The following is a 70,445-nucleotide window of genomic DNA, read 5'->3' on the forward strand; positions in this document are numbered from 1 at the left end:
TAGCAAAGAGCAAAGCCTCTCCCTATTTTCTCTCATTTTTAAGTGTGTGATCAACCATGACCGAGTAACTGTGTAGCACTAACTAATGGGTACTGGTGTACTACCTAGTTCGCTCGAGTAATGATTTCAGTCAGTGTAAGAAAGGTCTTCTAAGCTTGTGTAATATTTCGTCGTATCTTGACAAAAAAGAATAGCATGCCAAGAAGGCATGCTTCAACGTTGTATAAGAAAAAAATAACTAACAAAAGGGAGGCAGAAAACTCAAGCTTTACTATTACTATAGCCACCTAATCATGTTACATTGAAGACATACTGAGCAAAAAATAACACGTATTTTGTATTCTAATCAAGAATTGCTATTATATTTGTTTTCCGCTCCTCGGTTAGTGAGGTTGGGAAGAGAACCTTAAACGTGACGTAAAGATATCCTTTCTTGGTGCTCATATGCAGTGGCATGCCCTCTCCATTGAACTTCCTCACTTGCTTTGGATTTGTGATTCCCTAATGATAAAAAAAAAGTGTCAGATTCTGATATGTGCCTTTTCTTACACATAAAGTTAAATTTTGCATCAATAACAATGTGACCTGCAACAAGGTTACTTCATGCTCACCTTCGTGCTTATGTCCACCAGATGCTCATCTAGGTGTTTAACAGTCTTCTCATAGCCGACAAGTGCTTGAACCTGAAGATATATTTTTTAAAAAATAAACTTTAAAATGCACATAGAATTTTAAGGACATCAACAATAGACGAATTAATGGTTTGCAAAATCACAAAACGTTTTAATTCCTCGAATAGAAGTATGCTATTGGTCTACTTTCCTACGGAACAAAAAATACCTAGTCTTCTGTTACATGCCTTGAACCTGTCCAATACATCTAGGAACAAAGTACAGATCATGCAATTGATATTTGATAACCATACAAAGTTGCGAATTATTCTAATGTTTACCAGTGTTATAGTGACAGTGGTGTGCAAGTCATTGCCTTCCCTTCTGAAGAGGCCATGGGGTGCTGTACGGATACGAAACTGCTCAAAATACCATATATATTGTAAGCAAACTGCACGTTACCATGCATACAAAACAGTTGTTAAAAAAACATGAAAAAACTAAGTTACTGACCCTTAGATCTCCAGACTCTCCATCAATTATGGGCTCACCATCCTCAAAAAATAGCACTTCTTGTAAAAGGACAAAAGCTGGTGACTCAACTACACCACTACTGATGCAAATTTAAACTTGAAAGGGGGATGTTTTTAGCAAGCTTCCTTCACTAACAATTAACACACCATTATGGAAAAATAGAGGATGCAAAAATGGAGTGAAAGCTTTTGATTTTTCCTCCTCGAGTGCTCGTTGATTGGAGAGGATGCAAAATAATTTTCTGCTTCATGCTTAGGTAAAGTAAATAAATTTTTGTGATGAAATTGAAACAAAATACACTCCTAACCATATTTTTATTGCACCAAGCAAGTGTATACAATTTTAGGGGGTGTTTAGTTTGGCTTTTTTTTTCGGTTGATATTTTTTTATTAATAATAACAAAAATCGGACATGCCTTCATTTAGATTCATATTTCCAAATTTTATAAAGGAGATGATGAAAACAACACTTTGGTGTTTTCATTATTTCCTTCAAACACCACCTTAATTTGTGTTTTCAGCTTAATCTAGAACACCCTTTCAAATTGGAAATTGGCCGCCTTCATCATGTTATCTCTTCAAAATTTAGAATTTGTGATGTCCCTTAACTTCTCTATTTCTATTTCCATGAGCTCTGTCTATCTAGATCTCTCTATTTCAAGCACAGAAAAACCTTTTTTTTCTGGATAACCAACCCCTGCTCGAACACTTTTTTAGACTTCTACTATAGCTCTGGAGTTCCTTGACGAATAGGACTAAAAAGTAGCAACAAAGGGCTCCACTAATTGATATATAGAACGAATGATGGCATCATTTAATCAGATTTGATGCATGTACTCAGATGTGTTAAATACTTAAAACAGTTACATTTTATCTTTTCATGTGCACCCATATTTTTTAACCGTGAAATCCATTTTTTCTTGTGCTAGCCTATATTGAACCATTGACCTGTTCTTGCTCTAATAGTCATCAGAAAGCTACAAAAATGTTTTTGATGGTCTTTTCCCCTCATTTTTAATGTTGATAAATAAATAAATGTACAAACTCCCACGCATTGTAATTCTTGCAGGATTTATCGGTTGAAACTGAAGTGAAATTGTGGAACGGAATTTATAAAATTCAGAGTACAATTCAAACATAAAATGGTGTATGATAATGATTTTGAATCAATTCAAACTCTAATAGAGTTAAGATCAGACTCATTAATTATATCTTAATTCCAATTTTATTATCCAATGGAGTCTTAGTAGTGTCTTCAGAATTTAGATGAACAAGACTCGACTTACCTTGTGATAGGAACCTAAACTAGCTGTGAAGACCGAAAATTGGAAAGAAGGTGATGAAGAAAGACACAGATGAAAAATTCTGTTAATTCAGTTATGTGTAGATACAAGGAGATAAAAAACTCAAGGTAGTGGCCCTTTAAAACTGATTAACTCAGTTAGCTAACAATTAGTCCTACTGTTCCTATTCTTCACAACTACTACTTTAACTCAAATTTCTAACTAACTGTTACTGTAACCAATTATGTTAACTAACTAACTAACCCACTTGCTATCCTAGTGTTTATTCCTTGTGTATACACATTCCAAACCTTATTTTGTGGCTTGAGACCTATGCCTCACACCTTATAGAGAAGAGCTTATATAAAAAGGGACGTAATGGTACTATTCATAATTGCCCATTGCTTAAAGTCTTTATATATAAACTTTGCCGAAAGATTACCTGCCCTTCTTGCATGCCTAACAGTGATGAAATAACCATCTCTTTCATATTTAACATTTGGACATTTGTCACAGACCTGATCAGGTAAGTTGAGAAATAGGAGTGAAATTTTCCAGATATGTTAACAAAAGGAATAAAATAAACCTGCACATACCCCCTCTCCGAATAAAAGAGAAGAACAATTGTCTGGTCTTGAAAATTAGCCAGAAGTTTCAGATACAATCATGGTCATCTAGGAAGAATTTGTATGTTTGTATTATAAAATATGCATCCAATGAAAAGACAAAAAACAAGAAAAAGATATATTCTTTTAACATTCTTAAAGATGTTTCACCTGCTCTGTGAACTGTTGAAATATCCCAGGTGCTGGCTTTATAACATTTTTCTCCCTCCAAACCTGTTAATTAAAATGTAAGAACCAAGGGTCATAAAAGAGAGATAGAGAAGCAATCACCTAATACCTGAGAAGTTTATACTGCTCACACACCAGAATGCTTAACAAATAGATAATAACTATGATATTTTACAACTTTGCCTTACTAGTGGTAAAGTACGTGCTTGGTGAATGTATTTAAATGTGAATGAGAATGTGAATTGGGATGCAGTGTAAAAAAATTTGTACTACTAATCAATCAGAAATGATCAGATACTGTATATATTATTTATTCATAATATCATTATCATCTTAGATATAGGCTTAGGGTCAATCCCATAAAGTTAGTTTATAAGGTGAGGATTGTCCAAGCTTTTATAAAGACTACATTGGTCATATCTCTACTAATTCAACCACTCGAAAGCTGATGTCCTAGCAGCTACTCTCTACCATACTTCACTAAGCCTTTCTACTCAATCCCTCCATAGATAACCTTTTCTGCAACATGGATAACCAACTTTGATAGGCCCTAATTAAGACATGCTAAGGGTAACTGTAATTAAGCTGATTTTCCAACACACCTCATGCACAGGATTATGTGCCTAGAGTGTAGTAATGCAGGGGACCAAACAATAGATCTAAAATAGATATCGATACCATCTTAAAATTTTGGTTAAGGGTCTAACTTAACCCCACAAACCCAATTTTGCGGGATTGAGTTCAGCTCTAATCCAAATTATTATAAGAGTTAATAATTTCGACTAACAATTCATGATTGGAGGAGAGTGTATAACTTTGCACTGAGTGTATTTTAATGAACATATATACAAATCTAATGCATGGAAATGCAACAAGAGAGGGAGTATAGAAGGCATAGGAGGAACAATAGGTTGGCTCTAGGACGACCCTTGGGAGGGAGAGTTGCGAGGATCGGACCAATAAATCAAATCAAACGTATGTTATTGTTATATATGTATGTATGTGTTGGTCCTGAAACTGATTCCGCGTCACACTTTGTATGTTCAAACTCTCCATTCACCATCACACTTAGTATGTTCCTACAAAACAATTTACGGTTCCGTTTGGATGACTTTCTAAAATCAATTTTATTTGATCGATCCAATCTAATGCACTTTTTATCGACACATCTTACTTGCATTTCAAATTTTCCTATATATATATATATATATATAAATTCCGAACATTTTTTTTTCAAAGCTGAACTAAATACAAAACAAGAGATTTCCATTTTTTAAAAAACCCCCCAACATATCTCTTTTATTTTTTCACCAAAAGTACTATGTGAAATCTTTCTCTTTTTCCCTCTTTCTCTGTCCCTATCTGTAGGTTAGGGTTTGAATCAACAGACAATCCTTTCTTTTGTATCTCTATGAATTGATATTATTACATTTTAAAATTTCTTCTTTGATATCTCCTAAGGAACCAAATTGGATCCCAAATTGACAGGTTAGTGTGAGCTTATCCATGCGGTTATGCACCCTTCAAATAGGAATCCATTTTCTGGCTCTGGTGCGTTTCTTCCTCTTCTTTCTCCCACAGCCAGCGCAAGTCTAGATCCTCTCCTTTTCTGTTGTTCTCTTTATACCCTTACGGAATGGTCTTTCCGGAACACGGGAGTGTGCCGTTGCGGGTTGATAGAAGAGAGAAGGGAAGTGTTAGAATTGGGAGATGGAAGGTGGAAATTTCATTAAGAATATTGTTGTATTTTCACATAATAATGAGGGTGTAGGATTCGACTTGAAGAGTGCAAGATTCAAGTCTCAAACAAGTATTGCATTTCCTGCACTTTCATCATTCTCATTACTTTTCAGAAAACCATTCTAAAATGCAATGAATTTTTTAAAAAAAGAATGAAAAATGCAATTAATTGGGTTGGCTTTTGGTTCAATTGAACTAAAATAAAAAAATAAAACGTAAAAAAAATTAAAAATGAGACGAAATATGAATTTTCTAAAATTAAATTAAAATATTTATATTTTAAATAAAAAAAACTAAAATTACATATTAAATAAAACAAGAAAATATAAATACTTATTATTTGGGAACCTAAGGCAACCACCTCACTGACGACGACGTTGCCACAGGCCCACGGCTTATAATCAAAAAGAGATCATTTGGATTTTGTGAAGGTGACTTGTAACCTTTGTATAGACACTATAGACTTTTCAACGTTTTTAATAAATTTCATTATTAAGTTCATCAATAAAATCTCATTTGATAAAAAAATATTAAATAAGTAATTATATAACTTGTTTACTCAATTAGCCAAATATCCATTAATTTATGTGTGAACCGTGTAATTTTATTGTTTGGTCAGAACTAAGCCACGATCTAGTCAAACAATGAGGACAAGCTTTGGGTGCAAGTTTTATCTCGTATATATATATATATATATATATAAATTTTAATTGATTTCATTAAATTAAAATTAATCTAATCCGATAACTCAATCAAATCCACCAAATCTTAATTGAATTAGATTGAATCCGACGAATTCACGGATTGAATCCGATCCATTTATGCTCTTAGGATTAAGATTTCAAAGAAGAAAATTTTAAAATTGTGAATAAAATATGATTTTTTAAGAGTGATTTTTGAGTAAGAAAAAGTTTAAAATAATTTAATGTGACCTTAGTCATATTAGAGACCGAAAAAATTAAATCCTTTAATTAATAAAACGTGTACTTTATTCAATAATAAAATATTTTTTAAAGTAATAAAAAAGATATACTAATAATTTTTTTAATCTGGTGGTTAATTAAATTATTTCTCACTTTTTTCTTAAGATTCGAGTCATTGTACTTATTTTAATCTTACAAAATCAACTTTTAAAATAAAAGTTATTCATATTACAAAAATATTTTACAAAAAAAATATTTCTCATTAAAAATATTAATTTTTTTTGAATAATTTTGGAACTATTCATACTTACTGAAAAAAATTGGTAACAAATTCACACTTACTAAATGTTTGGAAATTGGAACTATTACAAAAAATCCTCAAAAGAATGTCCCCATAAAACAAACGAGTTTTTTTATCCAATATATATAAAAAAAAATAAATATTTATCCAAATAATATAATCTAAAAAATATTTACGCTAATTATACAAATAATAAAACAAGTGAGAAATCGATTCCCCCGAATCGATTACTAAATTGCTTTTTTTTTTGTGTTTTTACATGATAATTTATAAATAGATTATTAGGAAACTAATTTCTAAAGTATTATTTTTTATACAGCTTATGAAGGAAAAATGATTTCATAATGTGTGTTTTTTATTTTCAAAATCATATTATCAAGTCGGTTCCCCACATACCGTGGGCTTTTTTGTTTTTTTTTTCTTTTTAATTATCTATATTTATGTTTAAATTGTTTAAACTGAAAATAATTTTATTTTATATATGATATTAAAATCATAAAAAAATAATTTAATTTCTCTTACCATTTAATTAATATAATTAAACTATGCACTAAAAAAACACGAGATTACAATAAAACATACATAAATTATACAAATTAAAAGTTATCTAAATACTTAAAGTATATATGTGATATTTAATAGGAAAAAAAAATGAATGTATTGTATTCAATTAATATAAAGTTACTTGTGTATTTAAATTGATTAATTTAGTATTATGTTTAATAATACAGTATTTGATGATTTATTGGGGGAGGATAATATTTTTATAGTCCATTCTCAAATTTAAAAAGTGTATTTTGATTTTAATTTTTTGAATTGAGACAACTAAAAAATAGTTAGTATTAAATAGACTTAAATACAAAGTTTTGGTTCTTTTATTTTATTTTGTAAGATCCACAATTTTGGCTCTTTTTTAAAATAAAATATTTGGTTGTCCTATTTTAAAAAATTTGTAATTTTGATATAATTTTCAATTTTTCCTATATTTTTTACATTTTAATTAATTAAATAATTTTTACTGTAGGTTAAATAAATATGTTAAACCTAAGATTAATTATATTAGTTTTATATAATTATGTATCAAAAATAATGTAACATGACTATCAAAATCTTATCTTTTAAAGGTATGATCAATAATTTAATCTCAGATATATGCGATCGAAAAAATATATTTTTAGAGATATTTATGCCTTAAATAAATGTTAATATCTAAAAAATTAGTGATTGACTTTTCACTAAAAAAATGTCATATTTACATAAAAAATTAGTTCTACAAAAAAAATTAGGAGCATGATTCTATACTCTAGAAGCCTAGAACATTGAATGATTTTTCAATCTTGACGAAGAGAGAGTGAAACTGACATTAATTAATAAAAAAAAATTGTATATACTTTATGCATTTAATTTATGTGCAATAATTTAATCAATATTCATAATTATATAAATTTGTACATTGTACAAATATTTAATATTTTAAAACAAAGACGTGACACTCGCATGTCCATTAAATTAATGAGAATATACATTTTGTTAAAATTTCAAGTGTCCGTATAAACTGTCAAAAAAAAAAGTCCGTATAAAAAAGATTTGAGCGTTTTTTTGTTGACAGAAGATTTGAGTGCAATTCGTAAAATTTATTACGGTAATTTGTGAAAAAGAATTAATCGAATGACGTCACGTGATTAGAAAATTTTCCTTTTCTTACGTACCATTAGAGCGTTATAATTCTAAAGCAATTAATGCACATTTGTTGTAACTGTTACTAAATAATTTTTTTATAATTTAAAATTTATAAAAGTATATTACTTATATTAATTTTATTTTTGTAAAATAAAATATTAGTTTAGAATTTTTATTCTTATTAAGTTTATTTTATTTTATGTTTTGGTTTTTAATAGTCTCTTAGTTTTATTTTGAGATTTTTTTATTGTTACAGATTCTATACTTTTATATTATATATATATATATATATATATATATATATATATATATTCTCTTCTACCAAAAAATAATTTTTTTTTTCTAAAATTTTTCTTTTTCTTTTCGTATAAAAAAATTATCTTTTTGAGGGTAAGAGTATTAGTATTGGTAAAAAATCTTTTGTCTACATACAATCCAAAATTACTTTGTTATTTAGTTTAAAATTTTACATTTTATTTATATTTATTTATTTTAATTTTCTAAGAGTAACAAACAGTATTGCATGAACGTGGGGGATGGAAGCCCCGTCACGAGGTTGTCAACGGTAGTGAGCCACGACTGTAGCATACACAGCCAACGTGGCAAGATCCAGCACCACAGATATGTCTCCATCACCGGGCCCCACCCCTGCGACTCGCTTTTGGAGTTCTATAAATTCCTTTACACTCCTTTAACCCCATTTTACACTTCAGCAAAAAAACTTTACAAGCACGAGGGGCTCGTTTTGCAACTTGTAAAGAACACCACAGCATCACTTACAAAACATGCACTTTCCCTTCTCCAACGCGTTCTGTGTTCTCTAGTTTGTTTTGTGCTGTTCCTGTTTTCTTATAATTTGTGCTTTTGTTTTTGCACATAAACAAAACCTCAGACATGGGAAGGGCTCCTTGTTGTGAGAAAGTGGGGTTGAAGAAAGGGAGGTGGACAGCAGAGGAGGATGAGACCTTGGCAAAATACATTCAGACCAACGGGGAAGGTTCTTGGAGGTCATTGCCTAAAAATGCAGGTACGTATTAATTGTTAATAATATTTATTTTTTTATCGATTGATACAATAAGTTTGAACTTCCAACAGCAAATTAATTTTGTTGCTACTATATGGGAGTATTTATTGTGGAAGAAGTAATTTGTGTTGTAGATCAATTGATATATTTTTTTTCTTTTTTCTGACTGGCATTTTTGGGGTTTGGAAGGATTATTAAGGTGCGGGAAGAGTTGCAGGCTGAGATGGATTAACTATTTGAGAGCTGACCTTAAAAGAGGGAACATTTCTGCTGAAGAGGAAAATACAATCGTTAAGTTGCACGCTTCTTTTGGTAACAGGTTAGTGCCAAAGGCATACTGAAAACTATACTCCAGTATTTCAAAGCTCCTCTATTTACTACTGGATCACATTCATAAATCTGTTTTTTTTTTCTTCACAGAATTCATAAAATTAACTTTAAGTAACAAAATGAAAGGAGCATGTTCTGCAGTATTTCAGCAACTTTTAAAACAATAAAGGATTTATTTATTTATTTTCAGTACAATTTAAACTGCCATTACTTAACAGGTACGAAATTTGATGCCAAGTACTGCAGTTCAGTTTATTTACTTGTAAATATCCAAACACTTTGATAAAAATAAAAAAATAAAAACTCGGTTGCCAACAACCTTAGATTATGTCTTTACCGTAATTACAAATTACTACCATTTACCAAGTATAAAAATAGAAACATCTATCCAATATCCATAACTAGTTTAAAACAAGAGAAAATAGTGTATGGACATGATAAAAAAAAATCGTTTGCTTGTTAAAAAAAAAAGAAGGAAAAGTATGTATATATAAAATGACATAAAACTTTTGATATATCAAAAACTTTCTTTCATTTTCTTTTCAAGTTGGAGAAAAAGCAAAATATAAGGGGCCTACTTTAATTATAGTATGAGATGAGATGAGTTGTAAAAAGAGACTGAAATTAATTGTTTCTTACTTGTCGTTCACTTACTTGTTAAGCTATCAATGTATATTAGTTAGGTGTGTGTAAAACAAACGTGGTTCAAATCACTTTACGTCATTGGTCTTAAATCGAAATTAAAGACAAATAATTGATTGAGGACAATCGACAATGTTTGATAAATGTTTATAGCATAAATTAAATGAGCATATAAAGAAATATATGCATAAAAATAATTTATATAAAAAAATTTACTCTCACTTTCATTTGGATTTTTTGAAAGTATATTTTTTAATTAAGAATTTGTCGATATTTATATTCTTTGAAAAGAGTCTTCTCATTTCTTTTTATTCGAATATATAACATTGTTGTCTCTCTTTTGTTTTTTTAGAGGAACATTGCTGTCTTATTAATAATGTTTTAAATCATGATTGGGTATATTATCGTACGTTGAGCGTTTTTGAATCATGTCTTGGTTTTTGACTTTTGGCTCTCTCGAAAATTAGTGTGTGTGTATATATATATATAATATTATTAAGATATACCTTTAATTGTTAATTATAATTATATTTCACCAGTATTTTAGTTAGTTCCACTACAAGAAAAATTAATATTAGTGATAAATCAATTTATATATAAAGTAAGGTTTCTTTTCTTTTCTTTCTTGCTTTTTTTCTCTTCTTCCTCTCGTTAATGATTGGTGCTTCATATTAGTGACAAGTAAATCACATTAATATATACCTTATCATTTTTTAATTATGCTCTTTTCTAAATAGTTACATCTTTTTTATTTTTTACCGAAGATATTATAAACATGATATGATATTGATCAGTCCGACGTAACATAAAAATAGAGATTAGTGACTGAGTGTATGCTTATAAGAGATTAATTAACATGGATAAACCACCCTCCTTTCATGTCTGATATCTAAAATAAGCTGAAATTACTTGTAAGGTATGTTTGGATTTCACGTAGGAGGTTCAAAGTATGTTTAAAGTCATATTTAATTATCTTTTAATTAAAAATATGTTTGATAGCAAAACTTTATCTGCAAACTTAACTTTAGAGAAATCAAACTTAAGATATTCTTACAAATTTGAATCTAAACATGCTTATAATATGTCGATGCATTTAGGTTGAATGCATAAGCAAATTAACAAGATGAACAATAATTCACATAAATAAAATGTTGAAATTATAAAGGTTTAGTTATTATTATTTTTTAAAAATTATTTAAAATTGTTTAATTTGATCCTCAAATTCTTAAAAGATGCTCAATTTTTAAAAATGAATCAATTTTGTGTTCAAATTATTTTAAATGACTTTTTTCATCCTCACTGTTATTGTTATACCCTTTTCTTTTCAGGTTAAAAACTTAATCCACGCATATATAATGTGGATATTGTTCACGTGCTTTTATATAATATCATATACTTATGATTGACTTAACAATAAAACAACTAAAATTTACATTTTAAGTTCATAAAAAAATACTTAATATTAATATTTATAAAGTAAAGAAGACTTCATACATTAATAAAAAAAATCAACATATATGAGCAAAAATGCCCGACATATTTAAAGTAAAAATTAATTTTAAAATTTGTTTTAGTTCTTACTACCAGGTTAAATTTTTATTTTTTATAAAGTATTTTTAAAAAAAAGTAACATTTTTAAATGTAAGTTTTAAAAGTAAAATTTAATATTTATTTATATAATTTATATTTTCTAATTACTTGGACAATAATTTTACAAAATACTTATACTTTAATAATATAATTTTTCGACTTTCAACTAATTTTTAATTATCAATTTTTAAAAATTAATTATTAGGTTTATGGTACTCCTTTTTTTATTCAAATAGATTAAGTTATATTGTATAATGTATATAATGGTAATTGTACTGATTTTGATTGGTTCGAGTAAACTGAAATTTCTCGCAGACATAAGATAGAATTTAGTGTGTATGGAAAAAATGAGGTTGAAAAGAAATAATTCATATTTTAGTAATTTAAAGATTCTTCAAAATGTGTTTGGTTTGTATTTTTATTTTCAGAAAATTATTTTCATTTTTAAAATATTAGAATTTTGAAAATATATTTGATTTCACTTGTTTTTTGTTTTTAAGAAATAAAAATACTGAAAATACATTTTTAAATTTGTTTAAAATTACATTTCTTGTCACTAAATTTTCATTTTACCCAAAATGAGATTTGTGGTTTCAACTAAAAATATTGAAAATGAGATTTTATTGTTTCTAGTTTTAGTTCGTTTGAAAAAATATTTTTACTGAAAATGAAAACATAAATTCAACCAAACACATTTTTATCACCATTTTCTATTTTCAATAAAAATAAAAACAGAAAATAAGTAAACCAAATACCCTTGTATGACTGAAAAATACTCCTAGCAATAAAATCATATGCATAAAATAATATTTATCTTATTTAATATTAAATTATTAATTATGTGGCTTTTGTTGATTTTAGGTGGTCTTTGATAGCAAGTCATTTACCAGGAAGAACGGACAACGAGATAAAAAACTACTGGAATTCTCACCTCAGCAGAAAAATTTACAGTTTCCCAGGTGCAAGTGCAGGGATCATGGATACACCTAAAGTAGCGTCTATTCCTCCCAAGCTCAAAGGTGGTAGAACAAGCCGTTGGGCCATGAATAAGAACAAAACCTACACCCAAAATGTCAATGTCGCAATTTACCAGAGACCCAAACAAACGTTTACTCAACCAAATAGTGATTTCACGGTCTTGGACGCTGACGTGGCAGATGTGAATGAGCCAAGAATAGAGGAGCTAGAGGCAGAGGTAAATAAATGTGACAGGAGCGTTGATGAAAGTAACGATGAAGACATCTTGGGACTGTGCCAAATGGAGGGCATTAGTGACATTTTGGAAAGTTGGCTTCCGGAAACAACATGTGTGGTTTGGGACTTGAGTGAAGAGATAGACAACAATGACATGGTAGTGAGGGTGAGTGATGCGTGTCGCGACAAAATGGCATCGAGTGGAGAGGGGTATTCATGCTCTTCTTCCATGGCATTGGATCAACACTGGGATTGGGAGAGTGTCATAGAGTTTAATAACGTTGTCGAGTCCGAAGCTTGTAATAATTGGGAGCAACAAGAAAAACCGCTCACTTGGCCGTGGGAGGACGATGCTTGGGAAAGCCAAAGCAAAAATTTGGGAGAGACAGATACTCAGATGCAAAACGACATGGTTGATTGGTTCCTCTCTTGATTCATGCCTAGTGTGTGTGTTCGCTCCTCGTCCTATTGCATATCCCTAAAGAGAAAATAATTAAATTTAAGGTAAAATTTGAATTAAAATAGAATGTAAACAATTATAAAACACACCTTAAAGTTTTTTAATTTTCCATCCATTTCTCTTTTTCTTCCCCTCATCCAAACATACCCTTAGAATTTGTATGCCATAGAGTTCAAAATATCTGGTAGATTCGAGGCGGACATTAGTCACTATTACATTGCTAGGTAGTTTGAAATATGGATTTTTGTTATGTACGAGGTAGAATTTGATTTTATATAACTCATTTATGGTACATAAATAAATATAAATTTTTTCGTGTGAATATTTTTGTTCTATTAATTATTAATTATTTAATAATTAGAAATTGTTGTAAAGATAATTCTTAGAAATAATTGTTATAAAAGTTAACAGAAAATAATATAAAAAATCTTTACGTTACCAACATATAAAACCGTGTCTAAAAAAATTGAGACCTAAGATAAAAACGACAAACTTGATGTAATAATACTATTAGTTATTAATTTTTTATTTTTATTTTATAATTTTTTTAGCTGCATAATTATTTATTAATATTTTATAATCAAATAATTATAAAATCTAAAAAGAAACTTGATATCATTCTCAACAATAATTTTTTGAGCTGTAGAATGAATTTATTAATTTTTGTTAGTAAAAGAAATTCAAACTCACCGTCTATTTGTTATTCGTATTTTTTTAACTATCGGTCAATCTTATAATTTAAAGGTAGTTAAACACACCATTTGTGTTATATTTTTTTGGTTTATTGTGCTTATACATATTACCAGTTTTAAGAGAAGATAAACTTTATAAAAAAATCTTAATAAAATTTTTGATTAAGAATTATTTTTAAGAATAATATAAAGTAATCCTAACACAACTGTAAAAAATATTTATTCGTGGGTTCCTCTTCTATAAAATTGTGTGGTTTCTTGAGTTAATAATGGTGTCCGGTACATTGCAATTTGTAAATGTACGTAGTCATGTAGAGTAGGTAGATCTGCCTAAGATATTATGACAACATAAATATATATATATGTCCTGCGTCTCTGGTTAATGTATTCGGAAGAACGGGTGCCCTATTCCTTTAAAACAATGGTCCACACTATGGCAATCGTGAGATACTAATTAATGTTAATTAATGATCTTTGTTTGTCTAAATAATGGAGCTTTGTAGTTTTTAAAAAAAATGTATAATACTAGTGTAAAAATAAATGTGACTGAACTTGAAAGTTAATTGCATAATTGAATGCGACTTGTTTTAAAATGTATATTTTATTAAATAATTTGTTGTAAAAGTATAATTTCTCTTTAAAATATGTAATTGCAATCGATTGTTAAAAAATAAAATTCCAAAGTTAAAAAAAATAACATGGTGATTTATAATAATTGGGAGGAAAATGTTCCTAAGAAAATGAACATGAAATGAGTTATTCTTTTCATACTAATAGTTATAGTTATACATTGTGTTATTGAACTTATAAAAATTACAGGGCTTTTTTTACCAAAAAACAAATAATAAAAAAATTACAAACTATCGAACAAAATTATAAACTAAATCTGGTCTTTCTTTAGTCTAATAATATAATTCGGTATCATATCCTATCATATTGTATTTTTTATTCTATGGGAAAAGTTAGGTCTTGATAAAAAAAATAAAAAAAGAAGGGAAAATCTAGGTTAGAATCAATGGGAAGAAGTCCAAAAACCAACTATCCAGTAACATTCTGAAACGAGCAGCAACATCACAACGTGATCTCCTCCCCAACAAAATTACTTCAAATGCAATCTTGATGCTGCTACTTTCTCGGATAACAAATCATTCAGTGCTGGTGTTTGTTTACGTGACAGCAAAGGAAATTTCATGAAAGCAATAACCTTCCACGCATCAGGTATGCCATCCCCAAAGGAAGCTGAAGTTTGGGCCATTAGCTGGATCCATCATCTCAACATACATAATGTCATATTTGAGCTTGACTGTATAAGTGTTGTGGATTCATTCAACAGCTGCTCTGAAGGAATTACAGAATTCAATCTTATTTTGAATAGATGCAGAGTGGAGTTTCAATTTATTTCTAACTCTAGGCTGAATTTTGTGAAAAGGTAAGTCAATTTTATAACTCATAATTTTGCTAGGGCTTCAAAATTTTACGCTAACTCTCATAGTTTTAATTATATCTCATCATGTATTGTTTTTTAACTCTAAAATGAAATAATATAACTATTTTTCCTTTTAAAAAAACTAGGTTAGCATCAAATTAAGCCATCAATGGCATAAGATAAACCCTTTTTTCTCCCTCTCTATATAATATACTATATTAAATATTATAATAATTATTATATATATATAAATTGATATATTAGTATGCATTACACGTACTATATAATATATTGATTTATATAATATATATTATTTTTTAATCAGCATATTATACTGTATACATATATATAATAATTTTGATACGTGATTTAAATTATATTATTAATTAAAATATTAAAAATATTTAAATATTTTAAATAAATTTTTTAAATAATAATTATAATTTATAAAAAATACAATCTATATATTATTTTAAGAAAATTAATTGCATAAATAAGATTTAATTTTTATATTTTAATTATAGAAATATAATATTTATAGTTTTCGGAATTGGTAATATTGTGAGTAATTTTGAGCATAATTTATATTATATGTTATTCTCATTTAATTTAGTATTTGGTGTACATCATAAGATTTAATTTTATCATATTTTTATCTTGTCTTATTTTAATGTTAGTATTCTATCATATTCTATTATATTTTGACCACTAAATATGTGTTAATTTTTTTTAATGATTAAAAGATTTTTTTTTTAAAAAAATAGGGATAAACATGTAATTAAACTTGTTGTTTTTAAATAATCACTCATTTATTGTCTTGGAAGATATGTAAAATAATTTCCTTGTGCGCATGTATCATTTGTGTGTCGTTGACAAGGACAAACACACATTTATTGACTTGGAGGACCCGTGGAAAAGTTTCTGAGCTTGTAGGTTGTAGCATTTGCTTGGGCTGTATGTGTTGTCTTCCTTTTGCTTTGGGTTGCAAATAGTAATCATTCAGAGCCTGTCCCCAGTCCAAGGCACAAATGGAAACTATACCTTGAATATTCCTTAATTCAAAAGATTTTATTTCCTCTGTGTGCTTACATTTTTGCCACGTAAATAGATTATAAAAATAATTATGAAATCTTCAATTGCGACCATGAATAAAAAATCATTCAAATAAGTTGACATGGTACATTTTTGCCACGTAAATAGATTATAAAAATAATTATGAAATCTTCAATTGCGATCATGAATAAAAAATCATTCAAATAAGTTGACATGGTTATCAATACTGCTAACTAAACGGTTGCCTTGAGAATGTTAATTTGTAGAGCAGACTGAATTTCAGAGTATTCTTTTAACCGAGAGTTAAAATTAATCTTGGCAAGTAAAAACATTTAAATTTAATAGTTTATTATGATACGTTTGAATTGAGGAACAACCTTTCTTTCTTCTGACATATAGGGGATATTTTAATTAGTTTTGAAAAGTTTATTTAATAAGTAAATTTTTTTAGTAATTTTTTATTAACTTAATATTTTTTTTTTACGTTACAAGAATCTTTTATAATTTTTTTTCTTAATCTTTCAGTTCATAAAAAAAATTCTGTTAATAAAAAATTATTTCTATCAATAATTAAGCTCAAATAATATTTAAATAATTAACTTTAACTTCAACCTATTAACTATTTATGTTTAATCACTTAATTTTCATAAAAGATTTTTTTAATAACTAATAAATTTTAATTAATTTATAATTACATTAATAATTATACCAGTTACAATAAAAAAAAAATGGTTGTGCAGCAAAAGTGCAAAAAGTTTTACATATTTATGAAACTAGGAGTATCAAAATTTTATTTTAGCAAAAAATAAATGCGTTGTCCCTGCATTATATCGTATGTATTAGTGTATATACGTGCATACATTTGTACGAGTACAACAGGCACTTTACACGTTGCTCAGATACTCTGACTATTGACACTGTGTTCCTCTCATCAATTGCCACGTCAAGAACGAGACGTCACAGGTAAAAGAATCTAGGTATGACGTGGTAGCACCGCGAGAAATGCATTGGCCAACGATGACTTTAACGACAAGCGATGCAATAAAATGACGCCACGTGACCGAAACGGAGGAACGAAAACTCTACACCGAAACAGGTTTCCTATAAAATCCCGCACGTGCCGTTGCAGATGAGCTGAAATCGAGAAGAAGAAGAAGAAGAAGATGGAGAAGTATCAGATCTGGAGCAGGAGAATAGCGTTGGCAGCGTTTGCGTTTGCTCTGCTGTTCCAATCGGCCTCAGCAGACGACGTCGTTGTGCTCTCTGAAGATAACTTCGAGAAGGAAGTTGGTCAGGACAGAGGAGCTCTCGTTGAGTTCTATGCTCCTTGGTAACTTACCAATCTTCTCGATCTCTTCCTCTCTGTTTCTATCAACTATTCTTTATTCCATCGTTACTTTGATTTCTTGAAATCGTTATTAGGTAGGGTTTATTATTAACCGATTCTGATGTTTTCCTTTTTAGCCTCGTTCTGATCGGATTGCATGTGTTCTTTGCGTTTAACGGTTCAACTTGTCGTTTTACCTTCTGTTGATTTGTACTTATTCTTGTTGTAGACGATACAATACGATACCGGTTTGACTTTCGGTGCAATTTTGTTCCTCTAGATTTTGTTTACTAGGGTAGTTTGTCCCTCTCATCATGAACTTATTTTTTAAATTAATAAATTAAATTAAAACTATTATTGTTCTTTATTTAACTTCTAATTTATTACGGGTTGACTATAGTCTTTGATTCCTTCAATCAAATAATTAGAAGATAATATCCCTCTAATTAAAGTACAGGGACTAAAAGGTGCAATTAAGATTACTATAATTTGAGAATTAAACGGTCATCCTTTATATCATTGACATTGAGAGACGAAAAGAAACACTCAAGACATAACAATAGAAACTTTTAGATTCCACTTGGCGCATCTAGTTGGAATTGTAGTTTAAAATTGTAAATTCAAATCCAATCTCGTCATAATTGAATCTGGTTCAGAGTCATAATTCTCATGTTTGGGTTATGCAAAAATTAGAGCATAGAATTATAGTTGAATCCATTTTTTGAGTACGGGTAGTCATTGGTGGGGTTATGTCAGCTTTGAGTGGCGAAAAAGAAGATTCTTAGGTGGTAGGAACGATGGTGGTGGTGGTACCATGATAGTGGCGGTGACAATGAGGGGAGGATGGCAGTAGAGATGCAGGGATGGCAGCAGGAGCAACAAAAACAAGGAAAGCTATTGCTGCAACTTCGAGAGTGAAGTTATGAATTGTGATTCAAAGGGTAAGGATTAGAAGTTGGGAAGGGTTAATTTTAGTTGTGTTATAATTCCATGGAATTGGTCTTTTAACTGTGATTCTGTTTCTAAAATGACTTCCAGACATCTTAACTAAAATTCTAACTCCAGGTCTCAGTTCCATGCCCAACCCAATGTGCTTCCAGAAAAAAGAAAAGGGGTAAAACGGGAAAACAGCTAATTACTACTTCTTCAAACAAGTTAAAGATCACTCCCTAACATCTTATCCATCAAAAAACTTCACGAGTAGAAACCCTGTCCAAAACTCCGAAACAAAAGTCTCGATCAATCATTCTGTGTTTCAAAACTTCATGAGCTTAACCAATTCATTGTACTAATTACTTAGTAATTTCCTTATGTTATTATGTTCACTAATATGTCATTATGTTTACGATCACTTCCTTTTTTGTTGTAATAGGTGTGGACACTGCAAAAAGCTTGCTCCAGAATATGAAAAGCTTGGTAGCAGCTTCAAGAAAGCCAAATCTGTTTTAATTGGCAAGGTCAGCACCCTGGTGTTTCTTTCAGAACCTCTAATATTATTTTACCATTTTTCTGTTTACTTAATAATTTGTTGTGGTATTTTTTGAGCTTCAGGCATTTTATGTATTTATGATTGTTTGTGTACTTCATTTTATTGGTAATCCCTCTCTTAGTGTGGTGTGGAGCATGTTCATGTTATATACCTGCCTTCATGATGAAGAAGTTTAAGCTATATAATCACTCAGACTATCTTTTCTCCGTTATTGAACTCTTAGTCCAACCCACCCCCACCTCCTCATAAAAAGTGATATACACTTTGTCAACGTACTCAGATTTCTTGTGTTTGTACGTTTTTGTTGTTTCTTTTTGGCATTTCTCAATGATGATTCAATAACTTCATTACCTATTAAATTGACAAAGCTTACTTTTTAATGTAATGTAGGTTGACTGTGATGAGCATAAGAGTTTGTGCAGCAAGTATGGAGTCTCTGGGTACCCAACAATTCAGTGGTTTCCAAAAGGATCTCTTGAAGCCAAAAAGTGAGGAGATCTTCTCTATTGGAATATAACATGGAGACGATTTTATATCTCAATTCATAGTTATTTACCTGTCATTTCACATCTATCATTCCTTTTGCATTCAATATTTGATTTTGGAAAATTCCCATAGGTATGAAGGGCCACGCACTGCTGAATCACTTGTTGAGTTTGTAAATACGGAAGGAGGTACTCTCGAGCTTTTGAAACCTAGTGTTTTAATTTTTATGAAGGCAAAGGCATTGTGATATTAACATGTTTGTGTAACTTCTAAGGGAATGTAGTATCTTGAATTGAACATCAGAAATTAGCCATATTGCACCATCTTTTGAAAAAATGAAAAATATTTTATGTAGGAAAGAATTTACCAAGCCACTAATTTTTTTGGTTTCATTCATATCTTATAAGAACATCACTATCTACACACTTTCCTTATATTTTTTAGCTGTCATGGTTATGTTGAGGATAGACATCAACACAATTTGGTTTTCCCTTTGTCTTCTACTATGTGCTTTTGGCTTGCAATTTTAATGGGATTTCCTAACGAAGAGATTTGCTTGCAGGAACGAATGTAAAGATTGCTACAGTTCCTTCCAATGTAGTGGTGCTAACACCTGAAAATTTTAATGAGGTTGTCTTGGATGAAGCCAAAGATGTCTTGGTTGAGTTTTATGCACCATGGTACTGACCAATAATTTTTGTATTGTTTCTATTTTTATCTTTATTTTGTTTTGGACTAAAATTTGGTAAAACTTAGTTTACATTGCACACTGTATTGTGAAAACACTCATACCGCTAGATCTAATAAATTTTGGGATTCTGCTAGGTGTGGACATTGCAAAAGTCTTGCTCCTGTAAGTATATCTTTGAGGTTCCTTGTTATCAATTTAAGGTTGGGACCTTTAATTTTCATAAAACCAATATTGTGGAACCTGACTATGCTCTTTTTTCCCTCCAGACTTACGAGAAAGTTGCCACAGCATTTAAATTGGAGGAAGATGTAGTAATTGCAAATCTGGATGCTGATAAATATAGGGATCTGGCTGAAAAGTGAGTTTTATTTACCTGATCTATTTTGTGTAGTTGTTTTTGTTCTGAGTCTTCTGACTGAATCAAACTTCAGAGGTGAAGGCCCGTAGAAGTAAAATTGTTTTTAAAGGTCCTAGATTGATGTGCACGTTGTGTAGTGCTTATTCATAGTTGTCTTCCTTTCAAGTCATAATGTGATGGAATATACGAATCGTTACAACATGATAAATAATTGAAGTTTGCTGGAATAATATTTATGCAGGTACGACGTGAGTGGATTTCCTACCTTGAAGTTCTTCCCAAAGGGCAACAAAGCTGGTGAAGACTACGGAGGTGGAAGAGACTTGGATGACTTTGTGGCTTTTATCAATGAGAAATCTGGAGCAAGTCGAGATGGAAAAGGACAACTTACTTCCCAAGTTAGTGAAATCTAGAGTTTTGTTTTATTTTATTTTTTGGTCGGGGATAAAAGTTAAAATTGTTGCAATTGGTATCTTATTCATACATTTGATATTTCTGTATAGGCTGGTATAGTAGAAAGCTTGGATGTCTTGGTAAAGGAGTTTGTAGCTGCCAGCGATGAAGAGAAGAAATCCGTGTTTACCCGATTGGAAGAGGAAGTTGTGAAGCTTAAGGGTTCCGCCTCAAGGTAACTTGAATATCATCTTTCTACAACATTGAGAATAGCTTAATTTGCATCATTATATTTCATATATTCTGCAATATTTGCCCATAATAAGAAACCAAATGCAATAATCCAATAATATCGTTAGGTACGGGAAGATTTACTTGAAAGCTGCCAAGAATTACAGGGAAAAAGGTTCTGATTATGCTAAGAACGAAATTCAGCGCCTACAGCGCATTCTTGACAAGGTAATATTCTCTTTTCAGTCCCAAACGTTGAAACCTTACTTATTCGTGAAATAATAATTTATCGTGATTCGTTGTTCAAATTCCAAGACTCGAGAAATACTTTGTTTTCTTGCAATAATTAAAGTTGGTCGTAAAGTGAGATTAAAAATTGAATGTATAATCGCGCTACTCACTTGCCTATGTTGATTGATTGATGCAGTCCATTAGCCCTGCGAAGGCCGACGAGTTAACTCTAAAGAAAAATATCTTGTCGACATATGCTGCTTGACTTATTGGTGCATTGTTAACCAACTCTCATGGAAGCTCGTGATCCACCGCAGCTGCCGATGATTGTTTGACTTTGATATCGAAATTGCTGGGAGATATTCAACGTGGATACTTACTTGTAGTGCTTAGTTTGAGTCTCTATTAATGACCCTATCTTGCATGGCGCTTTTGGGGTTAAAGATTACGATTCTTCTCCCCATTGTAGTCTTACCTGAGCAGTTTAAAATTTTGGGAGACGATAACTTTTGTCTTTATACCATGTGTTTCCTTCGCTATTTGATGGTGTACGATTTGCTTATAAATAAGAAATGAACGCAACAATCAACCATCTCGAATGAAACCAATGAAAATCATAAAGTAAAATTCCTAAGGCATAGGACTGTACGCATTGCGTGCTCTCTCATGTGCAGTTTGAGACTGACAGCAAATTGCTAGAAGATAGCATCAATAGCTCTATTAGCGATTATTCTGATCTTGGTGCTTTCATTCTTCTATGTAAAATTCTTCTTGCACAAAACCCACATTTCAGAGTTAGACTTGTCAAGATGCAAGCAAATACTGTAGCTCAATTGCTTGCAAAAGCTGCTCTATGTTATGCTAGTCCCAAAATTTTCCATATTACACCATCATGTATCTACAACTCTATTTTTAATGAATGAAATTCCATGATTCTCCTTTGACAAAAAAAAAGGACTACGCATAATTTACTAGAGAGCAGTTGGAGGAGACAATGGGCTATAGCGGGACCACAAAATCCCGTAAACAAGACCAAGACTGATATTTCTCCTAAGGTTGGGCTGGTGATTGGAAAATGATGAAGGGTGAAGGGAGGGGAAAGGAAGAGAAGTGTTGGATTTGAATCCTCTAAACTGACATTTCTAACAAAATCAATGAACTAACATTTGTCGATTTAAAAAAAAAAACTGAATTCTCCAATATAGCAATTTTACCTTCCGAAGACTCGTTCATTAGGACCCTGCATGGCGAAATACCATGACCAAGGTTGAAGTGGAGTACAGGAATACCCATTGATGAACCCTACCCTCAATACTCTCTCTCGTCAACCAGAGATTTCATATATGGGCATGATCTTTCCTCAGGATCTATGTTAGGAGCAGACTCTGGGTTAGAAACAAAGGGAAGGTCCAAAGATGCAGGGCTAGGAGGTTGTGTTCTCATCTGCACAGATCTTAGAAGTGCAGCTCTTCTCAAGTCAGCTGAGTGGCATATATCACTTGGAGATGATGGGAAGCGGCCTTCAGAATCTGACCCTCTCTGACGAGGCTGGGGGCAAGTAACGGTGGAGACATGAGAAGCATTCGAACTTGAGGAAGGTGCTGAAGATGATGCATTCTGCGGTCTTTGGTACCTGTGTGGAGAAACTGGACTACTGGGAAGACTGTCGAGTTGAGATGAGCAACTGTGCACAGGGGTCTCGCAAAACCTTAAGTCATCTGAATCTTCTGACATCGGTGAATATTGCAAAAAAGACATATCATCTCTGAAAAATTCAACAAAAAGAAATTAATTATTGGAACATTTGCTAATCATTGGTCATTGGAGAATATAACTAATTTATTTTTCCAAAAGATTGCTTGTAGTTCAATGTTGGTATTAAGGGTGTTTAAAACCAAATTATACTGTTTTAAACTGCCAAATTAATCCATAAGAAAAATCAAAAACCACAAAAACTTCTCTTTTTTTTTTAATTTTGGTTTAGTGCAATTTTCACTTCCTATTGTTAAAATCAAACCGAATCACACCTTAATATATAAAATTTAATTCTTTCCTTAACCCTACCAAACCCTAATATTTGACAAAGATAAGTAATTTCATGTGTTGGACATGTTGATTATGTTAAATTAATAGTATATATCATTCTATAAAAAGAAAATACGTAAGAGTTATTATGGAAAGTTAACTCTACATATATGTTGTTTCATATCTTATACATATGGAAAGTAGCAATTTATCAAACATATAGGATATTAAACAACAAATACGTAGAGTTAGCAACATTTTATGTGCATTTTTACATGTGCATATATTCAAACTTATTTACAATAGAATTTGAATCATATTAAGGCGGGGAAAAATGCTTATGGTAAATATACTGCAACAGAAATCAAGCAACATGTCTATTGACCAAAGCCGCTTCATAGAGCTACTTGCTTGTTCAACCTTTGTCTCCCGCTCCCCCACAAAATAAACACAGCCTTGCATCATTCCCAAAAGTATTTGTAGTTTTTTTTTTACCTAAGATCTACTAGTAATTGAGTTTGGTGACATACTTATTTAACAAGATAAAGAGATATGGGAAAGTAATTGATTGTGAATTCTAGTTCCTACTCCTACCCACAATTACTTCATATTTCACATCAAATAGCCCACATAATGGTAAATAAGAGGCACACTAGTGAGGGGGAGGATTAGACCATGAAAATGACAGAATTTCCATGGTCTACATTCTACAAGGTTACGTTTAAGGGGTATCAAGCGATTAATATTGACAAATAAGCCATGACAATGTAAACACCAAAAAACAAAGGTTGAGTTATTCAGGCCTAGTGCACACATATAATAGGTTTGCATGAGGGAAAATGATGAATGAATGTGTCAGTGTTCATATGACCAATAACTAGACAGTAGACACAAATAAAGGCCTTCTACCGATGCCAGGTTTGGAGTTTCTTTGCAAAGAAAACCATAATGAGGAAAATTTTAGTAATCCTATTTTATTCTGGAACAGCAAAGGGATCTTCATTCTCAACACTTGAGCACATCAAAACTACTTGATTGAGCAACACCACCCCTCCAAAAAAATTAATAAAGCATAATGTTTAACATCACTACAGGTGAAAATAGTTTTCATACTCTGCAGCTGCAATAAGAGCTACCAACAAAACGATCAATGACTACAATGATGATTTTAAGAAATTTAACCAAACTCTCACATAAGAAGGAGAAGAAGAATCACAAAAAGTAATTTTCAGACTCTGCAGCTGCAATAGCTCATCCAATGGATATTGAATAGAACTCATGCAATGCATGAGCAAGCTTCTGTTTCAATATTCAAATGATGAAGTGCAACAAAATAAACCTCATCCACGGAAGTATCAGCATAATCTCCAAAATGTGAATCATACTTTACACACAAAAAAGTGGACATGATATTACCTGAAAGAGAACATGCTTTCAGACCTTGCTGGAGAATCCATGAGATTATCAGGAAGTGAGTCTCCAACTGTCAACCCGTTAAGACTGGATGCCATTATCTGTGCACGGAAACAATAGATTAAGTTACTTTTATTTAATCAATTCAAACAAAGATCCACATGATCAATGCAAACATATAGTTCTAACAAAAAAATGCACCTTTTTAAATTGTGTTTCAGCTCAGTTATGCAAACAAGTAATGCCTAATTTACAAAACAAAAGCCAATTATTCATAAAATAAATCAAGATTCACAAACATGTATTAGTTAATGAAACCAAAAAAAAAAAGAACATTTTTTTACAGGAAAAAAAAAGGTTATAGAAGCCAAAACACGGAAATCCCCTGACAGGCCATTGCACAAAAACAACTGAAAAATGATTAAAAACTCTAACTTAGTAAACAAAACAAATAAACAAAAAACAATTAAGAAGGCAGGTTAAAGTTAAAAGCATTAAAATAAACAAAGTAATAATAAAACGACAAAAAGGGGGGAAATTAGATAATGATGTGTGCAACCTCGCTTAGGTAACGCTTGTGAGAGCGAAGATTGTCGAGGTAAACTTCCTCTTCGGGATCTCTGGTGCGTTTGGCACTGGGCGAAGATGCTGAGGGCGACCCTCCCAAATTGGAATCAGAACCCATTGTTGAGACCAACTCATCTAAACCAAGACTTTCTCTTTGGGGAAGAAAAAGGGACTATTCAATGTTGAAACCCTAATTTGTTGCTCAGAGATTGCTTCGGCTTCCCTTTCCGTCTTCCATCTTTGGCCACGCAGTGAAAGTGAAACTGAAACATAGCAGTATATCAGAGTTAGTTTGCTTTTTCGGCCTCAAAAAAAAAAAAAACCATCGGAGGGAAATGTAACACGGTTTCTTCGGTGTTGTTTATGATGGTAGACCCGCGCTTTGTTCCTGACACGTGTTGCTAAACAGTTTTCTTAAACAAAATCTTTGACACACGTTTTTAGATTTCTACCTCGAAAAAATAATTTGTTTTGGTTTTAATCATCATATTCATTAGACGAAAGAAATCCAAAATAATTTAACTAAGGGCATGCTTGATTTAGTTTTGCTGTTTATCTTTTAAAGACTATGTTGTAAATCAATTATAAAAAAACTATTTTTAGAAGAGAATTAAAAAAATTAAATTTGTCAATTTTGTTTTGAAAGTTGTTTTCAGAGATAAGAAAAATAATTGCAAAATTGTGATAGTTTGGGAAACAAAAGTGTAATTAAGCTTTAATTTTTTTTTTGTTAAATTTGTGTTATAAACTTGTTTTTAAAAATTAAACATAGAAACCTTGTTTGTTTGTATTATTTCTTTATGATTTTTTTTTGTAAATTATTGAAGAACTTATTTATATATATATATAGGGATTAATTTAAAAAATAATATATTTAGAGAGAAAGAATCAGCATAAAATAACAATATTTTTGCTAAATGAATGGACTAAAATAAATAAAAAATTATACCAATATTTTCATATTATATATCATTATGAATAAGACAAATTATACAAGATACATGCCATTGCTGTCTAAGGCATTAAGTGTTACTACTTTGTAATCCCATGTTTGCCAATCTTATTCCATTTACACTTAGCATTGTTGATATTGTCTGATTTACCCTTGGCATTAATTAGTGTTTAATTTGTAAGTTGTTGATTAGATCTATGTATTTCACTCCTTAATTACAACACAATCCTCTTGGAAAATAATAATAATTATGAAGATATATTGATGGTGTCTGATTCCTTCTCCTTCAACCATGAAAACATCTCATTTGTTTCACACATAATTATCATAATTAAAAAAAACTCATATACTCTATCAACTAATAAATGAAACTCACACAATCCTAACCATTTGAGAATTAAGAATAAAGAAGGCAAGTAAGAAAATCTAAACAAGAGAAAAATTAACAATTTTGAGCATTATTAGAAAACAATAATTAAAAATTACCACTAATATTCAACCAACTTCCACTTCCACTTGGTCATGAGGCGAAAATTGAGCTACGCTTAAAGACCTTCAGTCAACAAAACACAAAGCGCGTAGAATTTGAAATTAAGAAAAAAGGAAAAAATAAACTGAGTAAAAATAAGAGGAATGTGAATAAATCGAACACGTAAAAGGTAGAACAAGGAAAAAACGAAAAGCCCTTACAAATTCAAAGTAAGGCTGCGTTAGTTTGTGAAGAAAGAAAATGAAAGAAAGTATAGGGAAAAATGAATAAAAAGAAAAAAAAAATGAAAGAAAGTATAGGGAAAAATGAATAAAAAGAAAAAAAATGAAAGAAAGTGAAAAATATAGTCATTTTGTAGAGATAAAAGAAATGTGAAACGAGAAGAAATAAAGGGATACAATGGATAGTAAAAAAAAAAATTAAATAAATCATTTGTACAATTCCAATTTTATTCATAAAAAAACAAAATTCCATAAAATCCAATTTTATTCACATGAGCTTGTGTTAAATAATATTTGATTTTTGTTTTGTATATATTCTATTTGATTTTGATTTTGTTATGATTTTTTAAAAATTTAACAATCATAATAAATTATGCCCTTAAAAAACTGCACATATGTAAAAAACATGTATTTAATTATGAGAGAGAATGAATCGAATATCGTATCCACAAACTCGATTTTGGTTACCAGCACATTCAATTTTATTTACTTTCGGGTGTTTAATTTTAAAAGTTGTATATATTTTTAAGATAGTAAAATCATTTTCACTAATTGATTTTATTAACAAATAAATCATTTTCATTTTCACATTCAACGTGTATTTACTTTCGGGTCTTTCTTTGCATTTTTTCTTCCGTTCCGAAACGAACAAGGGCTAAAAGAACGAGTGAGAATAAAAGATTCAAAGCAAAAGAGAATGCGTATAGGAAACGAGTAAAACCCTAAAACACAATCTTAGAGAAAAAGGAATAGAGATATAAAGAGAAAGAGAAAAGAGATAGCGATTCAAAATTATAATGTGCGATTTCAAAAATAACAAAAATGTCACTAATGAATATTGGCAATTCTGCATGTGTTTTCATATTTCACTTGTTTTGGAAAAAAAAATGAGAAAACTAAAAGAAAACATCTAAAACATGTGTTTGGTTTTTTAGTTTTAAGAAAATAAAAAAGAGAATATTTTTTAAAAATTGTTCTGTAAAACTAATTAATCAAGTAAGTTTTTTAATTTTTGAAAACTCAAAATTTTTTAAAATTGAAAACAAAAAGCACTACATCTCAAATTTTGACAAAGCCTAATGATACTTGTTAAAGAATTAAAAAATAAGATTTTTTTTATTGAAAACAACACAAAAGATGTATTAAGAATTATGATGTAAATGCATTAATAATACTTTAAAATAAAAGTTGTATGGTTTTTATTCTCTTTTTTTTCACAAAATGTTTTTTTATTCCTAAGGGTAGAGTTATCTACCTTTTCATATCAATATACATCTGTGATCTGTTGGCTCTTCGTAGAATCCACGCGCATGCGATTATTTTAACCAAGAAAATGACAAATTCTTAATGAAATTGAAATTATATAAAAATTATATTAAGAGTTTAAAGTAAAAAAAAGTTATAATATAATTTCTAACTATTTAGTTCATATTTTTTTTATTAAATCTCTTTCAAAATGGCTACATGAGTATTTAATGAAAAATTTAAAGTAATTATATGTACATTTTCCGAAATTATCTGCAAAACTCTAATATTTCATAAAACTTGATCGATCATAAAATCGAATTTAAATTTATTTGATTTATTTAATAAATTAAGTTGGATAATTCACCTCACGAGAAGGACAGTCGGCCCCAACAAAATTAATCCGAGAGTGAGATCTGAATAAGAATTTAATATATTTTTGGTTTATATAAGTTAATGTTTTTTTAATTTTTTTTCTTTGTAAAATATTTTTTTTTTATTTTTAATCTTTGTAAATTTATGTTTTTTCAATTTTAATTTTTATAAAATTATAATTTTTATCTATAATCTCTATAAGTTTACACTTATATAGATCACAATTTTTAAAAATACAAATTTATAGGATTAAAATGAATAAAGTATTTTACAAAGATTAAAATCAAAAAACATAAACTTATATAGATTAAAATTTTTAAAAAATCTTACAAAAACCAAAAATCAAATAATACTAACTTACATTAACTAAAAACATATTTAAGAGTTTGAATAAAGAGAAAAAAAAATGCCGTTGGGCGAGACACATAACATATTGAATAAGATTCTCTTGAAGACAAATGAAAAAAGTAAAAAGATAACAACAAAGTACCTTTTTTTGCTGGTGGGAGGAAAGTAGTATATATCTGAGATAATGAATGGTGATCAATCACGATTCTAGTTATAAAAAAAATGCTCCAACACGCTTTTTCCTCCCATAAGCAGTTAGGGGATCTTAGTATACAAAGGGAATATCTTGATTCTTGACCACTCCCATTAAAAATCATTGTGGGGGAAAACAAAAGAAGGCACGACTCGCCCTATAGTTATTTCGTTTGATTCGTTAGGAATGACATTGACCCTTGAAAGTAAAGGGATGCTTATATTTATATTTTTAATTAATTAAAAAAAAGCAAAGTAATATTTCCTGGAGAATATGAAATAAAATAAAGTGAATACTTTCTGGAGTTTCATGAAACAAAATAAAATAATATAAATTTTTTTTCTTCCCTTTTATGAGAATAACTCAAGGTAAAATGACTTTAACATAGTAACCAAAAAAGGTAAGATGACTTTCAGGAACTGATCGACTAAAATCGACATGGGTCCTTTTTTATTACCAGATTTGTCTGTTTCGAAATTACTAGTTTTAAGTGAGTAGGAAAAAACGAACAGTTGTGTAATAAATAAACCAAAGAAGAAAAACTCAAAGAAATAAGTTTAAATATTTTTTACGTATTTATTTTTCCGTATAGAATTTTCAATTATGGTTTGGATGCAAATTAAAAAAATATTTCTTCTTAAAGCATACTTTGAATTTTTTAAAATCGTAACGCTACACATCTATTTTTCATTTATATATATATAGAGTATATGACTTTTCAACAACAATAAAAAAGAGAGTAGACGATTAAAGTAGTAGAATTAAAATTAAGAGACACTTCTAATAGTACTATTAAATAGAATGTCAATAACATGTTGAAATACTGAATACACATTTACTAACAAAAATCTTCAATAAGTCTAAATCATAAATAGTTTTACTCTATTTAAGTGTCACAGAATCTCATTTAGGATGGTTACCAAAAAAAAATGTAGGACTACGTAAGGAATCAAATCCGCATATGTAATGAAGAAACTATAAAAAAAAAAGAGAGGAATTAATAAATACAACAAATGATATAAAAATGAAAAATAAATAAAATTGGTAGAAGTGAGTTTTAAGAAAAGTTAAATATAAAAATATAGTAATAAAAAATAATTTTTCATCAATAAGATATTGATGCAAATAAACTAATCTTGAACCATTTAGTATGATTTTAAGTTCATTAAGTATTTAAGTGAAAGTCAATAGATATTGTAATATAAAAATATTATTTTTTATGTCCAAAAATAATTATCATTGTTTTATATATATTAAGAAAAAAAACAATAAATAAATTAAAAAAAATAATTTTATAAAATTAGTCTTACATTATAATTAATTTATCTCAAAATTTTATAGTTTATTATTAACATATAAGAATAAGTGAAAAAGTAATTAATATTACATAAAAAATAAGAAAAATATAAGATAATTAGAATAAAATAGAGGAAGTAACTTTTCAATTTTGCACCTTTTTCTAAAATGATTTTCGAGCAACATCATATCTGCTATGCGCAAAAGCAGCAAGTTGGACAGTAGGAAGCAGCAGCTACAAGTCCAAAATCGAAGAGGTTGAGAGGCCTTAGTTAGGTTTTTTAAATTGCTTTTGGAAAGGGCGGCACCAACAACCTTCCTTCCCGCTCGGATATAAACCCAAACACTTGGCCTTCACTCATTTCCTTTCCCCAAATCACACAATGAAATACGTGCTCATCAGCGGCGGAGTGGTCAGTGGCCTCGGCAAAGGCGTCACCGCCAGCAGCATAGGCGTCGTGCTCAAAGCCTGTGGCCTTCGCGTCACTTCCATCAAAATCGGTTCTCTCTTTCTCTCAATTTCTCCTCTCTTTTTTTCTTCTTCTTCTTTCCGTACACCGACTTGTAGTAACTTTCATCTTTTAATCGCTTCCATGCAGATCCGTACTTGAACATCGACGCTGGCACCATGTCTCCCTTCGAGCACGGTGAGGTTTTTGTTCTCGACGACGGCGGAGAGGTTCTTTTCCTTCTTCTCCTATTTATCATACTCTGCATGCTTTAATTTTAACGTTACCTTGGTGGCGGTAAATTTGTTTTCTTTATATTTAATTATTTGACTCGGTGATAGGTTGATTTGGATTTGGGAAATTACGAGCGCTTCCTCGATGTCACGCTTACCAAAGATAACAACATCACTACTGGAAAAATTTACCAGGTGCATGCTTGCTTTTGCTTTGTGTTATACTACTAGTGAATAGTAAAATAGTGCGCTGAAAAGTGATTTTTCTCTCGTGGCTTAACCGTTGTGTTTGTTTTCATTTCGTATGACTAGTCTGTTCTTGAGAAGGAACGTAAAGGCGATTATCTCGGGAAAACTGTTCAGGTGATACGCCGCACGTATGCCATTTACCTCTTGTTGCTAGATATTTATTTTACTTGTGCGGAACTGTGGATGATAGAGACCGGTTTGATGAGTTATTGGTATTTTAAAATAGGTGGTTCCGCACATCACTGATGCTATTAAAGATTGGATTGAAACGGTTGCTGTGATTCCCGTGGACGGGAAGGAGGGTCCTGCTGATGTTTGTGTGATTGAGCTGGGAGGCACTGTGGGTAAGATTTTAACTCAGGGATGATGTCTCTGTTGAAGCTGCATTATCCACTTCGATCAATAATGCGAGAGCGTACTTGTCTTTCTACAGGTGATATTGAATCTATGCCATTTATTGAGGCTCTACGGCAATTGTCCTTTCAAGTAGGTATGCAACAGAATATTTTGCTTTTAAACTAACAGTGATCTGTATAGTTTTGTCAAAATTATTTATTACTATAGAATTTCTGTTAATTGCCCTCATGTTTGACGAGGAAACCATTTTAAATCTTTTCTAAATATTCCCGTCATCACCCTAATATTGAAGGCAAGTAATATAGATAACAATCCAAGTATACTCAAGTAGATGTCAGCTTGACCACCCTAAATAATCTCCATGCAAACTGATCAATCTGCTGGTAGTTCATTTATGTATCATTAGTACTGTATCATTTCAGCATAATTCATTAATGGAGATTGCTGTTGTGGTATTGCTTAATTCCTTGCTGTATGTTTCAATGAAGTTGTTCATTGATATTTCTTTTGTCTGTCAATTTTTGTGTGGATGTTTCTGTCTTGGCAATGGCAAGAATGCAATTTTTATGTTTTTATTCTCATGATTTCTTCTCAGGGCCTGATAACTTCTGTCTCATCCATGTTAGCCTGATACCAGTGTTGGGTGTAGTGGGCGAGCAAGTACTACCTAATTACTTGTGCATTACTGTTGTAGACTTAGTTTAAATTGATTTATTTTATTTTTCGCATTTTGAATGCAATATTCTGCGTCCAGAAAACAAAGCCTACACAACATAGTGTCAGGGAGCTGCGAGCATTGGGATTGACACCTCATCTTTTAACAAGTCGCTCTGCTGAGGTATATTGTTCTGCCATTTTGACACCTGAATGCATTTAAACATGTTAATTTGTGTTATAATGTTTGCTCCAGAGTCTTTTGGTAGTAAGACCTTGCTCGGTTAATCTTAGCATGCACACTGTACTATTCTTTTCTTTATTCAAGTCAAGGGAATTATTGATTTAAACTTGTTTCCCTCTGTTTTGACTTTTCACTGTTGTATCTTTGATGCTAGCTAGTTTGGTCATATTAGCAGCTGAAATACTCTGTTCTTGAATATGGCAGCCTCTTCTAGAAAGTACCAAGGAAAAACTCTCAAAATTTTGCCATGTTCCAGTAAGTTGGTGAACTGAGCTCAGTTGTTGTCTGACAAAGTTTTTGTTTTAATAGTTATTGATCTATATTTTCTGTATTTTTTCACAGGTTGAGAATATTCTGAACATCCATGATGTACCAAACATTTGGCACATTCCCCTGTTACTGAGAGTGGGTCTCTAGTAATGTTTTGGTTCCTTTGAAGCTTGGCTTCTTTTGTTTGTATTTTGTGTAAATGTTTTCTGTATGATTGGTTGCTTTTTTCAGAACCAAAATGCTCACCATTCAATTCTGCAGCAGCTTAACTTACTCAGGTGAGTTCTTGATAAAGGAAAATAGAAGAAAACTCTCAAGTTATTATGTAACTTGATCAATTGATTATGTTGCAGTCTTCAAACTCTGACGGGCAAATCCTAATTAAAAAGAAAAACACGTAGCTCTTTTTTCTAAAAATAATTTTTAATAAAATAATCGTTATCCTTAAAAGTCTAATTGCCGAAGGCATCTTGAACCAAATATATTTAAAGGACATAAATATAATTTAAAATAATGCTGCCTGCCACAGTACCATGTTACAGTGCCGCTTGGGTAAGCCCAAAAACTCTTGAGCTAAGTGCTGCCATAACCGACATGGATTGGATCTAGCTCTGGCCCAATGGTGTTGGGCAAAATCTTTGGGATAGAATCTGTAATGCTTAAGATATTGAGAGAGAAAACATGAGCAGAAGGGATCTGAAACATAGTAAAACTGTGTTGTCTTTTAGTTTAACAAGGGAAATAAATAAAACCCATTTACTGAAAAACTTATTTATATTCTTCTCCTCTGTAGCCTTCAAAGTCAAACCCCTTGATAAAGTAATGCTACTACAACAACATGAAGTGTCAGCACTCAACAGCTATTGCACTTTAGTTGCATGAACAGTGCACTGTAATCTTATGAATGCTTAAATGACCCCCCTTGCCATCCTCCATCATAACTGGAGTGAGCCAGAATATATTTCATCATTCTGAATATAGATTATCATACTTAGGCATGCTGAATATATTGTACTTGTTTCTTTTTTCTGAAAAATATAGTGATACTATGATAATAATCTACTTCAGTTGTAAATTCTTTTTCAGCCAAGCTACACCTCCTGATTTACAGCAGTGGACAGAGATGGCTGAGACCTATGATAATCTTACTGAATCTGTGAGTATATAAGTTTAGTTTGCAATGCTTTTTCCAAATTTATTATAATATAATTGTGCATTAGCATGAAAACACTTTGAAATTTACAGGTGAGGATTGCAATGGTGGGAAAGTATGTGGGTCTAACAGATTCATATTTATCTGTTGTAAAGGTGTGCTGAATCTTTTTTTTAATGTTTATTACAAGAATAGCAGGATGACATTATATTTTATGGAAAATTTGAGTAAATATTAGTATATTTTACTATGTATTAACTTGGTTTTGAAAATGAGGGATCTATCATCTATGGACAACTTGATAATGACACTTAAAATTCTGGTTTATATTTTTTGCTTTAAGTCTGGTTCTCTCTATAAATCTAATGCCATTTTCATGAGCAATCATCTGAATTCACATTTTTACCAAATCCTTAAAACTGCTATTTCTATTGATAGAATGCTTTATGTTTTATATAATGAAAAGTATAAACAACAATTTTGGAGCATCAACCCACTTTCACTGTAGCATGGTGGCTTTTTTATTTAACAAAAGGTTTTTTTTGTTTTTTTGCCAGTCATTTGTTGTAAGTCACTACAAGTGTTATATTATTGAAAGGCACTGCTTAATTTTATCATCTATTTATGTTTTATAATTCCTGATTGCTTACAGGCCCTTCTGCATGCTTGTGTTGCACGCTCTTTCAAGCCATCAATTGACTGGATTGCAGCTTCTGACCTTGAAGATGACAGTGAAAAATCAGTAATGATTTCTTTCCAATTGCATCTGAAAAAATTAGGTTACTTGTCACTTTGAAGGATGTCACTCATGTAAGGCTAATTTTATTTTGTGGTTTTACTCAGACACCAGAAGCACATGCTGCGGCCTGGAAGACTTTGAAGGTAAGACTCAGCTTTTTAGATAATGTGATGTGATCCTGCTAGATTTTAGTTCGGGAAAAAATGACATGTTTTCTGTGTTTATTATTATCTATGGAGGAACTGTTGGCCTATCTTTGAAATTGGATTCATACAGTACAAGGAAATATGTATTGCTTTTGAATCTGTAACCACAGCCATTTTTGTGAAATTGACACTTGCAGAGCGCAGATTGTGTCTTGGTTCCTGGGGGATTTGGAGATCGTGGTGTGAGAGGTATGATGCTAGCTGCCAAATATGCAAGAGAAAACAGTGTTCCTTACCTGGGGATTTGCCTGGGAATGCAAATTTCTGTAATTGAGTTTGCTAGATCGGTAAGTAAAATTTCTGTTCGTCATGCTTGGTTCTTATAACTACATGCTTTTATTATTTTTATTTAATATTCATTATTAGGTTTTGGGTTGGGAAAGAGCAAACAGTGTAGAGTTTGATGCCCAAACACCGAATCCTGTTGTGATTTTCATGCCAGAGGTATGTACATGTCTGACCTCCCCCCCCTTTTCCCTATTCTACTTTTTGTTTGTTTGTAATGTCTCTTTGTCATAAACAGGGTTCACGGACGCATATGGGAAGTACCATGAGGCTTGGATCTCGAAGAACACTCTTACAGACATCTGATTGTATCACTTCCAAGCTGTATGTGATGTAGTTATCTCACTGGGTAGTATTATAATGGTGAATGAAATAATAAAAAGCAGGTCATGTATCCCTCTAGTGAAATAGCCCATCTTCCCCTCCTCTCCTAATTATATTGCTTTTTTTATGGCAGTTTCAGACTATCCGCATATATTAAATCTCAGGCTCTTGGTGTCAGGGCCTGCTGTTAGTTCTTATTGATCCATGTTAATAATGAGGTCTGGTGGTTTATCAAGTACTGAAGTGCTTGATAATCAGGGGATGGTTTGATGTCAATGAAAATTAGGACTGGTTCAGAATTTTCTGTGCGATATCCTAATATCAAAGGGATTTGGGATTCAATTCTACTGTTATACCTTCAATCAGGGGAGTGGTAGCTCATTTGTATAGCCTTCTGCTCAAACCTACAATCTTCCATCTCCCGACAAGAAGAAAATAGGATTTAAAGCACATTCCTGATGGACTATAACTTGTTTTGAATATCTTGCAGGAATATGGATCTGAAATAATGAACTGTGTTGTGGAAAATTTTAATACACTTCTAATATGTACCCTCACTTTCTGCATGTTCCTAATTGCTAGGTACGGCAATTCAGAGTATGTGGATGAACGACATCGGCATAGATACGAGGTTTGGCTGTGAACCTTCTTTTTGGTGACTGCATGATCTGTTTTGGGAGATTGGTGTAGTACATGTTCTGTAATTTGACATTGACATTACACAGGTAAACCCAGATGTTATTGAAACTTTAGAAGAAGCTGGACTTAAATTCGTTGGGAAGGATGAAAGTGGAAAACGAATGGAGGTAAGTTTTAGCTTGGGTAATGTTGCGATGCAAAGCAATATTAACTTAGAAATTAGAACCAAGGTTGAGAATCTCTGTTTCAATTGGATGTGGTTGCATTTGTTTTCCTGTTTTGGTGTTTCTAGTTTCTATATATTATTGTTACACGGAGTTCACTTCTTTTATCACTTGTTTTCTGCATGGACAGTGCATCTATTTTCTGAATGTTTAGAAATTCTCCTTCTTGTGCAGATCTTAGAGCTTCCAAGTCATCCATTCTACGTAGGTGCACAATTCCATCCAGAATTCAAATCACGGCCAGCGAGACCATCTGCTTTGTTTTTAGGTACTTGTGACTCCCTAATTTGCATTTTATATGCTATGAATCATCTGAAAGAATGAACCAAAAATCATTTACACCATCTGTGTTGAGTTAGTTTGTGTGATATGGGGACGGTCTGTTTGGACCTTTACAGGGCGCATGTTAATTGTGGTTACTCATCTTCCTAAAGGCCTTCTTAAGCATAATTACAGTTTGCAATTTCCATGTGTATTGATACTTGAAATTTCATAGTAAAAGATTTCTCATTTCAAATAGCTCTTAATTATCATCTTCAATTCCTGTTTTCGTTATGTCTATTAAAACGTTTTATGATGCTACATGTAGGTCTCATATTGGCCGCAACAGGGAAGTTGGAAGCGTATATTAGTAGTAGGCAGAATGGAAGTTGATCTACGATTTGTTACTAGAAACTCACCCCTACAATATTTTCCCATGGTAAACTGGTACTCCAACGGGAAAATAATTGGGGAGAGGGAAGGGTGTGGGAACTGAAGGAGATAAGGGGAATCCTGAAATATTGTACGTGTGCAGCTGCCCATGCTTCTCTATCTTGGTTGCCGAGTAATATCATTTGCACCTCCACATTCCTTGTTTTATCATTAGAAAACTTCACATTAAAATTCTTTTATATTAATTCAATGGTAAGAAGATGCTTAAAGGAGGTTGCAAATACTAGTATATCTTCACCCGTGACCGATAATGAAATCAAGCATGGCAGCTAGAATAGTAAAATTGTAGCTCAAAAGCGTTTATCTTTCCGTTGCTTATATCTGCACGTCTTGGCCGCAGGTATGGCCAAACATTTCCCGGTGGGTGTAGCTTGCCGTGGGTGTAATACCTTGTATTTTAATATTAAGATTTCATTTTCGTTATCTTTTCTTGATGCTTTTCATTTTATGTTTGCATGTTACGTTTTATACTTTCTTATTCAACAATTGTAAGTAGAACCAATAGGTGATATACATGTGTCCAAGTTTATTTTTGGAAGGTTTGTTAATGATAAGTTTTGGAAGGGATGAAATCGTTTAAGGATAAAATTATAATTATGGATTATGCCATATGATGGCTAATTCGCACATGATATTTAAGTTATGTCGCAAATTTTGGTCTATACTTCCAATCGATCAGTATAGTTCTTACCGAGGATCTATGTTGTATGCATTATTTCATTTTATATACTTTTATCTATAAGAAACTTGCAGAAAAAAATAGAAAAGAAATGATGGCAAAATTTAATGATTAGCTCTAAGGATCAGGTAGTTTTTATTTTAAAAAAATTGATGCCAAGCTAAAACTCCAGTTAATTTGATATCATTATTCTTATCACAGTATCTCTATTTTTGCAATGGATTGTAGTGTTGGTACTCGGATGAAGAAATTTATCAACTTTCTATCATTCAATTTTTTACGTTGCACAGGATTTTGCTATTTTCTTCTAGGTGGGAGATAATGGTCGTGGTTAGATAAATAATTTAACAAATTTATTGTCCCAAGAGAATTTGAATTACAAATTTGGGTATGAAATATAAATTATTTTTAAAAATATATAAAATCCTTTTCTTATAATTTAAAATAAGTTCATAAAAATACTTTCTAATGTAGTAGACATAGGCATATTCAATCACATTCTTTTAAATTCAACAGTGAATAACAGCCCGGTAGACTGTAGTATTTTTTATTGAAATTATAACTATGAAAAAATGTAAATACTAGAACTCAAAGGTAGCTCCTGGTATTTACAGCATCCCGCCGTACATATAGATCTCTCTCGCTCTCTCTCTCATTTCGTGAACTAAAATGTTCTACATTGACAATGGCATCAAAACTCAATAGAAAAAGAAGAAAAAAGCGAACGAAGTATGCTCAACAACTTGTGTCTGATCTGGGTGTTTCATTGTATTGTAGAAGAGAAATCTGGCGCTGCAGCCTCATTTGCTGATAGAATTTAGCAATGAACTCCTCAGCTTGCTTATCTATTCCCTGAGCATCTAGTTGTTGTTCTTCCTCTTCTTCACAACAACCCATTTCTTGGCAACCTTCATAATCAAGATAAAATTCCTGGTCTCTGCTGTCTCCTGATGCATCCATGAGGGCACTCTTTCTTCCACCAGTATCATACTCAACATTGCCATCATCATCATCATTAAAATCAACATGTGGGTTTATGCAAGGAATGTGAGGCAAGTGGAAGCGCATGGTGGTTGGACGGTACATCTTGACATGGAAGATGGGGGTCTTGTCGAACGAGAGCTCGCGTTCAAAGTAGTGAATGTGGCTTGGAGGAGCAGTGTGGCCGAGTCGCTTCAAGTACTTTGGTACAAGACGCAGCTCCATCGCCACCCTGCGCCTCAACACGCCACCTTTGCTTGCCCACAGCAATGATGCCCGAAGGAGGCTCCATGCTCTATGACCAACGCCACTGTTCTTCAAACCCATGATGATGTTACTATATATCTGTCACTAAATGTAAATGTGACAAGTGTGCTTCAATTAATTTGTAATGTATATAGTAGAGTGGCTATTGCAAGTAATATAGAAACGCTTTATGAATGTGCTTAAGCTGATGATGGAAGATGTTGGGTGCTCTCTTTCTATATATATATATGTATGTATAGAAGAGACTAAGAGAGAGAGAGGGATGTTTAAGAATTTTGGACGCGTAGCGTGTTAGAGAAAGAGACAAATGATTACTATTAGTTTTTGTTTTCACATCAAATGTGTACAGGGGCGGTGCCAAGGGGTCGTTAAGGACACGGTGTACGCGGTTGGAATCAAGCTGGGACAGACTGCACATTATATAATTTGCTTACTTGATTACCTTCTGCCCTTTACTCCTATACGTTATCATTCATTTACCAACCCTACGTCCCTACCCCACCAAAGTGACTATTGAATATTGATTATTGGAGCAATTAAAAGAGTTTATCTGTAAAAAACGATTATTTAAAAACCTATTTTCATGATATGTTAACACATTATTGTTAGAATGATACTGTAAAACACTTCAGTACTCGTAATTGTATACATGTTAATGAACATAGTTGATTCTGATTTCTGCATATATTATTACTTTTTTCATATACAAGTAATTGCTATGGAGAGTTAAGATTTAAATTTTCTCATAGTATTAGGTTTAATAAATTGTTACTGTTTAGATTAAATATTAATAGTACTATGAATTTCATTGGTTCTTCGTTTCACATGTTGCAGCAAGGGTTTCCTAACCTAAAGAGTTTTGTGTTTTTTTGGGGTGCTGGGGGTGGGGGTAAAATGATTCGCTATGGTTGTTGGGAGCTTTGCAACTTTACGTAACAAATAAAAATGGTTGGTAAAGATCTTTCTTACCCCAATTTTTTAAAATTTAAAAAGAAACATTTCTTGAAAGCCACTAATATTAACCCATTAGTAAGGGTCATTTTGGTCATATGAAATGACATGATACGCAAAAACTAGAGAGAAGGGACCCACAGCCACATGAAATGGAGGCTGCTTCTAGTTGGATTTTGTTGGAGTATACTTGAACGCCGCTTGTGAATGCTTTCAAATTGAACTATTGAAGTAACAGAACATTATAAATCTTAAATACTATATTTTAGACGCACAGTTTACACACTTTTTGCAAGTGAACGTTTGCTTAATATGGTATTTTTGTCTTAATAAATTAAAGCTAGCGGATCCAAAGCTTCAACAATTATTTGTTCGTTTTAGTACTTTAGGAACTTTCTGTTGCACTGCGCTCGCGCAATTTATTGTTTACCTACTGTATTTTGTTTTCTTTCCAACACTTCGATTTGCCCCTTTTAAAGTTGTATATTAGTATTAATGAAAAGTGTGACTTGATCGAGGTCCCTTTTCTTGTTTGTCTAAAATCACTCTCTACCTAGCAAAAAAAGAAAATAGTCATCCTCTATTTTTTAAATTCATGACAAGAACCTTTTTCTTGTGCAACTAAAAAAATTCTAGATGATTTCGGATTCCTCAAGAAGAAAGAGATAACTAATTGGCAATCATGCATATATAGCAGACATTGAAATAGAGAAGTCAACGAACACAAACAACTCATGAGCTTACAAAAATTATCATATACAAGGGTGCTTGAATGGGTATAGTTGGGTACTTTAAGCCATATAACCTTACTTGCAAACCGCTTCGTCACCACTATTAGTCTGATTCCAATAAATAAATTTCGGTAGGTTCAGGCAATAGCATTGATCAATAAAGTGTTATAAGAGCCCAAATGTTTCACATAACCAAAATTATAATTTGTGGATGAAAAATGTTTATGCCACATATTTATCTGGAGTGGGTAGGGTATACATCTCTTCCGGAAGTGTAATACTATTAGACTAACGAACGATATTCACACAAAAAACTCTTAATACGTCACAAAAACATACAATCACCATTTATTAATTAGTCTTTTTTCTCTCTTACTGCTTTTTTTTTTTTTTTGAAAATCAACTGCTGCCATTTCATTTCTGTATGATCATATATATCTGTATTTGATTTTTTTTATTCATGTATTTGAATGTGTGCGTGTGTGTGAGAGTGGTTTTTCCCATATATATCATTAATATTTGGAGGGTCATATATTTTTTTTTGTAGGCATGACAGTTGCAGCTAAGACTGAGGAAAGGAACACTCAAATTTGTTGTACTACGTATTTATAAGTTAAATAATAAAATTCTATTGAATATAGGGAAAACGGGAATATTTTTTTTAAATGGAAAACCATTCTGAACCCTTAATTTACTAGCTTTCCAGCAAGACATGCAGACAACTAATAAGAGCCCCACAAAAAAAGTAGGGCAGGAAATATTATTTGTTGTTTTGTTTTAATCATTGAAAGACCAGGCTCGTTCCATTTACAACTGTGTAAAACTTCAATATCATAGTCATAATACGTATAATATCCAATGGTTTTGAAGCTAGCAGAGTGCCATACTTTCAAACTTTCCAGCTAGCCGTTGTTCCCTTGGGATGGAAACATTGGAATTGCGAACGGGGTGAGGTGGTCGAATGAAACAAAACGCCATAGAAACACCATAGAATGAATTAACCACTAGCTGGCATGCATGATGCGGCTACATTTTTCTTGTCAGTCCAAGGTCATAAATCAATTATTTTCAAAGCTGTTTTAGGATAAAATCCCTTTTGCGGCCGAAAATAATAATTTCTGGTAGAATTGGTTCTTGTTCTATAACTTTTTTATTTTTATTTTCAAAATTATTTTTAATTTTGAGAAAAGGAGTTTTCATTGAAATAAATTAATTCTAAATACGAGATTAATCAAATATTTATATTTTCACTGCACACATTTAAAATATTGGGTTAATTATGTTTTTATAGTTCTTCATGTTTTGGCAATTTTTGTTTAATTTTTAGTGTTGAAAAAAAAGTTAAACAATTTTTAGTCCCCAATAAATCATTCAGTTTGGTTTTTAGTCCATGGTGTGTTAATTTCATTATTATTTTATATATAATGTTTTGTGGAGGCTCGTTTTCAAAAAAAATCACCAACGCGTACGTCTCAGCTGGATCTGCTGCTCTCCTTTTTATAATCACGCACACATGAACCCATTCAACAACCAAATAGATCATCCATTTCAAATAACAAAAAAAAAAACAACATTAAAAAGAAATAGCAAAACATTGGAACCATATTGTAACCTAGGTGAGGTTGTTCTTGATTTTGGGGTGTTCAAATCGCGCTCCTCCCAAATAGAAATGACATCAGGATCCCAGGCACCACCACCATCGAAAACATTGTCTGAGTCGAAATTCGACGACTGAATTGATACCTATAGAATTTTTGTGATGTTAGGGAGAAGAACGAAGTTATATGTGAATAGTACATAGTAACACCATATAAAGTAGGATCCCAGGCACTCAAATTTTTGCTTTAATAAAGTAGATTTTTTATTTTAATCTCAATAAATCCTAATTTGAATTGTGAATTTTCGTCACACCATATAAAATATAAATAAAGATGATTTAACTAATTAATATTCTTCTCAACTTTAAAATTATAATACTTTGACATTTTTAGTTAGAGAAGACCAGTTCAACAAAAATTAACTGTAACAGTTATGTTGTACCGAAACACAAACCAGCCCTCCTTCTCTCTTCCTCCGAATCCTTTGCCTCAAAAGCCGCCATACATGAACCTTCCCTTCTTTTGTATTGTATATACTACCATTCCAATATTAGCATTCTCCAAAACAATAATGTCCCCACATAAATCAACGTTCCACCATGCCACTTTCAAACCCTTTTCTTTATTATAGCTACACAACTATAGAACAACAATATTGCTGCGCTGGCTCCTTCCCTCCCTTAATTTCACCTTCAATTTCTTATTAGTATATATTTTAAACTTTGCTAGATTGTTTCCTAAACACACAACACTCTCTTATTTTCCCCTCTGCTTGTAGAAAGCAGAAGGGCGAAATATTTCGTTAATTTAGTTAATTATTTCCCTTTCGTTCTCCATAGTCCATAATCTCTCTCTCCACATAACACGATGGCTGAAAATTCTATGATCATTAGCATTGACCAAAAAGCAATGGTTACCCCTCATGAAGAACCTAATTATAACATCACTCGTTCTTCCCTCAAGAATTCCATGAGGCCGAAGAACTTCTTCAAGGTGGCGCTGTTCATGATGCGAGGGCGTTCTCGTAAATCCAAAATGCTCGCTGTGGATGACGAGTCCAAGAGCATATGGAGGAAGCTCGTGGGGTCCATGAGGCCATTGCACCTACAAAGCAACCATGACGATGATAATAATAATAACGTTAATCCTCATCAATCTAAAATGATGAAGACTACCTCGGCGCCGTCTGAAAACGGCGACGATAGTTTTGACTCTGCAACGGAGTTTGGAAACTCGTCGTCTCCGGCTAGTAGCCGTTATGCCTCGGCCGTTGGGTTAAACGAAATGGTGCAGGAGGAGGAGGAGAATGAGAAGATTAATAATAATGATGGGGAGGGGGATGAGATGATTGATGCCAAGGCTGAAGAGTTCATTGCTCAATTTTACCATCAAATGAGGTTGCAGCGTTTGGATGTCATGGATCATCATTACCAAGAGATAAGCATGAGGTCCTTAGGCTTATGATTAGCTTCATCGTGCTTCCTTCACCTCTAATTATGCAATCCTATGACCTATGCATGCATGCATGGATGGCTTTAACGGAAAATTTCTTTTTCTTTTTGTTTCCTTTTTTGGTAGAAATATACGGGACTATAAAAATTACCCTTCTCAATGCATAGAAGAGGTATGTATGCATTTATGATTATAAAAAAAATAATGCATACATAAAGGTTGAACAACGAAGGAAATGAGTTTTCAGCTAACTAAGTACTTGTTTGGTTTACCGATTGAAATTTTGCATCCTACCTAATCCAATGGGTAAAAGCAAAATAAAATAAAAGAGTTCTTAATCTTTTTCAGAAACATGTTTGCCTAAAAAATATTTTTTCACCTGATTTTCAAACATTGCTTGTCCTTATTGTGATGTTAGGGAGAAGAACGAAGTTATATGTGACAATTAACTATTTGTTTCTTCTAGCTTTTCATTGAATTCATTTTGGAGAAATCATCTTAAGAGTTTATTTTTCCTTGTTACTTCTTTAAATATTCTTGTTTTTGTTGAATAATTTTGTGTGGATTCAATTTGATGATATTTAGTTCTTCGACGAATTTATTTATTTTAATCATCGATTGTTCATATGGATGAGCGAGGTTGCACATGTGAGCATGATTAGTCTACTCATCTTTTTCTCGGAAAGTATTTCTTAATTTTTTTTTTGGCTGACATTAATTTGGAGTCGTAATATGTAGCTTTAATAAAATCACAGCAGTAAATTTGCTTAATTACTTGCTCCGTATGTACTAAGCATTATTAAATGGATTGAATATTCTAACAATATTAAAATTTGAGACAGCTAAGAGATTATTTTGTCTCGTGTGATTTACATTCCAAAACTTTCTTAAAGACGAGAATTGTTTTGAAATTTCCAAATACAAAGAAATTTATTTGCGTAGAGCTCAATTTATTAATTGAGTCAAACCCTGTAGTAAAATTGCTACTGAGAAGCTCAGGCCAAAATAAATGTACGCTAGTCAACTAACAAACATCGTGGCATAATTCATTAAACATCACATACGCGCGCAATCACATACACCACTCCTAGTCTAATCAATAAATAATCACATTTAGCTTTAAATGTTGAAATATTATTAGTAATGAAATTAGGTGTTCAGAATTTGCCGGCTAAACCAATGTATTTTCTCACCCTGTGTAAGAAAAATACTTTTTTATTGAAAAAAATAAAATCCATTTTAATGATCTCTAATTTTATATTTTGAAAATTAATCTCATGACTTTTAAGTATAGGAATATTATAGTTTCAGTATAAAAAAAAGTTTTCAATCAAATTCGAAATTTCTGGCACAAAAACTAAATGCAAGTATAATTTCATGGATGCCCCTTGATACACGCAAAACGCACAATCAAGCCCAATGCATATATAACCACAGAAAAAAGCCCCAAATTAAAAAAAAAAACTCGAAGAAGGAAAAAAAGAAGATTTATAATGACGTGTTAACAATTTGGGCCAGAGGCACAGGCCCACACTAGTATCCATGGACGATCCGAGAACACGTATGTTTGATCCATCGGATCCCATCCCGGAGCGTAGCCTTAACCTTTCCCTCAACCGCGTAAACCTTATACTTGGCAATCCTCTTTCTCCGCCTTGACTCTGGGCCACCAAAACTCCAAGGCTTCGCCGCCGTAGCTGCTCCGCTGTGACTCGCCCGAGTCACCTCGCTCGGAATCGCCGCCATGTAGCTCTGACTACAGCCGTAGCTTTTCCCGCTCACTATCTCAACCCGACGCTGACCCGACCCGTAATCCATGAATGGTAGCCTTTTCAAGAAGTGAAGGCTTTAAGTTAGGGTTTCGAGAAAGAGTTGAAGTCTGAAAATGTATATATATGCAGTGAATCACGGAAACGTGTCTTCGGTGAGGAATGTGCAATGTATTGGTCTCTAACCTGGGAATCTGGGATGGGGCATCTCCTCATTAATTAATTAAATAAATAAAATATGGAACTTTTTTTTAAAAAAAATATCATTATTATTGTTGAAACTTGAAAAAGAATTCAGACTTTCAGAGAGACGATTCAATTTTCTATTACTTGTGGAAAGGGGTCTTTGTGATGATTACTTTTTAGGACATAACTTAGGTCCAGTTTATTAATAAGGTGTTTAAGTGTTTTTAGCTAGGGTTGTTTTTCATTAGAGTTTTATTTAAGTAATTAGTGTAATAAAGATTAACGTTAAATATTTTTAAAGGATATGTAAAATTCTAATTTTAGTTAGAGAAATGCACTAATTAACAGCGCTTATAATTTGTATTTAAGTTTTGTTTTATTTTATTTTTTGCTCATTACGTCGAGGTTACCTTTTGGCCATAGAGAACTGCATGCTTTTTAGGGGAGAAAAAAAAAGGACAAAGAAAGTGGAACAGCTCTTATGGTGTTATTGGAGGTAGGGCAAGTTTTGCGTAGACAGCCAAGAGGGACTGGAAAGTGGAAAGTGGAAAGTGGAAAGCATGATGATGAGATGCAATGATAAGTTCAAATGGGGGGTTTCGGATTTGGAGGAGAAAAGGAAGGGATAATTAAAATCCACAAATCGGCTAATATTCTATGACCAATGAATGAATACTGTTTTCTTTATATGATAAAACTTTGATCTAGCTGAGTCGTTCATTGGATTTGCTTCTAGTGAGAGATGAAAAATGGAGCAGACCCAAGATTAAAGTGAGATATTTACAAAGATATTCATACTTTAAAGTAGGAAAAAAAAACCAATAAAACAATAATATATGAAAACATGTGTCTACTTACAGTGATTATATATGTAAAACATATATTTATAAAATTCTTATACCAATTAGGGCATCTGAATATAATCATGAGATAAATTCTTTGTGATAAACGCTAAATATTCTAAAATAAGGCGAAAGAGAAAGAGAAAAAAGTGAAATATTTTTTTAAAAATTATTTAGTAAGAAACAAAACAAAACGAAAAAAAATAGATTTGTAGGTAAAATGACATAAATATCTCTAATTAAGAGATATGATACATAAATAAGGGTAATTTTGTCTTGATATATTTGCCTACTTTTCATTCCTCCTTTTTTTTTTTTTTAAAAAAAAAGGTTTCATTCTTCCTTTTCTTTCTAAATTGGAGGGAAGGAACTTTTGTATGGAACTAAGTTATTCCTTTTACTTCTTCCTTTTTTAAGTTTTTACTTTTTAAACAATGAAAAGATTAAAAGTTGACATGTTTTCAATCTTTTATTTTATTTTCCATTTAATCAAACATACTTGAATTTGAAATCTTATTTAAGCTAAAACAATCTTATGTGAACTAATTTGACAATAAATTAAATTTTTTAAGGATCACTTTGATATTAAATTGTAAAGTTCATAATTAATTGTCATTAAAATATCTGCAAGATCAATTTATCACACTTTTTACAAATATAAGGATTAAATTTGATTTTTTTTTCATTTTTTAGGAATTAATTATCATTGTCTCACACTTTTAAGGATCAAAATAAATATATTTATTATTTTTTGGTAGATAGTGTATGAGATTGTTGGGCCACAGTGTATGGCATAAACTGGGTCACTTTTTATTTACACCCCATTTTTTAAAAACACCCCCATATCGCTTTTCTACCTCTCAATTATCCATTATATCCTTTTTCCTTAAAGATGTACACCCTTTTTATTTTTTGGAAGTGCATTTCTAGAATTAAATATACCTATTTCATAATTATAATTTATAGTTTTGGAAATATAATTTCAAAATAGGTATACATTTTTTTAATAAAATATCACTTAGAAATTAAGATCATTGACAAGAAATACAAAAAAAAAAAAAAATCATTGACAAGATAAATACTTATTTGTTAGTCTTATTTTTATCCCATCTTGAGGTTCTTTAAATCATATCTAAAGTTTTATTTTTATCCTTATTATTTTTTAAACCCTAATTTTAAACCATCTTAACCATATATTCATCTTCACACACACACATATTGTGGTTTCATCAATAACATACAACATTTTATATTTTTTTTCATGTGACACTATATTTCAAGGTATGTTCATGACTAACTTCATCTATTATACATCTTAATTGTAAAGCAAAACTTTTGATGATATTTTTTCCCCTTTAAAAGCGTTCATTCATTTTCTAATCCAAGTCTATGTCAATGATTCAGGTCTCAACCCTCGACGACTCTTAAGTACTTTGATTGAGGTATAGAAAAAATGTCTTTCTGGAATAACTTATATCATTTTGGAAGTGTATCTCTAGAACGATAAATTATAGTTTGGGAGATATATTTTTGGCACAGGTATATTAAATTCCAAAAATACATTTTTGGAAAGTAAAAGGGATGTACATCTTTAAGGGGAAAAGGGTATAATGGGTAGTTGGGAGGTGGAAAGGAGGTAAGGTGGTGTTCTCAGCAAAAACGGAGCGTAAGTAGCAAGAGATATGACTGTTGATAACAATGAAAGTGGCCCATTCTAATATTAAGACTATAAAAGCCCAACCGGGATACAGCCGAACAAACAATGAAGCAGTAGGGAAAGACCTTTCAATAAAATTTAGGCTGTTGCTGCATTCCCATTGTTGCTTCTTGCACTTCTCATTGTATTATGACAGTTCATTCCGGAATACAATTTATATTTCGAAATAGACTCTCCATAATGCAATAGCAAGTGCAGGAAGTTTTATCCTTAAATTTGATGACAGCAGGGAGAGGTCCACTTCTAGACTTTCATTTAGTTTCAGACCTAAAAGCAGAAAAAAGAGTTGAGAAGATGAAATGATTCATACATTTCATTCCATGATTTCGATTTAATTAAATAACACAGTGTGATGAAGCAATGTAATCAAATCTGCTTAATGAATATTACAATAAACTATACAAAAGCTGATAAACCCAAGCCCATTAGCAAGATGCAGACCAATGTGGAGAGCGAGCAAATGGACAACGAAATGCGAAGGAGGCCTAAAAGGACAGTTTTAGCACCAAAGAAATGGAAGGATTATGTGTCTTAGACCTTATAGTTCTGTTTTAGTAGAGTCATGACTGAATTAGTGGCAATTCTGTTAGGATTCAGATCTGGTGACTGAATTATTTACTGCCTTGTATTGGTCATTTGGAGGCCCTCTGTCCTTGAATTCAGAGACCACTCACATCAAAAAGCTTAACGGAAGTGAGAATGATGTATTACCAAATCTGCCATATGACAAACATAGGACCCTTGTTTCTCTGCCTCCAACTTCCAGAGTTATAATAATCTTTGGTGCATTTCAGTTTCATTAGGAATAAGAAAATGAATTACACCCTCGTTTCATTAAAACAGAGTTGGACGGATAATGTGACATTTTCTCATTACTACCAGAGTTGCAAAAGGCTTACTGAATTCCGCATAGATTGTCATATTTTTTTGAGAAATATAAGCTAACACATTCTTTATTATTTGTGAGAACTTATTAAAAATTACAAAAAAAATTGTGATTCTTACTTTTCATTGAACTCCACCGGTGATTTTATAATTTTTAATAAATTTTGACTAATAATAAAAAGAATATTAGAGAGTGTGTTTCAAACACGCAACATTTTTTTCCTGCGAAAATAATCAATGAATTCACTCTTGCTAGAGCATCTTGGCCAAGAATTTTACTGTATTAAGTCTAATTCCATTTATTCAGCACTTGGTCGTGTTGCAAAGCAAGACGGAACGGCACACACGTCACAATGTGAACAAACTATTTCTGCTATGCACAACGGGATATCAGAATCATAATGCATCAACCAATTTGAAGTTTCTGTTCTACAATCAACATATAAAAATGGAACAAAGATAAAACTAACAAATCAGATTCCATCTACTAGAAGTAAAAGGGTACATACACAAATATAGGAGCATATTTTCAAGCTAGTTAATTATCTTGTGTGTTATCAGCAGCCAGTGAGACCTTGCTGAGCCTGCTTGGTGATATCTTGGAAGCATTACCTCTACTTTTTCTGTGATTAGAACCGTAAACTGCTCTGTATGCCAGTGCTCTTCCGAAGTGCCATTTTTCAAGATTGTTTTCACTGGATGGTGGTTGAACAGAATTGTCTGAAATATCAGCATTGCCTTTCTCAGTAGACATTTTTTTTTTTCTGTTTTCTGAATAATAAGTGGAGCTATGTGGAGGGAAACGGATAGATGACACTACCTTGTATATATAGTTTGGAAAAGTAGAAACCAGAGACAGAACTATTGTGACTGGGGCAGATTAACTAATTAATTCTTTCTTTGATGAGTTTATTTTACTTTTGAAAACGACAAGACCAGTGTTAAAGATGCCAAAAAAAAGAGATAGGGAACTCTTTGCTACTGGTAAGTCTTTTTCTATATCTTGTCTTCGATTAGAAGGAACAACATTATGCACCATATTAGGTTCTTACCAAATATGAACAAGCTACTTCTATGCGGAAAGTTCCCAAATTTTAGTTTTGTAGCACACAGAACAGCAGACAAGATTGGATTGCTTTTGTTTCTTTCTTTCTTTTTATTTGGTCTTCCCCCTCAGAACTAAGTGATGCATAATATGATTCAAAAGACCCTAAAATTCATATTCAACAAAGCCTATTATTTTTGTATTTTTGGAGATTTTAGATAGTTAATTATATTTGTTTTAATATAAAAGTTTGATTTTATAGATAAGTATATATCGAACAAACGTGAAAACTAGTTCTAATTAAAACACGAGCCAACTGTTTCGATTTTTTTTTCTTTCTTCCTTAGCACATGAGTTTGGATAGAAGTATGGTACTTGATAGAACATTATGGCGAAAATTGATCCATGTAGTCGACCCCACCTAGTGGGATAAGGCGTTGTTGTTGTTGTTGTTAGCACATGAGTTCCTCTAGTTATCTTTTATACTTCAATTAGGTGAAAAGTAAGAATATATTCATTTACCCTTTAGATATTTTCCGTCCAATAGTTAAAGAGTAATTCATTTCAAGGTGTAAGAATCATTAAAGTAAAATTTATCACTGACATCAAAGTTTTTTCTATATGGATAATCAAGAATCAAATTTTCATACGGGTTCATTGTACTTTGTTATTTTTCTAAGTACGAATGGTTATAATGGTTATTAGTACGAAAATCGTAATGATTGAATTCCGATTTTCATTCTATCGGTTAGTCATTCCTATTACATAATCACAAAGTCAAAATGTGAAAACTATAGGGGTGAAAATTTTCGTGAATGAATTTGGATAAGATGCATATATTTTACGTTCTTTTTAATGAAAAATACCACGCTTTAATTCCTTTTATCTACCAATCAATCAAACGGCTTTTAAGGGATCCATAACCTGTTTTTGTATCCGATATAACTTTTTTTTTCATACAAGCTAATTTTATATGATTATCTTGTATAAAACAAAACCTGAGCTGAGATTGCCTTCCTTAGTCTTTAAGGAGTATTATCAATACACCTTTTAAAATATAAAATATTTCTTGTTACACATTTTTTATTATTGGTAAAATTTATTAAAAATTATAAAATTATGAATGACACTTGATAAATGATAAAAAGTCTACAAGTTTGTGATTTGCCACAAATTTCAATGTATTACTAACATTTATTTTAATCTTCTTTAAAAAATATATTTATCTTAATCTTGTATAATTTAGAAAACGGGAAATGTTAAGAATACTTCTCTAGTTTATCAAAAAGTTACAAAATCAGAAAAAAAAATTATTAAATAAAATGTAAAACCACAAAATTTCCATTTTTAATTAATTTCAACCTATTAAAAAGAATGTGCGAAAAAATTTGTGTTTCTATCATTTGTCTTTAGAAAACAACTTCCTGCATAGACTTTTTATTGAGCTGTCTCTATCTTAAACACATTTTTCAGATAAAGCGAATGGTAAGATTCAAAGTGAAAAGCAGATTGCTTAATGCAGAACCTCACTGTGGCACACCAATCTTCCAAATTCTGTTAAGATGAAACCGTGGAACAATAGAATTACGTGAAAGGTTTCCGGAGGCCTTTGAGATGGCGGAAAAATTCTGTCACGGCATCCAAATCAAACTACCTCCTTCTAATGTGGTCACGCTCCGATGTACCCACAAATTTCTCGGAATGAACGAAGATTATTCCGATGACGACCTTATTTCCAAGAAGAAGGAGAGGTTCCTCTCCCGGAAGTGCTCAAAAGCCTCAAGGACTCCATCAAAATTCTAAAATCTCGTGACACATTGATGCCTAAGGCCAAAACACTAGGAACCACGCAGAGGTGCATCAATTCGGTAGCTTCCAGAGCTGTTCGTTGGATTGGAATTTACAATACCGGAAAAAGAAATGCCGACGCCGGTCACTCTTGATTTGAAAGTGCGGAGCTCGATCCGTTGACTATTGAGACTTGCGTGGTGTATTTAGTTTTTTCTATAATTTTTTTCTTTGCTTTTTTTTTTTTTAGCGTGTACTCTTTAAATGTATTCCGAACAATTATTAATGGAAGGAAGGTTTGATTTTTGTTCAAGAATGTTTTGCCAAATTTTTCAAATATGATTTGAAAGATTGATGATGGTGGTGGTTGCTTCACAGTGAGAATTTGATAAGTGATGAGGGTTGAGAGAGGGAAAAAAAGTTCACAGTCACATGCTTATAGTTTTATATTTTATTTATTGAGTTTTTCTTTTTAAATTTTAATGAGGTGTCATCTTTTTCGTGGTTGTGTTTAAATGTGACCTGATGGGGCTGTGTCTATACAAAACTTTCTCCTGATTTTGTCTCCACGAAACCGAAGAGGAACCCCTCCTCACCTGTACATTAACTCCCCTAGTAATGGCAAATAGCTGTAACAATCTTGGTTCTGGATAAAAGAAAAGAAAAAGAACTTGGTCATATTGCGGGGCGTACATCCAAAAGGTCTTAGTTAAGCATTCAGTCCCATGCTGAATTCTGCTACCCTCAAGATTTTCAAGACACAAATAGTGGAAATGCCTTTCAGACATTCCAAAGCTAAAGTGGAGAAAGACAACTTTGGCAGGCTACAGGAGAATCAACAAAATATAACCACACAAGATATGTACTTAAAAGCATGGCTAGTTTCTAGAGGAAGATATCTAGAAGGAACATATATAAATATATGTACATGTCATCGTCTTTTGCATGATTGGGTGATCTATTACAATTTTATATATATCCTTTTCTTGTGGAGGAAACCAGCAAAAAGACCCCAGAATAAAATCTCAACTATTACAAAGGCCAGTGTACCCCACCTTTTGGAATGAAATATGATCTGCATTAAAGCTTCACTGGCGTCAACCTGCATAGTAAATTACCAACTTAACTAATCAAGTATGAGAAGGTATTTCCAGTAACATCAATGTCTCCCTCCACCAAAAAATGCAGTTGTGACAAATTTAGGAATGCTTATGTTAGTATTTAGGAATAGCAGTTTAGTTCTAAATCCAAAGAGAAAATTACAAAAATCTAAGATGGGGGATGCTAACTCTATTGGTAAAAATTAATCTTCAAAGGAAAAACAAGTTCGAGCTTAAATAACTTAAAATGAAAGAGGAGATATTCAAAGAATCATTGGGAAACAAACATTACCAAATTATTTTCAGGAGAATGCCAATAGAAACCCTGGATAACTGCTGGGAAAATGTCACAAGCTGCCAATGCATATACAACAAGAGCATTCATTCCCATCCATTGCAGTAAAACTGTAGGCTTTCTGAGATGTTCTATGTCAACCTGCAAGAAAATATGTTTTGATGAGGTTGCAGGTTTTTAAACATTTGCCAGTGATTACAGTCATTTAATTCGCTTGAACAATTACAAATAGCATCAGGCAATACAAGTCAAGCCAACCTATATGTGTTAGAAATCATGTAATTGTAGTAATTATAGTAATAATGTAAATAGGGCAGATTATATATTTATGTAATATTTTAATTAGAGTAACCGTATATTCTTGTCATTAATTGTAATTCCCCTTGCATTTATGACTCCTAATATAAATATATGCTTCAGTGTCTAATTCAGATAAGAATTCATCCATATGCCCATTTTCCTCCCTAATATCATTGCCAAAACCTCACAAACATCATTGCCAAAACCTCACAAACATCATTGCCCAGAGACAATTTCAAGGCACTATGGCTAAATATTTGGCAGAGGAATGCCAGACATTTGATTCCACTACCTCTGTTATACACAATGGTAATTCCTTTGTTGGCATCTCTCACCCTACATCTCTTTGCACGTGACTCATTATTCACTAATGTGTTTTTATTAGGACCGTTAGATGACAAAAGAATCAATGATTGAGGATGGGTGTAACACTTCAAAATTACACTAGTGTAATTTGATCTCAGTCCTATATATATGTGTGTGTGTGTGTGTGTAAGAGCTGGCTATGACTTGATATTTACAAAATAAAATTCAAGTTGTATTACAAACAAACAATAATAGTAAAGCACAGAGCTATAAAAATTATTATTGTTAATCACAATTAGTGGCAACATCCTAATAGACATAATCTTATACGTTCTATTTGGACTTTCAAACTTGAGGCCAAGCTTAAGTAGTGTAAATTTGGAGTTTGGAATTGCCAAGAGAAGTTGCGGCCAGGACTCTATCAGCTATTAAGAACAGAATGTCACTATTATTTTCTTTCTCTTTTTTTTTTTTTTTGCTGTATTGTGTGGGTTAACAAATGGGCTCAACAATTGGTGGACTAGGTGATTAACCGCATGAATACCAGCCTACTACCTTTTGCTCATCACGGGAACATTCATTTGCCTATTATCTCTTTTTTAAACTAGGATATAGATTATTTCCACTTACGACACACGGATGAACTTACAATGTAATAGATAGCAGTCAAGACTAAGCCTGATGCCCCTGCAGTGATACACGTGTAGCTTAATGTGTACAGTGCTTTTGATAAAGGCATTCCTGAAAAACTATACAGTTGTTAGAGAATAGAACCTATTGATCTTAAGAAATTTAGAATTAGATAGTACCTAAGATCTCCAGAATGTATCCTATGAGCAATAGAGAGAAGGAAAACACAGACCAAAGAAGTACCCTCTGCTTGTGGCCCTGAATGGACAAGAAAGGAGTTGAATCATAAAAAATATACATATCCTAGGGTCAAATTTTAAATCTTCCACCTAAGGCACTGAGATTGGATTCTGGTAGAAGATAAAAAGGAATCATAATCCAGACCTGCAAATGTACAATTATGTGCCCATATTGCAATCCCATGAAACAAGTAATTGCAGCCATCAGTGAACTGGAAGAGTTCAGAAAATCAATTAGCAAACATTACATCAATAAAATTTAAAAATGCCAATCTAATCTCAGATAAAAAATACCCATACATGAGAGAACAGTGAAAATACATCAACATAACATAAACCAAGCACTTTGCAAAACTCAATAAAATAAAATATCTTGATTATTGGTGACTCAAATTATAAGATGTAACGATAGTTTTGATGCCACTATAATACTTATAAAAGAAAGGATAAAAGGAGGGAGCAGGGAATGCTTTTCGACCTCAAAATACCCTCTGGGTCAAATGGTGCAAGGCACCATCCAGGTGAATCTGGAGGCAAGGGTCCATAGTCAGGAGAATTGACACTACACTCCTGAAAATGAAAAAAAAGGTCAAGAATAAGATCATCTAATAGATAAGAAAATGAAATTTGAGGTGGCAATAGATTCAATGCAGGAGTTACCCGAGAGGGTAAATAACCTTTGTTCTTATGTACACAGGACGCTGGTACATATGATCTTCACCAAGAATTAATCTATCAATAAATCCCACAACATTACAAGGAGGTTCAAGACTGCCCCTCACTTCACAATGAACCTGGCAAACAAATATGGTATGTTGAGTTTATTCCCCATGATAAAGAAAATACCAAACAACAAAACGTTTTTCCCCCACTAAGTAGGGAGAGTTATAAAAAATAAAAATGACATATAATTTAAAAAATAATAATAATAAACAAGAAAAATAAGCCATCATAATGCATGAATAATGAAATGCCAATCACCATAATGTGACACAACATACATCTGTATCCTACTAATCTGTAATGTTTGTTTATGAATATTACTCTCTAGATTATTATTTTCTCAGTCCATTAAGTACACTTAATCATTTTTACATAGCATGATGCATGGACGCTAGCCTGAGAGGGTTTCATCATTTTATGGCATGCAAACCTAAAATTCCATTTTAAAAAATGAAAAGCCATGTATTATCAACGAGATGGTTTGTGCTATTTGGAAGTACAAAACTGAAGCTCACATGCCATCCAACACTACAGAACTACTTGATGGTTTAAGCAAATTTCCAAGGTAGTTGTTTGGTCCATAGTTCAATAGCTCAAACTTCTAATGGAATTTTAGAATGTAGGATGTGATATAGACTTATAGTAATTAGATTTGCAGTGATAAGAGCCTAAGAGGTTTTGCCTTGCATCTAGTTTAGCTCTATGTAATTATAAATGTCGTAAGTTCACAACAATTTTCCTATTGATTAACCAAGCAACTTATTTAACAAACAGAAGGGGAGACTAAATATGCAATTCTATCTCTAAACAAAGTACAAAAAAATAGAAAGCACTCTAATCAATGAGAATTAACAATGATCAAGATAGAGCTCAATCAATACCTCTACTATTATAAGAGAGTTTCTTATTCAACAATATAGGGGAAGGGGTTTATTAATTATGTGGTTGACAGCTGCCACAAAGGAAGGATTGACAATCAGCAATAAGAACCCAAATTAAATGTTGACTCTATCTACATTAGGGAATAAATCAAAAGTAAAGAAAGCAATCAGATCTCACGACTCATGAGGATTGACAAGGACAGAGCTCAATCAAAATCCCTACTATATTATAAGCGTTGCTTTTTCAACAGAATTGGTGGGGGCGGGGGACAAATTATATATCTTGACACAGATTCCACAAAGGATATCAGCAATAAGAAACCAAATTACATGTTGACTTCATCTATTGTACATAATGAGTCATAATATGTGCACAAGAAATCATAAACCAAAACTTCAGTAAAAAAAAAAAAGTCATGATACATCTTTCATCATTCAATAAAACAAATTGACAAAACCCTCACGTTTTGAATAATTGATAGATGACTGGAGTCACTGGACGAAAGCAAATTAGAATGTTTGAATTTCCAATTCGGAACATAAAGACCGTAGAGCAAACAAAGGTACACTGAGCAAAGTAAGATAGAAAACATCCTGCAGAATGAAACAAGCAGTTAGCACCAAAAAATAATATCATAAGGCAAGCAAAAGGCAGTGCCCACAGAAGTTAATTTTGACACTTAGATGCAGAGAGCTAGTATCTTGGATCAATTAAAGTAACCTGGATTATTTATATTTATTTATTTTTGCAAACGTGGTAGCTTGAAAAGTTTATAAAAGATATTTTCAGCCTTTTGTTTATTATATAGGGTAGGCAGTTGGCCTAACAATATGAAGGGAAATTTCTAATGATTCACAACTAGTCACATGAACGATGAACCTTTTGTGACAAAGTTCAGTCGCAAGTTGCAACATTAATTTATATTGAATTGTAAGGTTCTAGTGATGGCTTTCACATTTTCATCTCAAGAGATTAAAATCCAATCAACAAAAGTTGAAACCAATTCAGAATACACAAGCAAAAGAAAGAAAAATACATATCTTAATCAAGTTTGTCATCTTACGATCCAGCATAGTGAACCATATATCAAAGAGATCCATGACACATGACAAAAATGTTCATTTCATATGAAAATGTCAAAATAAAAAAAAATTAAGGTCATTATAGAACCCAAAGTAATATGCATCATTTCATGATTCAGGTCACATAATCTGCATTGATATGTAGTGAGTATTAGCACAAAATAACTCATCTACTAAACAAACTGATATAAGAAAATGACAAAGAAACGTGGCATTATTATGCATATTTTATATTGACATTCAACATAGAAATTGAAACTTTTAATTGCCATGCTCAGTCCCTTGAAAGAACTAAACACAAGAAAAGTAAACTCACCACTGAATGGAGTATTTCCTCACAAAACCTGCAGGTGAGTCAACCAAAATATTATGGTTTACAAGCCAAATCTCTGATATCGAGGCAAAGAAATATCCAATAGATATCCTCTGCATACCATAAAGGAAATTATGTATCAAACTGTAAACACATTTTATAAAACTAAAGCAAAGGTAATTGATTATTTTCTTAGTTGACCTTTTTTCTTGGTAGAAATAACTATGCCCTATCACAGTACAACCAATTTCAATGACTAAATGACTCTTCTACTTGTCACAAATCTGTAACCATCCTTAAGTTAAAGCATTACCGAGAAAACTTTGTATTCACTTCCCCAATACAGTACACCAAGCATTGATAATACAACAGACAAGAAGTGGCATTATAACAATGTTAAGTGCAATCACTTGTAAACCATAGATCAAACAGATAAGTTATTTAAGAAAACATCAATGAAACAGGTAATTGTCAGTGGCATGAAGGAAATCATAAAGAAAAGACTAACATGTACAACAATAATACCAGAACTATTGAATTAGACATAACTAAAAGAAAAAAGCCCAATAAGTTAGCAAGGGTTAACAACTTTACTGGTTCCAGCTACCTGAAGTACGCCAAGCCAGCGTATCTTGCTCAAATCAACTCCATACGTTAATTTGCCGTGCCCATGGAAATACCCACCTATGAATAAGTTTTAGTCAGAAACATTAAAGCAATGACTATCAGTTGCATAGCTTACACACACACACAGCTACAAAACAAGGATTTAATTACTACGAAAAACAAGATGCGAAGAAGTATACATTAGACTTTTGCCTGAAATATTTTAGCTGGTTGAGAAGGTAATGAAATGGAAGAAAAGCAGGTGAACATACCTTGAAGTAACAGTCCCAAAAGGAAAAGCTTAAGCGTCCTCGATATGACTTTCTTTGTGGCGTTGGGTTTGCTAGAGACTTTCTAAAATGCCATCCAAGAATTAGAACATTGTTCAAAATTTCGGTTCTTTCATCATTTGCATGTCTATATATAAGAAAGCCACTAATACATACTATAATACAGTCCAGAGTCCAAAACATCACTATCGCAGCATAGGACAGTATCCTTAAAAAAAAAAAAGGCGAGAACGAGGTTTGGAAGATTTCGTACCTTGAATACCAGACCGATCGAAACGCCAACCACAAAGAGAAAAAACGGCATTACAAAATCGGCCAGTGTCACTCCAAACCATGGAGAATGATTCAAGGACGGGAATGCCCTTCCCACATTATCAACTAATATCATCAACTGCATCAAAATTTAAGCGATTCATTATACTTTTAATGCAAGGAGGAACAACTAGATTCAAGTTATTGCTAAGTAGCTCAACTAAGCACAATCACAAAATGGATAGAATTAACTAACTGTCAACTGACATTAAAATTAAAAATATTCAAATAATAGTCTTATTAGCTAATTAATTTGCTTCCCCTTAATGCTAAGCTAGTAAATACTGTTATTTATTTTGTATTGACAACTATAAAGAACCGTCCTCAATCAGTGGCGGTTTGGAAGTAATAATAAACATGAAATAATTGAAGAGAAATAGTGGGGGCGAACCGCAACAGTTAGACCGCGGAAGACATCGAGAGAAGAAAGGCGTTGATTAGGAAGAGAAAGAGAGGATGTATCTGTAGGATTGGATTGTGGCAAAGGACAGATTGAGATAGTGTCTTCATTTTGATGAACGATGAGAATTGAGGAACCTAAATCATGGCCGATAAGAGGTCTTCTTTCTTCTTCTTCTACCTCACTTGACATTTTCCTCCAACTTCCAAGTCTCAGATGAGGTTGTTTTAGTATTTTCCTCGTTTGGCGGGCGCTCCTTTATTTGGGCTATCGGAGTTGGGTTGGGTATGACTTGCCTCCAATTTAATTGGCCCATTTTAACAGTTTCTTTTTTTCTTTATAATTTATTTTTTTATCGGAGAAAATCAAAAACTATATTATCTGATTTATAATAATCTAAACACTTTGCTCAAATTAAACCTAACTAACGGTATACTATGAATATAAAATATAAAAAGGCAAGAAGCATTTCATTTCAAGACTCAAGTCCACAATTTGATAGGCTTCATCACATAAGTTCTTAAAACTAAAAAAATGTCAAATAAGTCACTAAACTAAACTAATATTATTTTATTCTTTAAAAATATGTTAATATTATCATTTGAATCACACTTTTTTTTAATTTTAAATTGACGTGATTGTCAATTTGGACTTTTAAAGTTATTTTTTCAATTTCTTGATTCAAAAACTAATGTCATAGTACCTTCTAATTTGAAGAACTAAGGTGATTGCTTAGTGTTTACCAATGTTGTTAAATAATAATTATAATGTCGCCATAACACTATAATAGTATAATGTAACATTTTTTCACCCCTTCGCCATAGCCAATTTGTAAAAGAAGGCATGCTATGGCAGCGCCATATGGCAGAATGGCATCTTTATGACAGAATTTTGGCCAACCTCCATTGATAACCTTGTCGTTTACTCATTTCATTTTCTTGTCAACTTGACTTAGGTATGTGAAAAAAAAAATCCAACCAAACTAAATTTAACAAATTAAATCATTTAAAATTTGTTAAACCGGACCGAGTTATTATTTGGATTTAGATAACATGTTTAATGCACTGAAACAAACTAATCAAATGCACTCCTCTATTATAAACTAATCAATACAAGCTTAGCTTATTTCACTGTCTTTCGGTCAAATGAATCTGTAATACAAGCTTCATTAATTCGACCATCCTCAGACCTCAATCATAGTTGTCGTTCCATTATTCTATCTCCTACTTTAGTGAAGCGCAAGACGCCTTGCAGCATCCAAAAGCTTGCCCAGTCTTTCTGCAACCATAGTCAAAGTTGCATCACTCTAGCAGAAAGCAAACCTGACGTATCTCTTCTGATAGTTTAAGTTAGAAACTTCATTTGATGATAAGTTTGTATGAAAAAATCCTTGTCCTGGAACAGCCACTACCCCTGCTTCTAGTATTAGCTTCTTAACAAATTCTACCTGTGAACAAAAAAACATTTATTGCTAGAAAGAAACAATAGAATAATGGACTTATGTATTGCAGAAAAATCCAACTTAAATGGACTTAAGGACTAATGACCGTTGAAATAGTTCTTACACTAATATCTAGTAGAAGAGAGTAAAGAATGCACATACATCTGAAAGAGGGCAATTATCAGGAAGCTCAGCAAATAAGAAGAAGGAATCCTGAGGTATAAACTCTATTTTAAAACCTACTCCACCTAGCAACTTGATGATATAGTCTCTTTTTGATTGATAGTCCTGCATACATTAAAAAAATATATATAGCTTTGTTGTCTTTGAGGAGGTGAGTCAATAATGCCATCAAAATTCTACTTCTAGTTGTATAGAACAACCACTAGTACCATGTCTCCTCAAATGTACTTTTGACTCTTACCCTTCTGAGTGATTCAAAGTATTCAGGGGGACTTCTCAAAGCAGTCAATGCAGCTTCCTGAAAAGGTGCTGGAGCATAATCTGTAACCCTTCCGTCAATATTTCTGATAGCAGACGCAAGAAAAGCTGGTGCAATTGCCCATCCAACTCTCCAACCTGATACATGACATACCAACAGTGACTTAAAGGCATTCTTTATGGCAATGATGAAAACTTCCAGTGTAGTTTAGTTCATGCAGCTTAGACCGGTTACCTGTGACACTGAATGATTTTGGCAAAGAAGACGTTATAATTGTCCGCTCTTGCATTCCAGGAAATGAGGCCAGGGATATATGTTTTAGGTTGTCATACGTTATATGCTCGTATACCTACATAAAGAATCCAAAAGAAGGCAAAAACATTACATTGTTTAAATACTAGACAAATATTCTACTCTTGCAAATTTGAAATTCCCAGTATTTTTTTTTTTTTTGTGATTATGCATTCATGCAGAGAGAAGTACCATGATCCAAATTAAAAGCAAATAAAAAAATGATAGCTTTGTCGAAGACAAATCAATTAATAGCAAAAGAAAAATATATATTGTCATGAGATGGTAAGCCTGTATAAGTTGTGTTGTGACCCCCTAAAACTACATATATGTGCTCTAGCCTCTAGGGCATATTCCATTAATTACACTAAATAGAAGAGGCAGAAGAAGATTCATATAGAACATGTATATCTAATTATTTTAATTCATCCCACAAATAACATGTTTAAATCCTGGAATTGAAGTTCTATCAGTACCAAGTAAAGGAGTGTCATACTTCATCTGTTATAGCCAGGAAATTCCGGCTGCAGTATCCCAGCAATAATCTCAAGTTCCTCTTTTGTGAAAACTTTTCCTGTAGGATTGTGAGGACTGTTTAAACTTTATGTCAGCATTTTGTAGTTCATATCATGAGACTAAACATTTTTTCAAACATTGTGACGCATAGCAAAAAAACTTGAATTGATTGTCTTTATTATAACACAGTCACTTCAAGCATCCAAAATAATGAAAGAAAATCAAAGCATCTCCTCAATGCTTTACCCTTTTGATAGTAGTCTGTGAAAGAGAAATTTGGAACCACAGAAAAATGAAACACAAACAAAACACACCAAACTTCTTCAAGGATTGCAATGCCTCACAAAATCTGGGCATATCAGAGGCTAATCCTCGGGAGTTGGAAATCTTGACAACCATCAAAATACACAAAAAAGATAACGTGAATCATTAATGACATACAAAATTTCAAATGATTACAAAAGCTTAAACCATAAACTGATAGCACCAGCATTTCTTATTCACATTTTTATTTTATAAAAAGATTCACTCAATCGCTATTCTATTGATTGAAGGATGTCAAGGGGACTAATCTGAGGCTTCCCATGATGAGAATGAAGACCATCTAAAGTGGAGGGAATTATAAATTTGGATTTCTAACCTGTTCAGGACTATGGCTTTAGTTTTCTCAGTAAATGATCTGGGTAATTTGCTTGAATCCAGTGTCCATTGAGGCGGGTCAAGTGGCACGTGAATCTGTCCAATTATGAATACAAAATCAAACGGAAATTACATGATGTAATATCAATTACAACACATCCAGATACAACAAACATGCGAGCGGGACCATCCGAAGAATTGACACAACACCACATACCAAGCTGTACTATGAATCATTGTTCCTAAATCATAAGTAACATAATGAAACATACTTAAACAAGGTTCAAGATTGCAAGCTTCCTGGGACTCCCCCGGTCATGACAACACATCCTTCATACGTTTCATAGGAAGGGTCGAAAAGTATGACTTCGTCTCCCGGGTCAAGTGCTGTTTGAAACACAACATCTATGTAACCAACTCATAACCTTAAAGCTCGTAAACTAACCATATTACAAGAAGAGAACATATATACTTGCAAAGATTGCAGCTGCAAATGCCTCGCTTTGACCGCAGCAAATAGCTACGTCCTTAAGAGGGTCGATGTCTAAACCATGCATTTGCTTCACTATCTTGGCCAAGAGATCACATACACCTTGCAAGTGCCTCGATCGACTGAATTACAAAGAGTAGAGTAGTTTCCATCAATAGTTGAAAAAATGAAGATATATAAATTAACAATGAGTTTATGTTAGGAAAGCTACCTGTACTGGCTGGAGTCGGAAATGATGGCAGAAACGGCGGCGTTTTTGAGGTGAGGAGGGGCGGGGAAGCCCTCGGCGAGGTTGATGGCGTTGCATCTCTGAGCGAGCTGGGACAGTTCTTAAATGGAAGACGATGGTATCTTCTTTGCTGCACGTGACAACTTTCCTTCCATTATTATTATTTTCTCTGTTCTCTTCTTTCTTACTTCATCTCAGGTCTCAGCCATGCCTTATCTTTATCTGTCTGGAGATGGTTACAATTGCATTGCTTGGCCCTTGACCCGCTTTTAAAACGTACGTTAATTCCCATAACTATTCAAAAGTAAACAATATCATGCAATGGGAAGAAAAGCCATAAAAGACAAAAAGTAAATAAGGACACAAAAGATATGATAGGTGAAATAATTTAATAAAAAAAAACAGTAAAGAGAAATAGTGTCATTTTTTTTAATAAAAACTTGAATATTATAGAGTGTCTAAGTCACATTTTGAGGAGTATCAAGTATTGGATTTTTAGTAGAGCACTTTAATAACTAGTTTTTAAGGAAAGGGACCCAAATTTTTGGGAGCCTATTAATTTTATTTATTTTTAATTTAAATAAACAGAAATAAAATCAAAAAGATATATAAGAATCTTATTTATTTAATTCATTGATTGGAAAAGATAAAAAAAAATATAAATTATACAAATTTACTTTATAATAATAATAACTTTCAATTTAAAAATTAATATATTGTATTTTTTTATACTTTTATGTTACGTTAAAATTAGTAGTATTTAATATTAAAAATTAAAACAAATTATATATCTCTCTTAAATTTCTCTATTTTGTAGGAAAGATTCTTTCTATGGATCCCACCAAATTTTATTTTTTTACCTTATAAAATTATTGTTTTGAGTTTTTCTTCTTTTTTCACATCCCCCGCCCCCCTCAATCACACAAATCTAAAAAATTATCTTATTTGCAATCAAGTTTGAAACAGAAATCCAAATCCTTAATAATTTTTTCAATTAAATGTTTTAATTTTTAAAATTACTTTCTATATTCTAAAAAAATTATAAAATTACAGTTAAAATAATTTCTTCCAGTACAAAATTGAATTTTATTTCCAATTGCATTATTAAAAAATTTAAGATGGAGTTACAAGTTAAAGCCCATCTAAGGCTTTAAATTGGAGTTGCTATTGACGCTATCAAAAGTACTATTCTAACTACCCATGGGGTTGTTTTTTACAAAAAGATAGTAACGTATATGAATTAGGATTTAGGTTCAAATAGTCCACTAATATTTTAAGTTCTAACAAAAAATTAACAATTAATTAAAATGATATGATAAAAAAACAAAAACTGGCTTATCCTTGGTAAAAAAAAAAAAAAACAAAAGAGAGACTAGCTTATCTATTCATGTAGTACGTGTTGTTAAACTCGCTTATCTCGACATAGGATCAATACAAATAATGTTATACACAGCTAGAATAATGAATTACATTCGTACACACCTAGCTAACCAGTAACTAGCAAGAGTCGCAGCAACAATGTTACACACGTTTTTCTTTTTCTTTCCGATTCTCTAGAATTGCACGTGACCAAGAATGCGATGTATATGCATGCAGCCAATAAATCTGTCTACAAATATCGATATCTGACAAAGCCAATATATAATATCTGCCTTCAGTTTTTTGTCCATCTTATTTGCTAGCTATAGATTACTGACCGGAAACAGATAGTTAAAATTACTTCTAGAATAAACTTTAACCGTTGCATGAAACTATTACATGGTTATGAGACGATATCGTAGAAGATTAAACACCGACAAATGGTGCGGCCAGCAATACACAACTACACAAGCATATATCTCGCTCCCCCTCGTAACCAAAGGCCTTCATTCTCTTGTTCCTTCCTTTCTCGTTATCTTGCCTTCAGTTTCATTCTTTCTGGAACAAACCATTTCTAGCTAATTTGTTCTTACCTGTCAAATGCTATCTTCTCCTTAGTCCGAGTTCCTTCTCCGATACACAATTCAAAAACATGGCTCTTAATTTTTCTCTTGTGTTCACCTTGTACTCCATTATTTTTCTCCTAACAACAGCTTCATCCACCACCACCACCCAAACTACTACTTCAACAGTGGGAAAAGACCAAGTTCCACGCATAATGTGCAATGAGTGCGAGCTTCCACCTCCACCCCCACAACCAAAAGAGTGTCCACCGCCACCGTCACCTCCACCGCCGATACCACCATCACCTCCACCACCGTTGCCTGCATCACCTCCACCTCCGGTTATTATTAAATGTCCGCCGCCGCCAAAACCACTACCACCACCACCACCCGTGGTTATTGAATGTCCACCACCGCCAAAACCACCGTGTGGTGGAGGTGCTGACTGCTTGCTCCCCACTTTGCCGGAGACACCAGAGGAACCCCAATACCTACAACCGCCGCCGCAGCTTCCGTCGTCGCCGGGAACGATAGATCTTGACGATATTATCAGCGGTGCTAACATGATTAATCCACTGCTACGCTACTTCACATTGAACTCCTTCACTTTTCTCCTCCTTCTTTGCCTTCCCTATTACTTGTTCATTTGATACATGCATTATTGTTACTTGAGCAAGTGGACTCGGATGTTTGCATGAGAAAAATAAATCAAAAGAGAGAGAAAGAATGAACTAGCTTAGCTTGTCGTAGAAATTGAGCGTGAGATTAATTTCAGAGAAAAAGAAGAGGGAAGAAAATGAAAAAAAAATCTCTTCTGACTGAGCCGTTAAAGTGTCTATTGTTGTTTAGCTTCGTACCCTTGATTAGTGTTGAATTAACGATCAAATAAATATTGGTGCAATTTATTCCCTGATTAATATGTATGCACTATGCTTAATTCCAGAGTGACGGCCTCTTTGTAATTTCTTATATATATTTTGCAGATATAGATTGAGCATTAGAGCTTCAATTCATTTGCTTAATTATGTGAGCGACATAGAGTGTATATTCGTTTTTAGAGTAAAATGGACGAAGGCTATCGGTATATGCATTATTCATCTTGGTGTTGTTTAAAAGGGTGGTTAATAATATAGTCCAACATAGATTCTCTTTACGTAAAATTTTCCGTTGTTATAAGAGAAAAAATGATAAGGTAAAATCAATTAAACTTAATTATTTCATAAATTAAAATAAACTTATTACATATACTTTAACTTAAACAAATTTCTCTCATCTAGGATTTTAACTTATTTAATTCATTTAGGATTCTTCTGTGAAAGAAGTGTTTACTACTTTACTACTAAGTGGTGGGAGATGTCATATAATTTGCATTTGTATCAAGAAAAATGCTATCTTAGGAAATATTTTTCTTAACTGGTTCGTCTCTCTCAGGCTAACCTCCTAATTAAGATGACTTTTAACAAATATATGCTTAATTATGCTCCCATGGCTTAGCACTTAGGGGCTATGGACAGTCCTGGGTAGGCCGACCTCCCAGGATGATTTCTAACAAGTTCTTACGCTCACATAACTACTTGAAGAACTATGAACGATACTTGGAAGGTCGACCTCTCAGGATGACTTCTAATAAGTGTTTACACTTAAGATGACTTTTAACAAGTGAGTGGTGAGAGACAAGGGAGCATAGGACAAATTGGGAAAATAGAAATTAAAGAGAGAGAAAAATATCAGTCGTTTGAGAAGTAAGTCATATATGACACTAGTCTTCTCAAGTATGAGGAGCAGAGGAGGGCTATAGGAAGACACTCTCAAACACATGAAAAAAAAGAATCATTCAATGTAATATGCGTAATATGAGATCTATAAAATTTTGCTACTTTTAATAAATTTTAATTAATGAAAAATTATGTTTAAAAGAGTATATCAAAGAATGTGTGGGTAAAGTACATTTCTCTCTCACAAAGTTTTGCATCATTTTCTTTTTTCCTATCATTCCCTTTTGTTAAATCATTTTCTTCTTTCAAATTTTGCAATATTTTTCATCCTCAAAGTCAATCAGAATGATAATAACAACAAATTGCATGTATAGTTTTCTTTTCTATTATTTCATTAGTACGGTGACCCATGCACGAATATGTTATTATATTTTAAGATTTTAATTTATATTTATTTCGTATTTGTAACCTTCGGATTGTATCGTATTTCGATCTCCTCCATCAAAACGAATCTTGGTCCAATTCAATTAATGTTGAATGATCTGCATCTAATAACAACTAACTAGCACACACGATCATATACGGAGATTTCTAAGATATGGGGAAGGTTTTTGTATACCATGAATGACCCGACATATAAATATCAAAACATATGTGAATAATAACTAATAAATAGTCATGTCTGTAACCTAGGATGACATGTTAAATATTACATCCCACTTAAATGTTCTAGACAGGATCACCTCCACTATGAGAAATTAAAACTTTTTTCCATAACAATATTATTTAAGAGTTATAAGAAGTAAAATCTAGAGTAATAATTAAAACTATTATTAACACTAATTAATTTAAATTTTGAAAAGCTTCTTTATGCATTGACATTAGGTTAAAATTTATATAATTTGGAAATTCAATTGAGATTGGTCAATTGAAATTCATCATAACAACATTTTGTGTGAAGAAAATTATAAATATATATATCACCTTCAATGAAAAGAGAAGATTATTGTGTCTTATGGGATAAAAAAAAGTTTGACAACTCACAAAAGGATGAGAATGTTTGAGGATATTTTTTATTAAAAAATTTCTTAAAATCCATCTTTAAAAAATCATCAAAATTTACATATTTTTGAAAACTAAAAGATTTTATAAGTTGTGAATTTTTTATTAAATAACAATGAATTTTGTTGCATTTTTTTAAAAAAATCACAATTATCTTGATTGAATATCATAAAATCTATTTTTATAATTTAAAAATCTTCATTCAGTTGATTGAATACTGGAACATATATAGCTCTCCCAGCTCGTAACCAAAAAGCCTTCACTTTAGTTTTTTTTCTTTCTATTTGCTATGCCTCCAATCCCTCTGGAACACTCATCAAAAACCATGGCTTGTTTTCCTCTTATGCCTATGTTAACCTTGTCCTCCGTTATTTTGCTCCTATCAACATGTTCCTCCACTGTTTCAGCCACCGCCACCCAAACTACCTCAATAGTGGGAAAAGTTGACCAAGTTCCTCACATAATGTGCAAGGAGTGCGAGCTTCCACCCCCACCCCTAGCACCTCCGCCACCCTTACGGCCATCTCCTCCGCCACTGCTACCACCGTCACCTCTGCCGCCAAATCTACCATCACCAGTGTTACCCCCTTTGTCGATCCCACCAGACGGACCTGGCGGATACCTAGTGCCACCATCGCGCTCTCCGAACCCACCAGGAACGATAGATCTTGACGATCTCAACGGTGCAAAGATGATTAATCCACTGCTACGCTTTTCGAACCCTAGTTACTTGTCGTTGCAGTCCTTCTCTTTTCTCGTCCTTCTTTGCCTTCCCTGTTACTTTTTCATTTGATATAACTATTAATAAAGATAAAATATACTTACACTATTACTTTTTTCAACTACTTTTCATTTTTTATTTATTTTAAAAATACAGGTAAAGACAATAAAGTGTCTCTCTTTCAATGCATTAATTATATCGGTAATTCTTGTCCTCTCTCTCTTTCTTAATTATATCTCTCATGGATAGGCTTCAATTCCTTTGCTTAATTATCTGGGCTAAGTAGAGTATATGAAGGTTATCTGTATAGCAATATTAATTATTCATCTCGGACTTGTTTAAAGGGATGATTAATAATGTACTCCAACATACAACCTCTTTACGTTAATTTCTCTCTCTGTATATATATATATACTTGTAAGAGAAAAAAATGAGAAGAAAAAATCAATTAAACTTATTTCATAAATTAAAACCAGCACTTTAACTTTTATAAACTTATTCTTTCATTCCTAAAAAAATAGTTTTTTTTTCTTTCTGTACCAAGAAAAAAGAGTTTTTACACAGTACGAAATGTAAATGAATAACCAAATTCAGTCAATTTTCTTTTTCATTTAATTTTTAACCAATAAAAAAACAAAGTGTTTCTTATTTAACTTGTAGTAAATTTTTCATACGGTAACTCTGCAATCATTTCACCAAAACAATAAATACATAGAATCCGGTTTGTCTTTTTTGGCTTCGAAGAACTGGTTTGTTGAATATCGATTGGAAGCGATAAGACGGGGTGAAATGAATGGAGCTTGGAATACGAAAGGAACTCGAGAATACGTCGTTTGTGTTATGGGGGTAGAAAATCAACCTTATGCAAATATAGATTTAGGTCCACCGTAAGCCTCTCCATTTTGTTGAATGCACGAGATTTTATGGTTCACTTGTTTTGTCCTTATGATATAACTATTACAATAAATTTTTGTTTTAGTGTCGATTAATTTTTTTATATATTGTACCCCTTAGGTTAATGATCAACCACTTCTGTTACATTAAAGTCTTTTTTCATGTTCACGCACTTGCAAATGTGAGACAGTGTATTCCTTTGACTTTTTTTGTCAAATCTTGTTCGATGTGTTCTATTGATCAATTGTAGCTTTGTAGGCACTTGACCATTGATTTGTTCTATTGAACATGTGAGATTCTAAGTCATGATCTCACCATAACCAATCAATGATACACGCTCGAGAATCTTAGAGTAACAGCTACATGA

The 70,445-nt window shown here is 32.2% G+C and overlaps 8 protein-coding genes and 1 pseudogene across 10 annotated transcripts; 4 read left to right on the forward strand and 5 right to left on the reverse strand.

The window, feature by feature from the left end:
- Positions 1-278: 278 nt before the first annotated feature.
- Positions 279-4,401, reverse strand: LOC121172923 (dnaJ protein ERDJ3B-like). The gene is made up of 7 exons (XM_041006092.1): positions 4,396-4,401; positions 3,204-3,266; positions 2,870-2,945; positions 1,125-1,213; positions 953-1,030; positions 612-683; positions 279-501 (listed from the first exon to the last, which is right to left on the reverse strand). Exons 1-7 carry the CDS (start codon positions 4,399-4,401, stop codon positions 343-345), a joined length of 543 nt encoding a protein of 180 aa, XP_040862026.1. The 3' UTR covers positions 279-342.
- A 4,168-nt stretch (positions 4,402-8,569) lies between these two features.
- Positions 8,570-13,424, forward strand: LOC100793350 (transcription factor MYB12-like). The gene is made up of 3 exons (NM_001289200.1): positions 8,570-8,892; positions 9,079-9,208; positions 12,313-13,424. Exons 1-3 carry the CDS (start codon positions 8,760-8,762, stop codon positions 13,076-13,078), a joined length of 1,029 nt encoding a protein of 342 aa, NP_001276129.1. The 5' UTR covers positions 8,570-8,759; the 3' UTR covers positions 13,079-13,424.
- A 4,015-nt stretch (positions 13,425-17,439) lies between these two features.
- On the forward strand, positions 17,440-21,852 carry LOC100037470 (protein disufide isomerase-like protein). Its single transcript, NM_001249360.1, has 11 exons — positions 17,440-17,606; positions 18,976-19,060; positions 19,483-19,580; positions 19,711-19,766; positions 20,141-20,258; positions 20,404-20,431; positions 20,536-20,627; positions 20,869-21,025; positions 21,131-21,255; positions 21,380-21,479; positions 21,679-21,852. Exons 1-11 carry the CDS (start codon positions 17,440-17,442, stop codon positions 21,745-21,747), a joined length of 1,095 nt encoding a protein of 364 aa, NP_001236289.1. The 3' UTR covers positions 21,748-21,852.
- A 467-nt stretch (positions 21,853-22,319) lies between these two features.
- LOC100794920 (putative protein TPRXL) lies at positions 22,320-27,044 on the reverse strand. The gene is made up of 4 exons (XM_006588517.4): positions 26,926-27,044; positions 25,480-25,750; positions 24,924-25,021; positions 22,320-23,247 (listed from the first exon to the last, which is right to left on the reverse strand). Exons 2-4 carry the CDS (start codon positions 25,603-25,605, stop codon positions 22,791-22,793), a joined length of 681 nt encoding a protein of 226 aa, XP_006588580.1. The 5' UTR covers positions 25,606-25,750; positions 26,926-27,044; the 3' UTR covers positions 22,320-22,790.
- A 3,725-nt stretch (positions 27,045-30,769) lies between these two features.
- LOC100500185 (CTP synthase) lies at positions 30,770-37,895 on the forward strand. 2 transcript variants are annotated; one of them, NM_001251213.2, is made up of 22 exons: positions 30,777-31,108; positions 31,207-31,286; positions 31,398-31,484; positions 31,602-31,652; positions 31,765-31,882; positions 31,972-32,028; positions 32,491-32,555; positions 32,650-32,733; positions 32,998-33,048; positions 33,136-33,198; positions 33,295-33,341; positions 34,150-34,219; positions 34,309-34,371; positions 34,869-34,958; positions 35,060-35,098; positions 35,299-35,448; positions 35,528-35,605; positions 35,685-35,770; positions 36,353-36,401; positions 36,496-36,576; positions 36,808-36,901; positions 37,223-37,895. In NM_001251213.2, the coding sequence occupies exons 1-22, from the start codon at positions 30,991-30,993 to the stop codon at positions 37,285-37,287; spliced, it is 1,686 nt and encodes a 561-aa protein (NP_001238142.2). In that variant the 5' UTR covers positions 30,777-30,990; the 3' UTR covers positions 37,288-37,895. The 2 variants fall into 2 exon arrangements, with proteins under 2 accessions (XP_040861485.1, NP_001238142.2); XM_041005551.1 differs by lacking the exons at positions 36,353-36,401; positions 36,496-36,576; positions 36,808-36,901; positions 37,223-37,895 and adding an exon at positions 35,904-36,271 and having other exon boundaries at positions 30,770-31,108.
- Positions 37,896-38,542: 647 nt separating this feature from the next.
- Positions 38,543-39,479, reverse strand: LOC100798105 (uncharacterized). The gene has a single exon (XM_003535936.5). The coding sequence runs from the start codon at positions 39,332-39,334 to the stop codon at positions 38,762-38,764; it is 573 nt and encodes a 190-aa protein (XP_003535984.1). The 5' UTR covers positions 39,335-39,479; the 3' UTR covers positions 38,543-38,761.
- Positions 39,480-43,224: 3,745 nt separating this feature from the next.
- LOC100787002 (uncharacterized) lies at positions 43,225-44,424 on the forward strand. Its single transcript, XM_003536826.4, has one exon. The coding sequence runs from the start codon at positions 43,422-43,424 to the stop codon at positions 44,016-44,018; it is 597 nt and encodes a 198-aa protein (XP_003536874.1). The 5' UTR covers positions 43,225-43,421; the 3' UTR covers positions 44,019-44,424.
- An 8,714-nt stretch (positions 44,425-53,138) lies between these two features.
- On the reverse strand, positions 53,139-59,954 carry LOC100802361 (heparan-alpha-glucosaminide N-acetyltransferase). Of its 2 annotated transcripts, XM_003535944.4 has the most exons (13): positions 59,708-59,954; positions 59,258-59,395; positions 58,987-59,068; positions 58,716-58,792; positions 58,112-58,221; positions 57,177-57,306; positions 55,786-55,902; positions 55,587-55,678; positions 55,254-55,320; positions 55,049-55,127; positions 54,889-54,980; positions 53,631-53,774; positions 53,139-53,340 (listed from the first exon to the last, which is right to left on the reverse strand). In XM_003535944.4, the coding sequence occupies exons 1-13, from the start codon at positions 59,906-59,908 to the stop codon at positions 53,200-53,202; spliced, it is 1,470 nt and encodes a 489-aa protein (XP_003535992.1). In that variant the 5' UTR covers positions 59,909-59,954; the 3' UTR covers positions 53,139-53,199. The 2 variants fall into 2 exon arrangements, with proteins under 2 accessions (XP_003535992.1, XP_025979800.1); XM_026124015.2 differs by lacking the exon at positions 59,708-59,954 and having other exon boundaries at positions 58,987-59,064; positions 59,258-59,390.
- Positions 59,955-60,944: 990 nt separating this feature from the next.
- Positions 60,945-63,919, reverse strand: LOC100787542 (probable N-succinyldiaminopimelate aminotransferase DapC; annotated as a pseudogene).
- Between the last annotated feature and the right edge of the window lie 6,526 nt (positions 63,920-70,445).

Source organism: Glycine max, chromosome 10, assembly GCF_000004515.6.
Source record: "Glycine max cultivar Williams 82 chromosome 10, Glycine_max_v4.0, whole genome shotgun sequence".
NCBI classification, from domain to species: Eukaryota; Viridiplantae; Streptophyta; class Magnoliopsida; order Fabales; family Fabaceae; genus Glycine; species Glycine max.

Excerpts from the sequence above, each read along its gene's own strand:
- LOC100500185 (NM_001251213.2), top strand. The coding sequence starts at position 30,991 with ATGAAATACGTGCTCATCAGCGGCGGAGTGGTCAGTGGCCTCGGCAAA. Across the intron at positions 33,342-34,149 it reads CAGCAGCTTAACTTACTCAG|CCAAGCTACACCTCCTGATT; the intron begins GTGAGTTCTTGA and ends ATTCTTTTTCAG. Across the intron at positions 35,606-35,684 it reads TTGTGATTTTCATGCCAGAG|GGTTCACGGACGCATATGGG; the intron begins GTATGTACATGT and ends TGTCATAAACAG.
- LOC100794920 (XM_006588517.4), bottom strand. The coding sequence starts at position 25,605 with ATGGGTTCTGATTCCAATTTGGGAGGGTCGCCCTCAGCATCTTCGCCC. Across the intron at positions 25,022-25,479 it reads ACAAGCGTTACCTAAGCGAG|ATAATGGCATCCAGTCTTAA; the intron begins GTTGCACACATC and ends TTCCGTGCACAG. Across the intron at positions 23,248-24,923 it reads GAAAGCATGTTCTCTTTCAG|AGATGATATGTCTTTTTTGC; the intron begins GTAATATCATGT and ends TGAATTTTTCAG.
- LOC121172923 (XM_041006092.1), bottom strand. Across the intron at positions 684-952 it reads CCACTGTCACTATAACACTG|GTTCAAGCACTTGTCGGCTA; the intron begins GTAAACATTAGA and ends ATATATCTTCAG. Across the intron at positions 502-611 it reads TGGTGGACATAAGCACGAAG|GGAATCACAAATCCAAAGCA; the intron begins GTGAGCATGAAG and ends TTTTATCATTAG.
- LOC100037470 (NM_001249360.1), top strand. The coding sequence starts at position 17,440 with ATGGAGAAGTATCAGATCTGGAGCAGGAGAATAGCGTTGGCAGCGTTT. Across the intron at positions 17,607-18,975 it reads GTTGAGTTCTATGCTCCTTG|GTGTGGACACTGCAAAAAGC; the intron begins GTAACTTACCAA and ends TTGTTGTAATAG. Across the intron at positions 19,767-20,140 it reads GTTTGTAAATACGGAAGGAG|GAACGAATGTAAAGATTGCT; the intron begins GTACTCTCGAGC and ends ATTTGCTTGCAG.
- LOC100787002 (XM_003536826.4), top strand. The coding sequence starts at position 43,422 with ATGGCTGAAAATTCTATGATCATTAGCATTGACCAAAAAGCAATGGTT.
- LOC100802361 (XM_003535944.4), bottom strand. The coding sequence starts at position 59,908 with ATGTCAAGTGAGGTAGAAGAAGAAGAAAGAAGACCTCTTATCGGCCAT. Across the intron at positions 59,396-59,707 it reads TCCGCGGTCTAACTGTTGCG|TTGATGATATTAGTTGATAA; the intron begins GTTCGCCCCCAC and ends ATTTTGATGCAG. Across the intron at positions 53,341-53,630 it reads ATTCTCCTGAAAATAATTTG|GTTGACGCCAGTGAAGCTTT; the intron begins GTAATGTTTGTT and ends TTTACTATGCAG.
- LOC100798105 (XM_003535936.5), bottom strand. The coding sequence starts at position 39,334 with ATGGGTTTGAAGAACAGTGGCGTTGGTCATAGAGCATGGAGCCTCCTT.
- LOC100793350 (NM_001289200.1), top strand. The coding sequence starts at position 8,760 with ATGGGAAGGGCTCCTTGTTGTGAGAAAGTGGGGTTGAAGAAAGGGAGG. Across the intron at positions 8,893-9,078 it reads GTCATTGCCTAAAAATGCAG|GATTATTAAGGTGCGGGAAG; the intron begins GTACGTATTAAT and ends GGGGTTTGGAAG. Across the intron at positions 9,209-12,312 it reads CACGCTTCTTTTGGTAACAG|GTGGTCTTTGATAGCAAGTC; the intron begins GTTAGTGCCAAA and ends TGTTGATTTTAG.